Raw genomic sequence first — 72,089 nt, 5'->3', positions numbered from 1 at the left:
ACATTTGGTGTTATTTCTTCTTCTCTACTTCAATTTTGTTTCTGTTACTTAGGAGACAAAATAAAAAATGTCTCTCAACTTGGTATGAGACAAAAGTAAAAATATCTCCTAAGTTTCTGAGAGAAAGTTAAAGAACTATACAGTAGAAAAAGAAGCTAAGATTCAAACCCCCTTCTCTTAGCCACTGATAACCATTAATTGGTATCAGAGCTTGGTCTCAAAGAGATCAAGTTTCACAGGTTGGAGGAAATATCCTGATGGCGAACAATATGAATTTTAACACGGTGGCTTATATTCTAACAGAAGGACAATCCAACAACAGACCTCCATTCTTCAGTAGAAAAACTACAACTATTGAATAGAATGGAATGAAAATGAAAAAAAAAAAGAAAAAAGAAAAAAAAGGGAGGTGGAACTAAATGTCAAGGCTGTCAACATGCTGAACTGTGCAATCAGCTTCAAGGAATACGTGAAAGTTTCAAGATGCAAAATAGCAAATGAAATTTGGCATAAGCTCCAAGTCACACATGAGGGCACCATACAAGTAAAAGAAACCAAAAGTAACATGCTGAGCAAAGAGTAGGAGATGTTCTCTATGAACAAAGGAGAATCAATTGATAACATGTTCAAGAGATTCTTTATCATTATTAATAGCTTGGATGCTATGGGGATTACTCATTCCGAACAGATGCTAGTGAGAAAAATCTTGAAAAGCTTGACAAGAGAGTGAAAAATTAAGGATACTGTTATCTATGAAAGCAGTAACCTAAGTCAAATGACTTATAATGAGTTGAGAAAAAAGTTACTAACATATGAAATCACTCACAAAAAAATGATACAAAAAAAGGAAAGAAGTGGCTCTTAAATCTTGCACTTAATCATTGGATGATTAATCTAGTGACTGTTTATAAGATGACGAGTTTGTATGTTTTGCTAGGAATCTTAGAAGGATGATGAGATTCAAAAGAAGAAGCAAAGGTGGCAACTCAAAGGAACAAAAAAGGAAGGGACTTATGACTTCTTAGGAGGATCTCAAGATTGACTCAGATCAGAAAGAAGACTCCGAAGATAAAGCACAAATCTGTTTCATGGTTGATGAAGATCATCAAGAAGAGATAAATTACTATGACTTATCTCTTGATGATTTGCATGTGACTATTGATGATCTCACTCACCGTTATGAAACATTGCTGAATAAATACAACAAATACAAATCTAAAAATAAAGTTTTGAAAGCTGAAAATGAGTTTTGTTTTTTTGAAAGAAAAAGGTGAAAGAGCCTGAATGTGCTTTTGATATCTTTGAGAAAAATAGATTCTTAAAATATGAAATTAAAAAAGTTTAAAGGAAAGCACATTATTGATCCATCTCAAGAACTTGCTGTTAAAAATAAAAGATTAAATGAAATGATCAAAAGTTAGAATAATGATTTAGTAAAATATGCACATAGTTCAAGCAACTTGGATAAATTACTTGCTAATAAAAGATTTTTGTTTGAAAAATCAGGTTTAGGATATGTAACAAAAAATGATGCAATTTTTGAAAACATTTCTTGCAAAATTCACAGCATCATATTCAAAATAAAATAATCATTTGATAAATTTGGTCTTAGATATTCATCTCACATTGATGCTGACTTTGAAAAATCATATTTTGATAAAAAAAAATGCATCTTATTCAAAGTCTGAACCTACTTCAAATAACTCTGGTCTGGGTTACATCTATAACAATGAGGCGTTTTTAGAAAATTCTTCTTTCACAAAAGAGCATCACGTTCTAGAAACCCATATGTGGCAAGAAATTCTGGTTTAAGTTTTTTTGCAAGAGGAGGTACTAATGTTATAGATGGATTTTTTGAAAGAAATGCACCCTTTTTTAAATACCAGGAAATTCAAATCATTTGATCACCATCAGCATTATGCCTTAAATCGTTCTCAGCAATATGCTCACACAAATCTTTGTTTTTAATTGCAATAACCTAGTCGCTCTTTCTCTTAATGATTTATTGACAAAAGAAGAGTATAAAACAAAATATGCAAGGTTGTTTGTGATTTTAATGCACTTGGGCAACCATGAAGGATTAACTTCAAAGGATCCAAATTAGTTTGGATACCTTGGGTCATTTAAAAGATTTGTGCAGTTTTGCCTAGGATCCAAGATAAAGAGTGACATGTGATAGTAAGCTTATAAATAAGATGGAGGCTTTGTATATTCCGATGACAATGGTAAAGAAAAACGTGCGGCCATAGGTAAGGTTGGTAAGAATTTCTCAACTTTCATTGATAATGTATTTTGAATTGAAGGGTTGAAACACAAGCTTCTAGGCATTGGTCAATTGTGTGATTTATATTATTTGATTATTTTCAAGAAATTGGAATGTTTGGTGGCACGAAAAAAAAATCTGTCAAAATATTGTTTGAAGCTAAATGCAATAATGTGTATGGACTAACCTTAGAGGAACTAAAAGAATAAAATATAGCTTGTTTTACTTCCGTGGAATCTGAAAAATGGTTATGGCACAAGAAATTGGGACATGCAAGCATGTTTCAAATTTCTAAATTTGTGAAAAAGAATTTGGTTAGAGGTCTTCCTAAAATAAAATTTGACAAAGACATCACTTGTGATGATTGTCAATTGGGTAAACAAGCTAAAAATTCTTTCGAACCCAAGGATGACATCTCAACCAAAAGAACTTTAAAAATGCTACATATTGATCTTTTTGGTCCTATAAGGACTCAAAGTTTTGGTGGTAAACACTATAGCTTAGTGGTGTTTGATGACCATACTAAGTTTGGCTAGATTCTTTTCTTAGCTCATAAAAATGATGTCTTTCTTGGTTTTTCAACTCTATGAAAAAGGATCCAAAATGAATTTTTTTGAAAATTATTTTCATAAGAAATGATTATGGAAAAGAGTTTGAAAATCAACACTTTAAATAATTTTGTGATGAATTTGGTATTTCATATAATTTTTCATATCCTAGAATCACATAACAAAATGGAGTTGTTGAAAGGAGAAATAAAAGCCTTCAAAAAAATGATTAGAGTTATGCTTTGTGAAAATGAAATTTCAAAATTCCTTTAGGTTGAAGCTATATTTTAAACCAAACTATTATTAGAAAAGTTCTAAAGAAAACACCCTATGAGCTTTAGAAAAGAGCACCACTCAATCTTAAGTACTTTCATATTTTTGGATACAAATATTTTGTGTTAAATACTAAAGATAATCTTAGAAAATTTGATTCAAAATCTTATGAAGGTGTCTTTGTTGGATATTCAACCACTAGTAAAGTTTATAAAGTTCATATCAAGAAACATAGAATAATTGAGAAGTCCATACATATTATTTTTTGTGATTTTAACTCTATTTCAAGTATTGTTGAGAAAATTGATGTAGGAACTGAGATTGCACAAAATTTATAAAAAAAATTCAAGGAAAAGATAAACCTGAACCTACAATATAAGATGTTGTTTACAATTCTGCAGATCAAAATTTAGGAGACGATTCTGTTTTGTCTCCTCATGATACAGAGATTTCTAAAAATCTCAATGGAACTGATCCTATTCACACTCAACCTGAGATCACCTCACCAAAGTCAAGAGAATGAAAGTTCTTGAAGAACTATCCACATGAACTCATCATTGGAGATCCCTCTCATGGAGTTACCACGAGATTCTCAAGAAGAAAGAGAGTCAAACTCAATAACTTCGCTCTTACATCACAAGTGGAACCCCTAAAATGTGAAGGAAATAATTGAAGATTCCTCTTGAATAAAATCAATGGAGGAAGAGCTGGTTCAACTTGAGAAAATTGAGATTTGGATTTTAGTGCTTTATCCAAATGGTAAGAAGGTAATATGTATCAAACAGATCTTTAAAAATAAATTGGATGAGGTTGTTAGTGTTATTAGAAATAAAGCTAGATTAGTAGTTTAAGGGTTTGATCAAGAGAAAAAATTTAACTTTGATGAGTCATTTGCTCCGGTAGCTAAAATGGAAGCAATAAAATTATTGATTTCCTATGCTGCCCATAAAGGATTTAAACCTTTCCAAAGGGATGTTATATGTGCCTTTTTTGAATGACTTTATTGATAGGAAAATATATGTAGCTCAACCCCCTGATTTTAAAAATAAAGATCTTCCAAACTATATTTTTTAACTTTTTAAAGTTCTTATAGTTTGAGACAAGCTCCAAGAGCTTGGTATGAAAGACTTAGCTCTTTCTTATTGAAAAATAGCTTTCAAATGGGTACTACAGATACTACTCTTTTCATTAAAAAATCTAATGATCATTTCATATTTGTTCAAATTTAAGTGGATGGCATTGTGTTTGGATTGACACTTGAAGCCTTGTGTGATGAATTTGAAGAATTAATTACTAGTGAGTTTGATATGAGTATGATGAAAAAAATCAGATTTTTTTCTACGACTCCAAATTAAACAAACTCCTAGTGGAATTTTTGTACACCAAGATAAATATGCCAAGTCCAAACCAATGAGTATACCTATGCATCCAAATTTCAAACTTGAAAAGGATGAAAAAAGAGAAATATGTTGATGAAATAAGGTATAAAAAAATGATAGGATCTCTCATATATTTATTATCCTCTAGATCGGATATTGTTCATAGTGTGTGTATGTGTTCTAGATTTCAATCACACCCCAAAGAAATCACATCTTTCAGCTATTAAATGAATCATTAGATATATTAAAGGCACATCCGACCTCCGTTTATGGTATTCTAAAACTAATGAATTTTGTGTAGTTAGGTAGTTGTGATGTAGATTTTGCTAAGATCATGTGAATAGATGCAGCCTTCAGGAATTTGTTGCTTTTTTTTGGACAATCTTTGAATGTGTGGTCAAGCAAGAAGCAAGCTACTGTTGCTCTGTCAACAGCTGAGGCCGAATATATCTTGACTTCCTCTTGTTCTCAATTGACTTGGTTTAAAACACAACTTGCACATTACAAATTGCAAGTCAATAGTATTCTTATGTTTTGTGATAACTTGAGTGCAATAATTTTTAAAAAAATCCTATTTTTACACTCAAAAACTAAGCACATTGAAATAATATTTCATTCCATAAAAGAACATGTGCAAAAGGGAACAATTGACATACAATTTGTGAAATATAAGGATCAATTAGTTGATATTTTTACAAAACCTCTATGTAAAGATAGATTTTGTAAATTGAAAACTACTTTAGGGACTGTTGATTGCTAAGTTTTTAAATTAAATATGTTTAAAAAAAATTTTGGTTGTTTTTGTCTCACAGGTTACAGGGAGACAAAATTGGACAGATGATGACTCCCTCTAGATTCTATGAAGTTCAGACTATGTGTTGATAACTTTAAATGAATTTGGATCTGAACTAAATCTTTGGTGGTCAAATGTGTTTCCTTAAAGCCACCACTAGGCCCAAGAGAAAGTTGTTTTATTTTATGAAGTGGGTTTCATAGCTTGTTTTGTTCATATACACCAAAAAAATGAGAGTATTTGCATTCATCATTTTTCAAGTCAAATAAATTTCAAACTCTTTTTAATTTTTATTTTGACTTGTCATTTTAAAACTGCGTGCATTATTTTTTTTAATTAAATTTTTTTTGAATCTTATTTTATTAAATTAGTTTATGTTGTCAAAGAATTTTTGAACATTTAAAGTATTTATCATGATAACTTCTCATTTTTTTCACTACTCCCATTTTTTCTTACATATGAAATGTTTTTAACATACATTTTTAAAAATTTTGGTGTTGATTTAAGAAATGAAACCTAAGATATAATTTTATATCTTAAGAGTAGTGATGCTGTAAAATAATCTAAGGAAAAGGGCACAAAGATAGCCAAGGACACAATTTTGAAAGAAGAAGAAGATCCTCATGCAACCGAGGATGAGGGATCTGACATCTAGTCTTGTTTGATGTTGCTATTTTCTTATAATTTATTTTTGATGATACATTTTACATTTTTTGTTGACAATAATACTATTACCGGTTTTGCATTTGTGGTTTGCATATTGAACTTTTTTTGTGCAGGTTTATTATCCTTGATAAAAACAGCGGGAGTAAGAAGTGTGTGAAAATAACTTGAAACAGTTGAACTTATGATGTTTGAGATTGGCTGCAAATTTTTTTGTTTTAAACTATTATTTCACGCAGCTATGATTATGCACATGTATATTGCTCTGATTATGAATATTACTTATACTTATTATAGCTTTTATTTGTTTTGGTATTTGAGTTTTTTATTAAGGCTGCTCCATGATGTTGCTGCTTAAAAAAACTGTTTCTGAAACATTGGTTTATTATTAGTTTTTGTTCTATTTTTTTATTTTAGTCATTGAACTCTATTGGGTAACTATAACTTAGCTTTTGCACTTTTACCTGTTCTACGCTTTTTGTATATGTGTTGAATTATTTCTTCATGCAGAAATTCCTCCTTAATGATAAAAGGGGGAGAAAGAAAAATAAATTAAAAGGTTGTTATTTGTTTTTATTTTGATCTATGATGATGATGTTTGAAGCTGCTATTTATTATTTGAATTTGTTTTAAAAATTTACAATTTTATCTTGTTGTAAATATTGTTTATAGCTTAGCATCTGAGCTTGTGAATAAATAGTATTTAATTAATATTTGAATAAGCTCTGATTCATACTTGGTTCAAGGCTTGCTGATGATTTTTGTGAATTGATAATAGCCTTGCAAACTTTGACATATATATGATCGAACAGGTTCTTTAATATACAAATTTATTTAAAAATTATTGGATGTTTGGCATTATTTCAGTGTAAAGCTTGTTAATATCAGGTTATGAAAAGCAAATATTAAGAGGGAGCATAGTGAAAAGAAAAGCAATCCGTGAATCTTTCAAGGGAAGCTTTCTCTCCTATTTTTTTTATTTTCAATTCATTTTAATGATGTTTATCATTAATGGGAGATTGTTGAGTTTGAAAAGCTAATATTAAAATCATGATCAAATATTATTAAAATATTAATTAAAATATTTATTAAAAGTATTATTAAATGTTGTTTTCAATTGTTTGTTTGATGAATTTGTGTTTGTGTACAGGAAATTAATTAATTTCAATTGGTCCAAGAAGCATGAAAAATAAGTCCACACTAATAATCGAAATCTTGATCTAAAATAGAAAACAGTTGAACCAAGAAAAAGGAAACAAGTCACATGTTATGAGTAGAAAAGCAAATTAATTATGGCCCAACTTAACAAGCCCATCAATAAACAAGTTGATTGAAAACAAGTGGCTGAAGAAAGAAAAATAAAAAGGGCCAAGTAAAAGAAACCAAGCCCAAGCAATAAAGTAGTCCAAAGAATCAAGTATGAAGAATTAAAGAAAAAAACTCAAGAGTTCACAAGTTTCATACGGATTATATCATTATTGGTAACTATAACTCTAAATTCGATTCAATTTAATTCATTGAAGGCTTCCACCGAAAGTTTCTCTCTTCTCTCTTCTCTCTCACTTACTTCAGTCAAATCACTTCATCTTCCAAGAAAGAAAAAAAAAAGAAAAGAGAAAGTACAGAGAGTAAGTTGTGAAGAAAGATTAAAAGATTTTTGTCAAGAAAGAAAAAAAGGTTCCGGTCACGAAACAAATCTATCTTAGTGAAAGCACAACAAAAGTTTATTTTTTCTTTTGTGCTACAAAGAAGAAGAAAGCTTCAGAGTCTCAAGCATGGAAGAAGCAAAAATGAAAAACAATAAGCTATCTTAGGTCATAAGTACATCAATGGTTAGAATCAAAACTTGGAGCCAAAGCAAAGTTTCAACGGCTCAGATTCAAGATGCATAAAGAAAAAGGTTGAAAGAGAAGATTGAAGGTATGGTTGCATGTTTGATTTGGTCACTGCTTCTACCCTCTCTCTCCTCTGTCACGCCGCTTCTGCATCTGTTTATTGGGAGAAGAAAACCAAAATGTGCTGATGAAGGTTTCAAGCCCTAGAAGCTTTACTCCTCTATAATAGGGCTGAACGGTCAAGGATTGAGCAAAGAGTGAGAGCACACGTTTAGGTCCCATAGCTCTTTGAGCTGTTTATTCTTCTCCTTCATGGCTATTATTGAATATTTTTTTTCTCAATTTAGTTTGTATATATTTCATTGGTAAAAGGCAAAATGTGAGGTTTTGTAAGAAAAAACCAATGAGTGAAAAAAGGTAGAGAGTTAAAGAAAAAACCATAGTTATCTCAGAAATTCTTTGTATGTATGTATTTCTGTTTTGTTGTTATGATCCTGAGAGGATTCCCTTACAAGTTGGGTTAGCACTTTGCTGTTAAAAGTTAGGGTGAGTCCTAGTCAAGTTTAGGTTGGGATAGAATCTGAACTTGTTCCTTTACAAGTTGGGTTAGCACTTGGCTGTTAAAAGCTAGATTGAGGTCTAGTCAAATTCAAATTGGGGTTAGAATCTGGATTTGTCCCAGCAGATAGGAATGGGTAGATCCTAGAGAAAGAATTGATGTTTGTAATTTGTTAAAGATAGTAAAATTTCGTTACTATTGTGATGAAAACTGGATGTAGGCTACATTGCACCAAGTAGCTGAACCAAGATATATCTGGTGTTATTTCTTCTTCTCTATTTCAATTCTTTCTCTGTTACTTAGGAGACAAAATAAAAAATGTCTCTCAACTTGGCACGAGACAAAAGTAAAAATATTTCCTAATTAAGTTCCTGAAAAAAAGTTAAAGAACTATACAATAAAAAAAGAAGCTAAGATTCAACCCCCTTCTCTTAGCCACTGATAACCATCAATATACATTAAAAATATCATAATAATCATAAATATAAACAAATTTCAGTTACAAATATTTAAATTTCACGCTATTTAACCTATTTATAGATGTTGTATAATACTCAAACTACTATATTATTTGGTATATTTATAAAGCATGTTGCATACCACACTTATCTTATTACTATTACTTTATTTCTTAATCTCATAAAAATTGCTGAAAATTCCTTCAAACAATTCAGCACAATATCTCTTTACTAGCCATATTAAAATATATCATTATTATAAAATTAATTCATAATTTTATGTTACATTTTTTGTGTTTTTCATTTTAATTCATTTTTTTCTAACTTTTTCCTTTAATTATTTACCAATAATAAAAATAACAAATAAATATATACATTTGTATAGCTCTTAATATAAAAAATCTATATTTCTTATTTTCTTTTAAATAAATGAATTCAAATTTCTAAAATAATAAACTATATAGTATTGCTAACTAGCTAGATGTACAAATATTTTTAGCAACTAAATTTAACTAATTTATATTACATTTTAATTAAATAATTATATCAAATTATATACAAATTATAAAATAAATATTTTACAAAATATTTTAATATAAAACATTTTAAATTTAACTTTAATTTATATATCATCTAATATATATTTATACAATATTAAAATAGATTATATATAATAATTAATTTATCCCTCGAGCATTGCATGTGTGCCACTCTAGTTGATACTGAAAGAACAAATCAAGTCTCGCTATGCATGAGACAATCAATCAAAGTTTGTGAGCTTTACCAAATAGTGTGCCGGCCAGCATTCATGTCCAATTTTCCAAAGCATATGCTTGGGTTGTTATTATTATTATTATTATGGTGCTTGATTTTAATTGTTGCATGGAAACAAATCAAAAGCGGCAAAGCCAGTCTTGTGTATGTTCACTTGCCAAATAACTACAAACATATTCCATTGGAATTAACGATGCATATTGTTAAAGAAGAATTAAGGACAAGGAACGAGGTTTTGGAGTCTCCAAGAATTCCTCTCTTGCCTTCGCCTCCTTCCACCATGACCATGCCAAGCCCCCAGCAGCAGCCACCATATGTTCGTGCAAGACATAGTCCATGCTTTGATGGCCTGCTAAGAGGCCATGACCAGACCACACAGAAAAAGATTATAGTGTCTGATGATGAAGAGGTGATGACGATAGAAAAGACGTCATACAAAGTGATTAGAATGAAAGAGAAACTGCCTAGTGTTCTGCTTCCACTATCTGCTGCCTCTTACTATCATGGCATCTCACCCCAAATGGAAATTGTTGAGTACAGTGAGAGCATTAACAAGCTCAATGCGTATTTGAAGGCAACAAAGGATGATGTTAATGCTGGTGTGCCTGCCAAGTTCCTACGTGCTGTCATCGCTTCCGATCATGCCGGTATTTTTTTTAGCAACTACTCCAATGAAAATGTCAAAAATATTTTCTTACGATAATCTTGATTTAAAAAGTGAGACTTATTTGTTTTGCCGCACTTTAAACAAAGATAACACTTTTATAGCATATGAAAATCAAGCCATAAAATCTATCATCCAATGATCAAAATGAAATATTTTTATAAAAAGACAATTATAAAATCTTTATTAGAATATCCATTTTTTTTTTTTCATAGAATATTGTTATATATCTAATATCACTAATAAGTGATGACAGATGTTGGAAGTGTGGCATCAACTATCATGTATTCATATTACCTTCATGTAACTTCAAAAAGCGAGCAATTCTGCACAGTGCCAATCATCAACATTGACCGGGCCAATCTTGCATCTCATGTTGAACTCAACTGGTTGCTTCATTCATGTCAAATTGATCACTCATCCCTAATATTTGTAGATGAGGTATGTTTCATATATCACACTAATTATTTAAGTTTTTAAGGTATGATCATTGATCGCTATATGATAAATAATGCTCGGTTTTGTTAGAGAATTAATCTTATTTTAATTAACAATCACTCAACAAAATAGTAGATGAGTAAGATAAATTTTGAAGAGAAAAATATTAGTTTAATTTCCAATATTTTTCCAAAGTTTATCTTAACATATATGCTTTCTCTGTCTTGATTAAATTCCAAACAGATTGATCTGTCGTATTATGATTTATTTGGAAGCCTTAAGATTGTACTCTTGAAGTGTAACAAGATTTCCCATAAGCAGGAGGTGACAAACTATATATATGCATAATACTCATGCTTGCTTTCATTCGCGTTTGATTTATTAGCATTTATTGATGATGATTTGTTCTTTGTTTTGGCTACAGAAATTAAAGCAAGCTGTGGTTGAAATGTTTCACTGCACGAAGGTGAACTTAACGTACTAATTAGTTTGAAATTATTTTTCTATGGGTAATAATACTATGAAAAAAAAAACCATTATAACTTGTCTTATTTAATATTCGTTAATTGTTACTAAAATTAGTGCTAGTTTAGATTGAGTTTTTTAATGAAAAAGGTATTTTTTTAATAAAATAGTTTTATTCAATTTAAAACTTATTTAAATATATTTTTTTAAAAAAATATTTTTATTAAAAAAATAAAAACAAAAGCATTTTTAATACTTACAAACTCTTATTAAAATAGTTATCTAAATATAAAATAATTTTTATCTGTTAAAATTTTTTTTAAAAAGATAAAAAAATAAATACTTTTTTTAAAAAGTCAATTCAAACTGACCTTTAATAAATGATAAATAAAATAAGTTCTCTGTGATTTTGGTTAATTTTGTTTTGTTTCCGTTTTTCTATAAACACTCAAAGATTAATCATAATTTCTTCTTGTTCTATTAGAGCGAGACAATATATCCGTGGGTTAAGACTATCACAACAGGAGAGGTATGACTCAGATATACATGTATTATATTAATCAATTTAGTCAAATATGTCAAATTATTTAATCATATAAAAACATCTTGAGTAATCACTGATATTTGCTCAACCATACATGGTTACAGGAAAGTACTTGTTGCACGGCCATAGCGGAAAAATTCTTTACGCATTCGCCTGAAATTCTTGCCGGCAAATCCATCAGCAGAATTTTGGTAGTATTAATAATAAAATCTTTTAGCTATGACTTTAATTATTTAACTTATATGCAAAAATTCTGGTACATGTAACAGTTAGCGGGTATCCTTTTGGACACTGGGAATCTAAGGGATCCTCATTGCAGCGACAAAGATAAGTACACAGCTTCATTATTAATCAATGGTGCTGGTCGTTATGGGTGCAATGGACTTTACCAATTATGTAAGCCTTTAATTCATCCCTTACATAGTAATATGATTGGGTATGATTAGATATGATCATTCATCTGATTCTTATAAATGATTTGATTCAGTGAAGTACAAAATGCATGACCTGTCCTCTCTGCAAGTATCAGATATCCTCCGAAAGGATTTTAAGAAGTGGACTGGCCAAGGTATTAGATATCAACTGTATAAAAAAATTCATAAATCAGATCAGTCACTCGTATAAAATATGGAAGATTCTCCCATAAACACACTTATGTGTCACATTATTATTAGACGTATTAATGAACTGGTTATTTTTTAATTTCTTAACAAACTAGAATAAAACCGATTTTTTATAACAATAATAATAAATCTAATTGTTATCTAATCTGGTCGAACAGACTAATTTACCTAACCTACTAGATCGTGATTTTTTTTGCTTTTTTTTAAATAAAAATTAGGAATATATTTGTCTTTTTATAAAAAAATTTAAACATGATTCGGTTTAGATTGTGTAAATTGATCAGATCAAATCGGGTCTAATAATTATAGTGCGAACAATTGAATTTATTATTATTACTATAATAAACCGATTTTGTTCTAATTTATTAAAAAATAAATTATTAACCGATTTAATAAAGATATCCAATAATATCACGACACATGTAAACGTCTTTAAAAAAAATATTTTTAGTTTCTTTATCAAAGTCGTCTCGATAAAATACAGTATATACATAATCATTAATCATTGATTTAGTAATTGATTTTTGTGTGCCCATATATAGTATTTTTTATTATTAGATATATATTTTAGTCTCTTGTATTAATTAATTTGAATTGAGGAATCATTATATGGAATAGAGATTAGTGGAGAATCAAGGTCATTGTCGCAAATTGGCATGAGTTGTATTGGAATTTCAATTGGACAGCTTCTGGCTCACACAAAAAATCCAGCCCAAGAAATAACCTACTTCCAGTGTGAGTCCCAAATACAAGTCTATCTTTGATTCCAAAGAATATTATTATATCTCTATATGCTGGAATTTTCCTACATTTTATTTTCATATTATTCCAATACTACTCTAAATAGATAGAGAAGGAAAAAGAAAAGTTTGATTTAATCGAGTCTTTTTGTTGGTGGGTTGCTGTCACAATTGCAACCGAAAGAGATTTAAATTAAGCTTGTTGATAGATATTGTGACAATAACACTACGAACTTGAGAATAAAGCAATACTCTATAATGGAAACGATTCTGGGAAGCGTGCATAGACAAATTATCCCATGAGATTAGACTTATTCATGGAATATTACCTTATTCCAATAATCCAAGGGCTTCATTTCAGAAAACTAGGCACACTTTAGAAAATTCATCGGGCTGGATTCTATTCTATTGTTATTTATATAATTTATTATCTCAATTAAATTACATATTATTCCATTTATTTTTACTTTTGTTAAACTTAACAGCGTTGGAAAAGCTTCGGGCAGTTATTATCGTTTCTGGGTATTACAACGAGGACAAGAATTTCAAGGTTAGCCCTGACTTTCACTATTAATTAATTGAACTCTTTTGTATTATTGCATTCTGTTTGGCGATAAACTAGAATAAATTATGAAAATTCAATTTATTCTAATTTTTTCCATTCAAAAAATTTGAGATGAAAAATATAATAATAAAAAATATAATTATGAAAAATTAACAAGAATAATGAAAGAAAAAATAAAAAATAAGTTGTGTCCCTTGTTAGTGTTTTTGTGTCCTTTCTGTCAGGATAGACACAAAATACACTAATTCAGTGTCTCTGTCCATGTCTCTTCTGCCAAATACGATTTTGTGTCTCTGTGTCTCTATCTCAGTGTCCTGTCTCTTTAAACAAACGCAGCCTTATAGTATTTGGTGGATCTTATTTTGAATATGTTTTATAAATTTCTAGTTGCTTGTTAAATTAAATTTAATGTTATTTTCTTTTCAAAATTTTGTTAATTTGTGCCAGTATAAGTTAAACATACTATAAAAATAATTATTTTATAAAAATGATTAAAAATTAATTTTTTACGTTTTTAATGCATTAAATACATTAAAAATATTAAAAAATATATTATTATGTTTTTAAAATATGTCCTTAGAGAATAAGTTAATTAATTTTTTTTATGATAACATCTCCATCTTTTATTTAGTACTTTGGGTAATTGGGTAGTTATTTTGGATGGAAAGATGTCATATTTGTCTCTTTTTACATTTTATTCAATTAATATTAGGTAAACAACTATACTGTATATATTAAAATTAATTACATATTAAAATATAAAATATATATATTAAAAATTAGTTAAACAATACATGTATTTATTTATAAATACATAATAACTAATTTTAGTATATAAATAATATTTGTTTAGGTAAATGGTACTATATGTGAGATTAAAGAGGGTTTTAATACCATTATAAGAGCAATGTTAGGGAGCCAGCAACTTTTGGGATTAGTAGCCATCAAATAACTATCAATAATGATTTAATGATGTGAGATTGGTATGAAATTTCATCCAATGACTCACCTTTACATGCTGGTCAAAATTCAATAAAATTGCTGCCCCTAAACTTTTTCTATTATAATTTGCACCATTGAAAAAATAGCGTACGGTAAATAAATGACACATACAATGCAACAATTAAAATTTGTCATTTAAAGACGGTTTTAATACCATTTTAATCTTTTTATTTTATAGGTGATGAATTCATCGGCCCATTTTCACCTAATAAATTATTATCTTTCGTTTACTTAGATTAAACCAAGAATTAATATAAAATCATTAAGAAGAAAAGCCTAAAATAATAATAAAAAAATAGCAATAAAAAACCCCATAATAATTTGCAGAATCAACCATGAAACCATTTTCTCTCTCTCTCTTCTTTTTGCTATATTATTGGTGGTAATAACAAAATTTTGTGCAACGTGAGATACAGAGGGAAATTTTAGTTTCAGCAGAATCTGTGAAACTATTGGAGAGTTTGCTCTTCTTCTTCGATTTCAATGCCTCCCGTCTCCCCCTAAAAAGTTTACATATAGCAGGTTAGTTTCACTTCCACAGTTTTCACTCTTAATTATAATCAATAATAATAATAATAATAATAATAATAATAATAATAATAATAATAAGTAATAATTCATTAGAATTAATAATGTTGTTGCAATGCAGGTCTGAAAAATGAGACGATGAAAGCGTATGAGATTGATAAGATCACATCAAGAAAAATAGTAGAGCATCTCATAAACGAATTTATTGGGACATCAAAAGCTATATAGGCTTTACTTTACAAGAAGCTCCTTGCGACAGTAATTTTTAGTTTTTTTTTTTTTATCATGATTAATATAAATATTAAATTATTTTTAATAAATAAATTTTACTAATTTATGTATATAAATTCTAAAAAATATGAGCGTAAACTGTATTAATTTATATATATAAATTTTAGTAAATATGAGTACAAAATATGTGTTTTTTATGCGCAAAATTTTTATAAATATTAATGCAAATTATTACTAACTAAACACTAATAAAAAATAATAATATTTATTTATCATGTAGCATTATTTTTATATACAGGTTGGATCACGAAAAAAGGATGACTCGAAGAAATATTTATAATGCTTCATTTTTCTTTATTAAATTTAAAATCATATATAAAACCTGAAAGAGTAATGTTATTTGCATATTTAATTTAGTGACAATTTTAGATATTTTAAATTTAAAAAAATATATAAATAAAAAATATTTAATAATTATAATTTTAATTTATGGTATTTAAATATATGCCAAAGTAGGCACAAATTTTTAAGTATGCAAATAATAAATATTAAAAAATAAGAAGTATTATGATTTTATATCCCAAATTAATACAGTTAGAAATAAGAGACTATTAAATTTGAGAAAAAATTTGTGTATTATTCAGTGTTTTTAAGTTGTGTGGAATAATACAATATAAAAGGGTATTTATAGGTGTTAAGAGAAATCGAAATAATAAAAACGTAATATCCTATAACAAATATTTTAAATATACGCCAATGAGCTATAGCTCAAATGCCATAGTCTCCCTATACTTATTTAGAGGTTCCGGACAGGGGTGCGCATGGTCCAGCCCGACCTGAAGATCCGGTCCAGCTCCAAACACTTTAGGAGCTAATTTGGTGTGATTTCATCGAGTCTAGGACCGGGTAATGATCTCAAAAATAGACCCAATCATTATTTCGGGTCGGGACGGGTCCGGGCCATGACTTGGGTCAGCCGAAGTCAGCCCGGTCGTCATACACAATTAATATTTTGTGTTATTAGTGATGGATGATGGCTATTCTTATGTGGAGTTTAAGTATTATAAACCTTAATATTTTGTATTATTAGTTATTATAAGACTATAAGTTAATGTTTTATGTTTAAAATGCATAAGATTTTAGACTAATGCATAATATTGTGTTATTTGTATTGCTTTAAATATTTGGTGTTATTAGACAATATTAGTATTGATTATAGTTATGCTTTAATTTTAGAGAATAGTTGGTTCTTGTTATATTTTTCTAAGTGAATTTTACCATGTCAAATAATGGTTTGAGTCTTACAAATTTGGATATTTTCACATGCTAGCTTATTAGAAGTTATCAAAGTAATGAAATGTTAACGGCCCGGTTTTTACCCGGTATAATCATGGCCCGAAAGTGTATAGGTTTCATCGGGTCTAGGGTCGGGTTCGGGTCTAACAAATAGGCCCGGTATATATTTCGAATCGAGTATGGGTCACATCAAACCCGATTTCACCCGACCCATGCACACCCTTAGTTTCGGGTTCGAGTCTCCCTATCTTTGGTAAAAAAAAATAGATATACTAAATAAGTTTAATAAATACTAATTGATCATAATATATTTTGACTTGAGTTTGAAACTTATTTAAAATAACGAAATAAAAAAATGCATAAACTTATAGAACGGAAAAAAATGCATAAACTAATAGAACGGGTACAGGAAACACAGACGGAACTGCCACAAAGAAAAAAAAACACAGACGAAACTATTAGAAGAAAAATGCATAAATTGATAGAACGGATGCATAAAACACAGACGAAACTGCCACAAAGAAAGAAAACACAGACGAAACTATTAGAAGATGGCAAACTAACGTCATGACTTTGATATCATGTTAGGATTTGTGTATTATTCAATGTATTCAAATTATGTGAAATGATACAATATAAAAGAATATTTATAGGTATTAAGAAAAATTAAAATAATAAAAACATAATATCCTATAATAAATATTTTAGATATATTAAATAATTTTAATAAATATTAAGCTAATTGATTATATTCTGACAAATATATTTAACCAAACGAAAAAATGGGTTGAGAATTATAAAGAAAAAAAAAATACATAACTCTTTCTTGCATATAAAAAGGACAAATTAAACAAAAGTATTAGTATATATTAAAAAAGTATAATATTACTATTGATTTGTTTGGATTTTGGTTCAATTTCGATACAAAGTGTCTGACCAAAACTTGTATAATCGATCTCAATTCGAAGAATATATATAATTTATCTTTTACACGAATCTATATAAAGACTTTACAATATGCTTGAATGTAAATAGTTAAATTTTACTAATAATGAAAAAGTGTACACTACAAGAAAATATTAATTTTGCTACATTTTTAAAGTGTGGTGAAACGTTAGAAAAGGTATAGTGATAATTTTTTACCACATTTTTTGAGTTATTAGCATGTTTTTAAAAGTGTCACATCTACAAACGTGTCGGTTACTCTATTACTACGTTTTTTGTGATTTATCGCCCACGTTTTATTTTTTGTCACATTTTTATAAATTACCACACTTAAAAGTTTGGCCGTATGTGAGAGATATGGTCATATGGCTATGCTTTTAAAGCATACCAATAGCGAGAGATATGGCTACGCTTTTAAAGTATGCCAATTGCGAGAGATATGACTAAGCTTTTAAAGCGTTTCAATAGTGAGAGATATTGCTACACTTTAATTGTGCCAATAGCGAGAGATATGGCTACTCTCTTAAAGCGTGGTTGTTGATGACTGCTGTATAATATGGCCACTCTTTTAAAGTGTGGCTATAAGTTTGTTCAGTAACCTATTGTTTTTTTTAATCTTCGTAATAAAATCTTACAAAATTTATAGATAATTTTAAAATTTAAATAATCAGCAGTAATTTTAAATCAACCCAACCTACATAAAGTTGTCACCAAAAAAAGTGTGTTTGATCACATGACATGCTCTAACAAAATACCAAAAATTAAAGTCATAACAACTACCTATGAATTCCTAATACATGAATTACAATTCCAACAACTATTACATTATCTACTTCCTTTACATATACTTCATTATAAAATATGAAATTTCATGATTACTGATCATTCATTATTATAAGCGAAATTATTTTCACCACTACTCTACATAATTTAAATATTGTTGTGTTAGTGCATCTTATATTTTACCAAAAAATGAGAGGGCATATATTAAAAACCATGTTGTATTCACAATATTTATTATTTTGCCATGAATCAATAGTACACAACCAGAAAATTCAACAGTACACAACCAGAACAATCAACAATACACAATCAGAAAATTCAACAACCAACAATGCATATTCAGCTAACAACAGTAGCATGAACTACAAACAGAAAATTCAACATGAAAAATGAAATTCTATATGAATGCAACAAGCCTCCAAAACTCCAAAAGTGCCCCTCGGTCCCCTTCCTCCCCCTTTTTTTCTCCTTTTTTTAGGTCACAAAATATAACACCCTACTACACTTAATCTTATGCTTAAGTCATAAGACTGAGGTGGTGAGGTATTACGACTTCTAAAAGTGAAAAAATATATATATCTTAATAGTGAAAAAGATATTTAACTAGGAGCCTTGAAAAACGGTAAAACAAAATTACAAAATAAAAACACAACACTCAGGATACGAGATAACTTGCGTGCTAAGAAAGCTAAAGTTCATAAGTAAAAATAAATAGAAAGTGAGGATAGAGAGTCAAGGATACAAAATAACTAGCTCCTGACTCAGCCTGCGAAGCCAAGGCTGGCCGGAGAATATTTACAAATATATATACATATCCCCAAAATCCAAAATACATAAATAAAACCCTAGCTCTCTGTAAACCTCTAAGAGGAGCAAAATAAACAAGTCATTCGGAGAGAAAGTTAAGCACATATATACATAACTGTTCATTAAAATGAAACCCAGAAACTACTCCGCTTCAGAAGTTCAGATGCTTAGCGAGGTGCCTCTCGACCTGCATCTGAAAATAACAATACAGTATGGGGTGAGAACCTCTCACCCAGAGGTTCTCAGCATGGTAAAGGTGCCATGCACATAAGATATAAGGTCCTGAGAATGCAAAGGCAATCTTAGAACGCCGACACTCATATCATAAAGCTTAAAGAAACTAAGACAGAATACATAAATCAGGGTGGTTCTCTAAGGCTTTTTAAACTTAACCATATTCTTAAATCTAACTAAAACTTAACTAAAACCCTAAATCTCTTTGGCTTTCCTTCATCTCTCTGTCTGCGATGAAATTACAAGGACAAACAAACAAACAAAGGCAACCACAGGTAGAATACAAATAATACAAATAGCAAGTACAATAATTAGCATGTTATAATCATTTAGGCAATCCCAATTAATGCACAAACAAGCAAACAAATAATATGTATATGATGTATGTCTGTCCTATGGCTGTTGATATCAATTGTCGGTTACGTAGCCATCCCTACATGTCCTCAAGCTCAAAATTCACCATGAAGAAAATTCCCAAGCTGACACAGGGGAGAGAACACCCCAAGCTCAATAACATACATGGGGAGAATCCCAAGCTGACATGGGGGGGGGGGGAAGAGACGACACCCCAAGATCAAAGATTAACCATGGGAAGAATCCCAAGCTGACATGGGGAGAACAACACTCCCAAGCTGACTTGGGGGAGACAACACCTCAAGCTCAAGAATTAATCGTTCATAGCTCATAAATATCAAATTCATTCTCAATAATAATTTATAACTCATCTCATCGTTCTCAATTCATTAATATCCATAATTATCTCATACATTACTCTCAATATCACATCACTCTTTTAATTGCCTCATATATCTCTTTCATCATCTTCTCCAACTACATATTACCTTTTTGGAAACCTTTATTCATCCCCAATTTGTCATCATTTCCTAACTTCATCCTATTGCTAGGCTTACTAACAAGATCTAGGGCCAAAGGAATGAAAATAGAGGTTTGAAATTAAGCTTTAAATCTCAAAATTCATGTTTGCTGAAACAGGGGCCACGCGTACTCGTGGGTACGCGCTTGGACCAAGATGCGTATACATGTCCCATCTCGCATACGCATGCAAACCAGGCAGTAGCTACCATATGCGAATGGATGGTATGCGTACGCAAGAATCCCGCGTCATGCGTACGACACACATTTTGCCAAAATTTTTACTAAGTCTGAAAAGTTGCAGAATTGCAATTTAAATCCCAAATTTTCGATGCGTATAACTTTTTCGTTTAAAATCATTTTCTCTCCATTCTTCAAACGACATAAACTTCACGAACCCAGTTCTGATATAAAATAGATTTGAAACCATTTGGGGGTCCAGAAGCCAAGTTATGGCTTGTCGAAGTTCGGCCAAAAATCAATTTAACACAAGAATGCTCTAACCTCTATTTTCATCAACTCATCAGTCAAAACTAACACTCTATGCTCATAATCAATACCAAGACATATCATATCATAGCTCCAAAATCTATCACACCCTTACCTCAACCTTCTCAATCAAGTAAAACTTCCACATCCCAATCAACATACATTTAGCTCATTATATATATCATTATAAATATCACACTTCAACTTCAACAATCAACCTTCACAATTTAATTCACTTTCTTCTATCAATAACCCAACATCAAACATTCAACAATGCACATATCTATTCTCATGTCATAACTAATCACTCAAATACCAATTCTTCCTTCAAATACAAATAATTCGCCGTCATACATGCATTCTCAACTCATCAACAAGATTCTCATTTTACCTATGCAACATATATACTTACACATATTATCATGAAATCATCATTCATCATTTATCCAACAAACACCAAATCCATATCACAATTCTTATCAAGGTTACTAAGTGTTAAACATATTCATACGCTCCAACCTATCCTATGGTCATCTAGCCTAAGTTTTCACAGAACATTATATATTAAATACGTGAAACCTAAACTATACCTTGTCCGATTTCTACGTATTTTTCGAGACACCACCAAAGCACCAAACACAACCCTCAAGGTTCAAAATCTCCAAGTCAAGGTCTCCCAAACCCCACTAAGCCTCCAATGTACTCAAACAAGCTCCAACACACACATATACAAGCCTAATACACATATCTCACCATATATACTCAAAATTCACAATTTAACATACTAAAACCAAAAATTGGCTAGGGTTAAAGACCTCACCATATCCACGGATCAAGAGAGCCAAGTCCAACAAGCTCCACAAGCTAGATTGAACCTAGATAACCAAAATCAACTAATTCTCAACTTGGATTCTCTTAAATTTCGAAAATTGAGGGATAGGGAGGCTGGAGTGATAGAATGGATTACCTATGGAAAGTTTACATGTTCTTCCCCCTTCCCGAATTGTTGCAGCGTGAAAATGGAAGGAAGGAAGGGCTGGATTCATTTAGTGTTGGTTTGGGTTGGATTGGGCCCTTGAGCCTATTTTGGGTCCGATTTGCTCGGTTTAGCCCGTTCGGCCCAATCTTGGGCCAAATTATTTAAAATTAGTGTCAAAATTCTTGTTTTAATTTTCTCTATCATATTAAACTACAAAATTTAATTTTCTAATTTTTTAGATTAATAATTAGTTTATTGACTAATTATTTACTAATCTCTCAGATTTTACACAAAACAATGATAAACAGGGTTATAAACTTATAATATTAAGTTGTGTGTACTACTAGAACAGAGTAATATAAAAAACTTTGTTATTGCTATGAGGACAAATACATAGTAAAAAAAGAAAACAATAAGAACAGAAATTAAATTCTGCAGGAGAAAAATAAACTATTTTCATGAAGACAATTAAAATCTACATAATAAGAACGGAAATTTAGCAGCTTCATTATCATCAAACAAGCACAAATCTTATCATGATCATCATAGAACAAGGGCAGAAACACATCAAACATTTACATTATAATCAAACAACAAAAGCAGCAATACATCAACAATTCTTTTATGCTTAAGACATCCATGATCCATTAACAACAGCCACTTTAACAATGTATAATGAATTGACTAGAAAATATTTAATTTTTCTCTTATTCTAAACTAAGATTTCACTATTGAAATTACAATTTTACTTAATGAGAATTTGATAAGAGTGAACCGAAAACAGATCTGAGATATGTAAGCAGACAAAACAGTGATATAATAGCTAATAGCAGCATTGAAGCGAAGAAATAGGGTTTACCAACTCAGCCCTGCACGAGGAATGGTTTCTTTCGAGCGACGGAAGGGAACGGCCCTGAACAACAAACCTTCTCCAACGCTCCGACGGAAGGGAGCGGCGGGGGAAGGGGTTAGGGGTTTGCAGCGATGGAAGTTAGTGGTGGCAGAAGGAGCATCGACGGAGGTTTGCGAGGGACAGTGAGCATCGAGGGAGTCACTGCCGAGAAGAGGGTTAGGGGTTTATGGTGGGAGCAGCAGTGGTGGGAGTGCCAATAGAGACATTGTGAGCACCGGCAATATTCTTCGGAGTACTGGGGTTCTTTGCAGAGTGCTAGGGTTTTGATCAGAGTGCTGTGACGTTCTTTACAGAGTGCTGTCAATGTTTAAGGTGAGGTATGAGAGTTATTTGCTAGTGAGAAGCACAAAAGGGTTTAGGGTTTCAAAGAAAGAGTTTCGAAAGAGTTTCAGGGTGTTTCACGAAAAAAAATAATGTAATTCATCATATCTGAACGAAAGCTATTTTTTTGGAACCTTTTGGCCATGCTTTTGAAGCATGCCAAAAGAGTTGTAGGAAACGACCACCCTTTTAAAACGTCACTATAACGAAACGATATGACCACGCTTTAAAAGTGTGTAAGTTTTTCTCTATGGCCATGCTTTTGAAGCGTAGCAAAGGAATCATGGTCAAATCTCTAATCAATTCCCACCCTCAGAAAAGCATGACTATTGACCCTTTTCGCCATGCTTTTGAAGCGTGACGAAAAAAAACGTGGCCAAATCTCGAATCAATCGTCACTCTCATAAAAGTGTGGTCATTGACCACTTTGCCCACGTTTTTAAAGCATGGCAAAAAAAAGCATAGCCACAAGTTTTTTTTCTTATAGTGACAGCTATTAAATGTAATAATAACAATAATTTCAAAGAAGTTATAAATAAATAAGATCTAACAAAAGCTTAAGATGAAAAATGAACATTAAAATGTTTTAAAACTGGAAAACAGTTAAGAAAAAACAACATGAAATAAAGATGAAAGAAAGAAAGAAAACAGGTAAAGAAATAAGAACATGAAATAAAGATAAAAAAAAAGAAAAAGAAAAGTAATTAACAGAAAGTAAAAAAATATATCCTAGTATTCTCATGTATTTATACTCTTCTACTTCTACCTTTACTTTTATTTTGTGTGATCTGTGAATTCTTTAAAATATTTATATGTGTGAGATGTGAGCCGAAAACTCTCTATTTATATGATCTTTAGATCTTCTATTTTTAGACGTACTTCTTAGTTCAAATCAATGTTATTTGGCGGTCAAGTAATTACTCACGTCATGGAAAAACGACTTTCTTAAATGTCAAACTCTTCAACCTACGTTCTAATAAGCAGCCATTATTTCTAACTATTTCATTAAATTACTTCGTGCTCAATTAGTTTGAAAATTATGTGTTTTTTTAGGTTTTTTTTATCCCTCCTATATATCTATTCTACTTTCTCAATTCTAGATAAAAGAATTTGACTAAGTGAGTGCTATCAACTCTTTCATGCTTCTGACTCTACTTGTTCCGACTAATCGCTATCTTTTGGTTGATATGCTTCTTTTTCCTTCTTTTTAAGTTTAGTTGTCCTCCTAAATTTAATTATACTCTTTCACCAAGCAAAGAATAGAATTTTCGAGTTTTCTTGCTTTTTTATTTAGTAAGATATTTCTTTAAACTCTTTAGCTTTTGCATTTACCTATATACTCTCTCAGCTTTGCTCTATAGTTCTTCAACTCTTCACCAGGTAAAAAATATTTCGCACTAACAAGTTAACAATAGTTCTTCGATCTTTTAAATAATTGAAAATATTTCGAAGCCTAAATAAACGTCGAGTGACACAAGTAGTAGGACATTGATGGAGTAAAATAAAATATATGAGAATAAATTTGTGAAAGATGCTATTCGTTTTAGATTTGATCCAAATGTAACAATGTAATGCATAATAATGGAGTGAAAGTGTGAAACAATAATAATGAAAAAGAATAGTAGGAAAGAAGACAAATTATTGATAACAAAATAAGTGGTTTGTACAACGACGTACTTCCTTTTTTGTTTGGTGGTCCGCGCACTATTGAGGATCAACATTAAATGATACACGAGTAAAAAAAATCTTTTCAATTAATTTAAAAAAAATGTGATTTTATATGATGAGTTTAATTTTGATATATTAACAGTATAAAATATTTTATATAATCGTTCAATTACATCTATTTTTTTGAATGACCATTTATGTAGGAAATGGATATTCTCTATTTTTTTAACATTTGAGAGAATAAAATATGATTTCTCAGCTTTAATTCTATAAGTGAGATCAAAATTAAATAGGAGAGAAAACAATGAAAGGTAAGATCTTACACTAAACACCATCCAGTTTTTTTCACCGGAGAAGATCCACTCTTTTTATGTAATCAATATAAAAAATAAATTTTTTTATATACGTTACATAATTATATGCATGTGTAAAACTACTTTATATGGACAATGTATTAAAATTAAATTTTTATATTATTTAAAATTTTTTTACATAATTTTTTAATTTAATTTTAATATATTAATAGGATAAAATTTTTTCGAACTATTTAATTGAATTATTATATCAGTAAAAATAATGGATAAAATTTTTTATATTATTAATATATTAAAATTAAACTTATTTTTTTGTCTTCTTTAAATTTTATATAATATAAAATTATAATTTATAAAAACAACTAAAAAGATCTATTTCTAAAAAAAATAATTATACAGTCATACACCATACATCTCTCAAGAACAATCTATATTCTCATTATTCTGCCACTCTCACTCGTTATCACACATCTAATCATCTAATCTAAATCTCTTACAGTCTTACACTAATCAAAAATGCATTTTGCCATAGTGACATTGCTACCCCTCTCATACTAATTGATAGCATTCCAAGTGGTTGGAATGTGTATTGACTATTGAGACACAAGTACATAAAGAACGGTAGAAACGGAGTTAACTTGAGAATTTTAAATAATTTGAACAATTTAATTAAATTATTATTTAATAATTTTTAGTTATTAATTTTACGTAAAATTAATTGTACTTAAATTTTTATTATAAAAGTTGATAATAAAAATAGTTAGAAACACAAAAATACTAATTATCTTAATATAGTATTAATAAAACAAGACAAATATAAAAGCATTATTAATTAGTTTTGTTGAACTACTGTAAATAATAAATATATTTTGTTGCGGACTCGAGTTTTAATCTTAGCGACCCAGCAACGACCTGGTCTTCGAACTTAACTCGATCCAAGAATCAAGAATAATTATGACTCGACTCAAATGTCTTTCCGGCATTAAATTTCAAATACGAATCATATCTATTTCGATGTGAAAAAATGTGGTTAAAAAAAGCACTTATACAGAGAAGTCTCCAACTCTTTCAAAATTAAGGTTGCACATAAATCGGATAATATCTGCATATCCGCGGTAATTATCCGCATTCCATCTGAATTTTGTGGATATTATCCGATCCGCAGAGCCGTCGGATCGGATCGGATTGCGGATTCGGCAGTGATATCCGCGGATCCGATCTGCAAATCTGCATATCCACACATTACATATAAATAGTATAGTTTAAAACAGTAAATCCTAATGTGATATGAATTTTAGTGTGTTATTTTATGAATTTTATGATATTTTGTTTTTAATTTTTTATGTTGTACTTCAATTTAGAATAATTAAACTTAAATCTTGTGTTATTATTTTGTTTTTGTTATTTAAGAGAACTATTATTAATAATATTTTAGGCGTAAATAGGCTTAAACAGATAAAAAATAAATTTTTTGGATATTTTTTTGTAAAAATAGCCAAACAGAATCTTAAAATATATATATTTTAATTATGCGGATATACCCGATATCCGATCCGACCTAAAAAAATGCAGATATCGTATCCAATCCAATCCGATAAATACAATGCAGATCGGATAGAATTTTAGCCTATATCCCATCCAATCCGATCCGATCCGTGTGCAGCGCTATCCAAAATAAGAGACACAATAAATCCTAAAATTTTGACCTCTTAAACTAATTCTGATTTGGAGGTTAAAGTGTGTTTGCATTTTTTTATTTTTATCCACCACAAAAATCCAAAAGTTGTGAAGTTTGTCAAGCCTCGTTAAGTCACAGATCCTATCGATTTAGGTTATTCCTAAACACACTTATTTTGGTAAAAAGAAGTATAAAAAATATAAATTTTGTCCAAAAAAATTACGTTAGTTAAAACGGTTTAATTAAAAAGAATGTGATTCTTAAACAAAAGTATAGTTAAATAGAAAGAAAAATCATTTCTATTTTAATATCTTATTTCTTTTGTTTCTACTATTTGAAATTCTAATCATTCTAGTCCTAATTTCACTATCTAACAAAACATTTTGTATTTACTCTGGCTCCAACCAAAAGTGTACACAGTCCAAACGGCACCTAGAACGAGAGAATATCACTGGCTCCAACCTTGACATTACGCAATGGAATTTAAATTGGAGAAATAGTTGTTGATCTCGTGCTTAATTAAGAACTAAGAACATACACAAACCCCTCGTAGCGGTTAAAATATTTGAGGAATGATAGAACTCATTCTTTTTAGTGAAAAAAAAAGGAGGACTTAAATATAAAATAAATTTGTCGGTGTCTCCTTAGTTCCCACTACTAGGAAGAAACTCAGCGTTACCAAATTTATCTTAGACTATTTTAATTACTTCAATAATTCAGTATTACGGATATAGATTACCAAAAGAGATAATTTTTTAACCAATAGAAAGAAAATTAGAATCAGAGAGAGATTTTCTGCTACCAACCGTCTCTATCTTTCTTATGTGGGGTGTGCCCACAGAGTCAGTACCAAAATTGTGCTTCAAGCTTCCACTTTCAACATTATCTTCTTCTTCTTCTTCTTCTTCTTCAGTCTTCAATTCTCTTCTCTTTTTTCTCTTGTCCACAATGATTCCTGTAGAACCTTCCAAACAGAATATTACAGCTGCTACTTCTTCAAGGAATCACAGTCATGCATCACCATCAACACCAATAATGCCTTCATTTTGTTCTTTATTATCTTGACCCATTCATTCACTCACTCACTCACGCACTCACTCACGCACTCTCCTTTGTTTTCCATCTTTCATATCACAAACCACTCAAACGTCAATCATATTTCTCATTAGCTCCTTCTTCATCTTGGACAAGAAGAATAATTCAATTTCACTCAAAATCAGGTAATCAGATCAAAACCTTATACCACATCCTTTTTATCTGAAGGAAAATTTAATCCCTTGCAGCTCAAGTTCATTAATTTATATCTTCTTTTTCAATCTTTGGATTCCTTTTTCTCTGTTTCTTAAAATGCTATGTATATATCAAAAATCAATCGTCAAATCAGCTATCATATATTTGTGTATAACTATAATTTTTTAATGTATATTTTTAACATATATTTTATATTAATAACTGATTTTGTTATGTACAAATAACTGGATATGTATTTCTCCATGTTGTGTGTTACAAGTAGTCTTAATTTGCGAACAAGAAGAAAAGAAATGAGTTGTTACACTTTTAATGTTAGCTGTCTCCGAAAAAGTGAAAAATAAAATATCATTGTAACGTCCATGGTTGTTAGTAATGGTATCTAATGATTTTCTAAAGAAGTAGCGGGATGCTTAATCATGATTAATCTATGTGCTTTGCTTTGAGAACAAATTAGATTAGAAACAAAACTTTTCAGCAAAAGATACGAATGAGTGACTCCAAAGCAAGCAAGCAAGCATAGTCTGTTTCAATAATGCCTTTGATTACAATCATAGAAAAGACAGTGCAATAATTCACTAATACTTCTTATTACTACACATAGAAACAGAATTGACGTCTCAACGTCACCTTTCTTTTCAGTTTCACACATCACACCCATGTTTGCATTATTTATTGATTACTATTATGCATGCCATGTGTTTGTTAATATTTTAATGTGAGTGAATGTTTGTTTCTGTTTCCAGGATGATGAGGTGACCCCTTTTTTTTACCCTTCAATAATGGTTTCTTAATTAATTGCTGTTCATCAAATTAAAGTTCAAAGATCATTTAATTCCCCCACCCACCTGCCAGCCGCTTCAATTATTCTTCTTTCACTGTTCTGAACTGACAATTTTGTCCCTCAACTTTTGTCCTAATGGCCAACACTCCCATTCTCTTTCACTTCTTCAAACTGTTGTTGCTCACTTCCTACTTCATTTTCCCGCCATGTGCATCTCAATCCTTGGAAGCCAAAGCTCTCCTTGAGTTCAAGAACCATTTGAATGACCCCTTGAATTGTTTGGGTTCATGGAATGAATCAGTGTCTCCATGTGAGTTTGTTGGAGTGAACTGTGATGCATTCTCAGGGAAGGTGACAGAAATCTCAGTAGAGAATAAGTCCCTCTCTGGTGTCCTTTTCCCATCAATCTCAGTTCTTCAGAGCCTGCAAGTGTTGTCACTGCCATCAAACATGATCTCTGGAAAGCTTCCAGTGGAAATAAATAGATGCACCAACCTAAGAGTGCTGAATTTGACAGGAAATCATATGGTTGGAACCATCCCAGACTTGTCTATGCTAAGGAACCTTCAGGTTCTTGATCTTTCAGCAAATTACTTCACTGGGAGAATCCCAAGCTGGGTTGGGAACCTAACTGCCCTTGTGTCACTGGGCCTTGGGGTGAATGAGTTCACTGAGGGTGAGATTCCAGACACACTTGGAAATCTCAAGAACTTGACTTGGTTCTATCTTGGTGGTTCACATTTGATAGGAGAGATTCCTGAATCATTGTATGAAATGAGGGCATTGCAGACACTTGACATTTCAAGGAACAGGATCTCTGGGAAAATTTCCAGATCAATTTCCAAGTTAGAGAATCTGTACAAGCTTGAGCTTTTCTCGAATAACTTGACAGGAACAATCCCAGCTGAGTTTGCAAACCTGACCAATCTGCACGAGGTTGACATGTCTTCAAACCACTTGTTTGGTAAGTTACCAGAGGAAATTGGTAATATGAAAAACTTGACTGTCTTTCAAGTGTATGGTAACAACTTGTCTGGAGAGCTTCCTGCTGGATTTGGGGAGATGCAGAGTCTTGTTGGGTTCTCAGTTTATAGAAACAGCTTCACCGGGACAATTCCGGAGAATTTTGGCCGTTTTTCACAGCTTGAGAGTATTGACATCTCTGAGAATCAATTCTCAGGTGATTTCCCAAAGTTCTTGTGTGAAGGAAGGAAGTTGGTATTTTTGCTTGCATTGGAAAACAATTTCTCTGGGAATTTTCCCGGGTCTTACGCCTCGTGCAAGTCTCTGTTGAGATTAAGGATTAGTGGTAACCAATTATCTGGGAAAATTCCAGATGGTGTTTGGGCACTTCCAGATGTAAAAATAATTGATTTGGCTTACAATGATTTCAGTGGTGAGATATCTTCAGAGATTGGGTTTTCTACCAACTTGAGTGAGTTAGTTTTGACACAGAACAAGTTTTCTGGTAAGCTGCCATCAGAACTTGGCAATCTGGTGAACCTTGAGAAGCTTTACTTGAACAATAATACTTTCTCTGGTGAAATACCACCTGAAATGGGATCACTGAAGCAACTCTCTACTTTGCATCTGGAACAGAATTCCTTAACTGGACCAATACCTGCAGAATTGGGTGATTGTGCAAGGCTAGTAGACTTGAATCTTGCATGGAATTCTCTCTCTGGAAACATACCCCAGTCAATTTCACTTATGAGCTCATTGAACTCTCTTAATCTATCTGGAAACAGACTTTCTGGTTCTATTCCGGATAATTTAGAGACATTGAAACTGAGCTCTGTGGATTTTTCTCAAAACCTGTTTTCTGGGAGGATCCCATCTGGTCTTCTGATTATTGGAGGAGAGCATGCTTTTCTTGGGAACAAGGGACTTTGTGTTGAGGAAAATTTTAGACCTCCCATGAATCCTGATTTGAGAATCTGTGCTGAAAGTCATGGTCAGAAAAGGCTTTTTGCTGATAAATTTGTCTTGTTCTTTCTCATTGCTTCTATTTTTGTCATTGCTTTAGCTGTGTTGCTGCTTTTGAATCGTGGAAACCTCAAGCATATTATTGCGGATAAGAACTTGAATGGTCAAGATGAATCAAGTCAAAAATGGAAACTTGCATCTTTCCACCAAGTAGATATCGATGCGGATGAAATATGCAAATTGAATGATGATAATTTAATTGGAAGTGGCAGTACAGGGAGGGTTTATCGAGTGGAGTTGCGAAAGAGTCACGCCACAGTTGCTGTAAAGAAACTAGGCAAAGGTGATAATGTGAAGATTTTAGCTGCAGAGATGGAGATTCTGGGGAAAATTAGACATAGGAATATACTTAAGCTCTATGCTTGTTTAGTAAAAGGAGGGTCCAATTTTTTGGTGTTTGAGTACATGCCAAATGGTAATCTTTTTCGTGCTCTACACAGAGATATTAAAGATGGGAAGCGGGAGTTGGATTGGAACCAGAGGTATAAGATTGCTCTGGGAGCCGCAAAGGGAATTTCCTATTTACACCATGATTGTTCTCCACCTATTATTCATAGGGATATAAAATCAAGCAACATCTTGCTTGATCAGGATTATGAGCCCAAAATAGCTGATTTTGGTTTTGCAAGGTTGGCAGAAAAATCCAGTGATCAATTGGGTTATAGCTGTGTTGCTGGTACACATGGTTATATAGCACCAGGTAATTTTGAAATTATTTTGTGCAGGAAATTTTATTTCACTGTTTAATATTTAGGAAGCATACACAACTTGAGTTTGGTTTTAACGATAGAACACAAATACAAAGATAAAGGACTGAAGATTTGTGTCCCTTCTATCCCAGTTTTAGAGAGAAGTATAGAAAATTAAACTAAATTTGTATTCTAAAACTTTCTGTCTCTCTGTCTTTATATTTGTGTCTTATCTCTGAAACCAAATGCAATCTCAGTTATTATTTTTGAGACATGAAATATGCATGCCATTGTTAAATAAGTTATATCATGTTATAGTTAATTTATGCAATACACTCGTGTGCAGAACTTGCTTATACACTTGACATAGATGAAAAGAGTGATGTTTACAGCTTCGGAGTGGTGCTATTAGAATTGGTTTCAGGCAGAGAACCGATTGAAGAGGATTATGGAGAGGCAAAGGACATTGTATACTGGGTTTTGACTCATCTGAATGACAGAGAAAGTGTTGTTAACATCCTTGATAACAGGTTGGTATCCAAGTCTGAAAACGATATGATAAAAGTGTTGAAGATTGCTATAAAGTGTACAACTAAGCTACCATCTCTGCGGCCAACAATGAGAGAGGTTGTCAACATGCTCACTGATGCCGAGCCTTGCACATTGAAATCTCCTCTGAAAGATGAACAAGAGGCTCCTTTGACAAGTGATTTTCTTTAGCTAAATGTAAATCCTTGAAAGCTATCCCTTAATCATAATGTATCATGCAATTATTATGCACTTTCGGTAACATTGTCCAGATGTTTGTAGGGACTGAAATATGTCTCTGCCTTAAATATGGCAACTATGTCTTTTTCCTACGGTATAAGATCATCTTGTTTTACTTTTCTTATTGATTCAATTTCTAACACTTTTGCTTAGGTTTAAAGGATATTCCCCCAGATTTTAGTAGTGTTACAAGTTTTTCAGTGGGGTTAGATATGAATTTAACTTGATAATTTTATCATCTCTCATACAACAACAACAACAACAACAATAATAATAATAATACTTTTAAATCCGAGTCTTCTGAGAGTGTTCAAAACGAGTCACACTCATAAGTCACCTTGGGTTAATTGTAAAAGTGGACGAGTCAAATCAATAAAATTACAACTTGTTTAAAAGCAGGTCAATTTGACTCTACTCGAATAACTCGTGAGTTAAACAGACTCGGTTGAACATATACATATACAGGTTGACTCGTCTGAACTTTTTATATATGTAATATATAAAGTTAGATTATTTATGTTATACACTATCTTTGTTATAGATTTGTTAATAATTTTTGTGAAGTTTAGATAATTTACTATGAAAATATATTAATGTATGATAGTTTTTTTATTTGTATGGATATTAAGTAAAAAAGAATTTACTAAAACTATGTAGCAATTATTTTAGAAAAAAAAAAAACAAATCAACCTATTTAACTCATTATCTTGGATGAATTGAGTCATACCGACATTTCCTTGACTCGTTTAAAGTACAAGTCAATCCATGTTTTTTAATTTTGTCTCGCGACTGATGATGAGTCTGCTAAAACCCGACCCACCCGCTTATTTGTAAGCTCTAATTCTGATTCAAGGCTATGCATTATTTATTTATATTTTTTGTGCTGAAAATTCCTGAGAAGAAAATTCTGACTTTCAAACTCGAACAAATGGGTCGTTTATTTTTATTTTTTCCTTCCACTTTTGTTCAAAATCTGTACATAGTATTGGTTTTTCTAGAAAATTTTAACGTGAAAACTTATAAGAGAAATGTTCTAAACATGTACCATGTCAAAGTTTTTATGGTCTTATACCAGTCAAAGATTAATGTCCATAAAAGGAATGGTCATGGGTTATAAGATTGATTGATGAGAAGTTATATCCACAGGAACAGAATTTTGTTGGAATCAAATTTAGATGGTGAAAACTCATATGTAGTTGATTTTACGTGAAGCTGATGATTGAAAGCTGTTAGATAAAAATTTAGTTAAATCAGTCAAATTATCTAATGACTCTCAGTTATCAACTTCACGTGAAGTCGACTGCACGTGAGTTTCCACGAAATAAGTATCAAAGTGGTCCCTGAAGTTATCTTCGAGGCTCAAAGTAATCTCTGAACTTAAAAATTTGTCGTAATCGTCCCTGAAGTTGAGCTTCGGTACTCAAAGTCGTCCTTCCGGTGAATTTCGTCCAGCTGGCGCTACCGGAAAGCTAAGCTGGAGTCGATGGTGACACGTTAGCAGCCAGAAACGACGTCGTATATGGGGTGGCGCCAAAATGACATAAAACAATGTGGTTTTATGCCAAAAAAACCCCTCCCTCAACGTTACACTAACGTATCGTCTTCCACGCTCAAAACACAAACACAACACAAAGCAGAGCTCTCTTCTTCTCCGTTACTCTCATCACTGGCGCCAGTGCTATTGTAGTTACCGGAGCGTATTTCGGTGGAGAACCTAGGTTCCAGAGGATCGCCTTCATCATCTGCATCAGACAGAGAGTTGTGAAGGCTGGTTTCTCTGATACAGGTACGTAAAAAAAGATATAAATATGTAGTGAAGCTCTATTTTTTGAATTTTGTTGTTAATCTATTCTTCACAAGGGAAAAAAACGTTTTTTTGGAGTGTTTTGTGTCGGAATGCATGCTTGTGTTTTGGGGTACTGGCTAAGGTTTGATCAAAAGGAGGTTTCTTAGTGGTTAGGCCAACTAAGGGGATTTTTGTTAAGACGGAAACTTGTTTTTTATGTCCAAGGATTTACTGCAGTTACAGTTTTAGTTATGGAGTTAGTAAGTTGGTAATGTGGTTGAAGTTTAGAGAGGCTAATATAAGAAAAAAAATTTTGAAATTGCAGATGGGTGATGATTTGATTACCATCCTATTTCACCATGGAGGATCATTCATCACAGATGTTGATGGAGGTATGACTTACAATGGTGGTGATGTCTTTGAGTTACTAGGAGTTGATACAAGCAAATTGAATGTCTTTTTTGTCCAAGACTATCACAAGAATCTTGGATATGACAAGGTGACTCAAACATGGTGGCTGGTTCTAATAGGCCCTTGAAAAATGGTCTAAGGGCTATAACAGATGACAAGGAGCTCTTGGAGATGTGCTACTTTGGTCAGCAGAACAAGGGGGTTATTCATGTGTACTATGAACATGGAGTCTCAGAACCTCTGTACATCGAGGAAGCAGAGGCAGTTTCATCTAAAGGGAAGGAACTGATGGTGATACAGGATTTGAATCCTACCCCAAACCCCACCACCAATGATGATGCCGAGCCAATTCCCACCACAACAACATCTACTCTAACCTCTACACCAAATGACACCATTATTCCCACCCAAAAACCAGACTCAACTACAAAGCTCCCACATATTTCAATTACTGTTAGTAAACCAGCAAAAGAAATACACCCCTACCCCACTGCAACTCCTATGTCCAATCCCAATCCACCCCCAAAAATCGTGACTCAACCCATTAATACCAAGCCGAAAAACCCACCAAAAAAAATTTCGCTACCCACTGAAATTCCTAAACCATGGTCGAAATAAAAAGAAACTAAGAAGTCTGCTATACCAAGGAGAGGGACTAGAAATGTAAAATCTACAGCACCAAAACCATATGGAAGGAGGCCATTAACAAGAGCAGCTGCTAGTGAAACTAGTGTAAGACGTAATGGTAAAGGAAAACAGCCCTAAACAGAATATGTGGCATTGTCTAGCTCAGATGATTTCTCAAATAGTGAAGCCAGTGATGGTAGTGAGGAGGATGAACCATATCGGCCTAATGGTGATTTAGTGTCTAGTGGAGAAGATGTGAGTGTGGAGAGAGTAGCAGGAAATAAAAAGACAAATGTGAAATTCAGAACCAGTATAGATAAGAAAACTTCTAAACAAAAGAGGGCTGTAATGGTTGAGGATGATGGTTCCGTGTGTGCTGACTCAGGCTCTGAGGATGATGCACTTTTTTTTGGACCAATTCCTAAGTTCGGGTCCATGGGAACATATGATGCTGTCCAAGATGAAGGTTATGAGGAATCTGATGGTGGAGACTCATGGCACTCAAAAGAAATGAAGACTCCTCCAAACTCTGAGGATGAGTTGGAGGAGGTTGATTCGGATGAGGTTTTTCCTGTGTTCAGAGATGGAGGTAGGTTTGGGGAGCTTATGCTTGCGGTTGGAATGACATTCACTACAAAGATAGAGTTCAAAGAGGCTATGCGTGAATATTGTATACAAGAGGGTCGCAGGATTTGGTTTAAAAAGAATGATAATGTAAGGATGAGAGCAGTGTGTAAGGATGAGAACTTTGGCTGGCTTGTGTATGCTGCTAACAACACTGAGAACAATTACTGACAGATCAAGACGTTCATTGATGATCACAATTGTGCAAGGGAAACCAAAAATAGATTGGCTAATAGGAAGTGGCTGGCCGGAAAATTGGTGAAGAAGCTACGAAAATATCCTATCTTAAGACACTATGAGGCTGCTCAGTATTTTAAAACAAAATGTGACTTGGAACTAAGCAAGTGTTCACTGACTAGGGCCTTAGGAGATGCTAGGGTTGTTGTGTATGGTGATGCTGCTGCCCAGTATGGGATGGTAAGGGATTATGGGCTCACACTGCTTAAGAGTAACCCAGGCTCTACTGTCACATTTGGAGTTATCCCTCAGCCCAACCCTGATGATGAACCAATATTTGAGAAGATGTACATCTGCTTAGATGCCTGTAAGAAGGGATTTCTGGCTGGTTGCAGACCCCTCATAGGCTTGGATGGAGCTTTTCTGAAGACCCAGCATGGTGGCTAGATCTTGTCTGCAATTGGACAAGATGCAAACAATCACATATATGTGATTGCATATGCAATTGTCCCTGTTAGAAATACTGAAAACTGGAGGTGGTTCTTGGAATTACTTCATCAAGACTTGGGAGATTATAAGCAAAACAAGCTCTGTTTCATTTCAGATATGCAGAAGGTACGTTTTATCCATGTATTTGTTATTTTGTTGTATAATTTGTATAGGCTGCTATGATATTAGCATGAACTGCTTATATATGCTGAACTGCTGTGTATATAATGAACAATTACTTTACCTAATAGATGGACTACTGCTTGATGAACTGGTATATATATATATATATTGAACTGATATGTATGTAACAAACATGGACCAATTTGATGTCACTTATAAAACTTAAGGACTAAATTGATATCACTAATAAAAGTTAATGGACTACTCTGATGTCACTTATAAAACTTAAGGGATCATTTTGATGCTCGATAACATGTATGTCACCAGTGTTTTCTTTTTTAAATTCAGGACCTAATCCATGCTGTTAAGGAGGTTTTTCCAGGTGTCCATCACAGATTCTTTGTGTGACACTTATGGAAGAACTTCAATAAGCAGTGGAAAGATCTCCAGCTGAGAGGGTTGCTTTGGGAGTGTGCAAGGTGCACCAGCCAAGATGGATTCCTAGAGAGTATAAAAAAGATTGAGAGGGTTAACAAGGAAGCTTGGGAGTATTTAAACAAGTGACCTAGAGACTCTTGGAGTCGGACTTTCTTCAGCAATGCACCTAAAATAGACAATATCTGTAACAATGCTTGTGAAGTCTTCAACTCAAGGATCAAAGAAGCTAGAGCCAAACCTATCATTACACTGTTAGAGGAAGTCAGACTGTATGCAATGAGGTCAATCGCTAGGAAAAAAGTGAAGCTTAGTTCGAACACTGGTATTCTACCATTTATACAGCGCAACAGATTGGAAAAAATAAAGAAGGAGTCAAAGAGTTAGGTCCCAATGTGGTTTGCTGACTCTGAATACGAGAAATTCGAGGTTCATAGGTGGCCAACTAACATAGTTGTTGATCTGGGAAAGAGGCTCTGCACATGTGGTTTTTGGCAATTGAGTGGTGATATACTTTTACTTGTTTCTTGCTTTGTTTTTTTTCTTTACTGTTGGCTTAATATTGATAATCTTTGGACTTGTGTTAATGTTATTTAGGGATGCCGTGTGTGCATGCTTGTGCTGCATTGGTAAGGGTTGGTAGAAGACCAGATGAGTTTTGTCAACAGTGGTTGACAATGGAAGCATATAATAACACATATGCCTCCCATATCAACCCAATTCCAGGTCAAGCCCTATGAAAAAAGTCATCACATAACAGACCACAAGCACCTAAATTTAGAAAGAAATCAGGTCCACTTACAAAAAAAAAAAAGAAGAAAGGGTGTAGATGAGGAGCCAAGTGAGGGTAAAAAGCAGAGGACGAAGATGAAAAGAATCTATCAAAAAGGTCACTGTCGTTATTGTGATGAATCGGGACACACCAAGAGAAACTGTGGAAAGAGAGCTGCTGATGAGGTGGATGCTGCTGCTGCTGCAAAGGCTACTGCTGTCCAACCTCCAGCTGCTAATGGTGGTGAAGCCACCCTTGTCCCAGAATCCCCCACCGAAATTCAGTTTGAAGTCAGTCAACCGCCATTGTCACAAATCGATGACTCTCAAGAGGTTCACAAAATTAAATCACATTCAATCTTATTATGTGCATGTTCTTCTCTACTTTTAGTAACTATTCTACATATCTTCACTAATAGATCTTGCCTCCTCCTGTGAGTCCACCAAAACTCCCTCCCAAAAGGAAGTCATCCAAATAAGAAAAGGTAACTCCAGGAAGCAGCTTTCAAACAGCAACCACCCCACCTGCTGCCACCCCACCAGCAACCAGTCAACCCACAACTCTTCATCCGTTTCGTCCTATGCAAGGTGCATCACAGGGGACTGTTACAAGACTTTTTAACTTCATGAAGTTTGTTTCCAATCCTGGATTTAGACCACTCAGAAACAAAAATTGAAGACTAGAATTATTATGTTTAGGAGAAGATTATTTTGTTTAACTATTTTGATGAAACAGTGTATTTTCTGCATTTAGAACCCAAGTGTTGGGGATTTTTTGTGTTCAAAACTTGTGTTCTCAATATATTGAGAACTTTTGATATACTTGCAGTATATTGCCCTGGCTCTATAATGCCTATTTTGAATATGTTTTCTGCATTATGAATGTATGATTATGGATTATGACTTCATTGAACTTGAGTTGTGCCATATTTTCTTTTTGTTGTTCTCTGATATGCCACTAAGATTAATTCCATTAGATGATTCCATTAGTAGTGCATGAACAATTATTTACATATAACCTCTTCTTTATTCAGATTCCAAATTATTATTGCCCAGTCATGTGAAACAGTTTAATCTATATTCCTTTCAACCAAAATGACAGGTTCAAGTACATAAAGAGAACAACATATGCATATCACATGTCACTTATTTTTTGACTAAATACAATTGACTCTGTTGCCTATCCAACCTTAAGACAAGCACAACGATTGTAACCAGCAGCAGCAGCATACATGTAAACATGAAAATTCCCCCCATTTTCAGAACTCTAACTTCAGACTCTAGTCTTCCAAGCTTCCAAGCAATCTTCATCTTCCATTCTTCGTTGTCGTTTGAAGAGTTTGTTCTACCATCACATGTCACCGCATCTTCTTCTAGAATTTTTTCCACCCAAAGAAACAACCCACACCACCTCTTACCTGCACTCTAAACCCAGGAAAGTGAATCAACCAACTTTACCTCCAGATTTACAACAAAGAACAGCATCAAGTACTTACATTGTAGTTTGGGCAACCCACGAACGGTCTCTCTGTATTAGAATCCGTCGCTGACTATCGCAACACTGGTCTCAACCCACATGCACACCATTCTGGCAGTCGCGCATCTCTATTTCTATTCATTCTCCTCATGATGCTTCAAAATGATCGTGGGTTGTTGGAGCTCCCAGCTGCGTTGCTAGCGCTAGCCATAACGTCTGGTGTTCGACGATGAAGAAAGCACTGAAGACTCACTTCTGGTGCGACGAAGAGTGGACGAGAACAGCGTGTGCAATGGAGAAGGAAGGAGAACAGAGTCAATTGGGGGTTAGGGTTTTTAACCTAAAATTAGGGACCAAATTGACTCCAAAACGTTTACTAGGCCATGTCAGCTAGCCGTTGCGCTGCTAACGTGTCACCAGCGACTCCAACTCAGCTTTCCGGTAGCGCCAGTTGGCGAAATTCACCAGAAGGACGACTTTGAGTATCGGAGCTCAACTTCAGGGGCGATTATGATAAATTTCTAAGTTTAGGATTACTTTGAGCCTCGAAGATAATTTCAAGGATCATTTGATGTTTACCTCGAGTTTCCACCAATTTAGATTCGCTATTCAACCTTATTATTCACGGCAGTTATTATTCATATCACATGATTTTACTGTTACTGTAGTCGTATGTCAAAATCTTCCAACAATTATTAAGAAACTAAAGCGGGTACCAATTCATTAAGAAGTGATTCTTATATTTTATTATTATCAATATGATTTTTTCCTTCATGGTTAGTTCAGCAACCATCAATGTATAATACATAAAAATAAATACATAGGCATCTACGGCCCTGACTAATTCAAAACACAAAAAAACAAAATTGGACCGCGTATAATTGTTGTCTCATGGTGTGACAACGAAACAGGTCTAAAAAAATGTATTAACAAGAAAAAATGAGTGAAGGAAAGAGAGATGGAATCTACAAGAAGAAAGGGACTGGTTCTTCATTCATCAGAAGTGTTGGTTGTGGATCTTGACATGGATGGTTTGGCCAAACACACAGCCAATGCTTTTTCCAAGTAATTTGCAACTTCGGTCATTGTTGGACGATCTCTGCCCTCCAGCCTCACACAATCTGCTGCCAAATAACCAACGTACGCCACCGCCTCTATCTCGTACGGCGTTGGCGGCGGCACTCTTGGGTCCAGCACCCTGTGAAGCTCATCTTGATTAATATATGGCACCATGAAATCCACCACGTTTCTTGGGACTCCATTCTCATTTTTATGTATGGCCTTGTGGCCAGACAGAATTTCCAGCAGCACTACTCCGAAACTGTAGACATCGCTCTTTGTAGTTAGCATTTGAAGCCTGTAGTATTCAGGGTCCATGTAACCAACCGTGCCGGCCGCGAGGAGCGAAAGATGTGACTCTTCGTCTTCAGGACCCATGAGTGAGAGTCCAAAATCAGAAACTTTGGCAGTCCACTTTGAATCTAACAGTATGTTTGATGATTTTATGTCGCGGTGAATGATTGGTGGGGTTGCGTATTGGTGAAGGTACTCTAGGCCTCTTGCTGCATCAAGTGCTACTTTGATGCGCACGGCCCAAGACATTAATGCTGAAGTATGAAGCTTGTGGAGATGCTCGTTTAAGCTTCCATTGTTCATGTACTCGTAAACCAATATGCGCTCGTTGGCGTCCTCATAGAACCCCAATAGCCTCACCAGATTCTTGTGGTGGAGCCTAGAGAGGCTCTCTAGCTCGTTCACAAATGCACTGTCCTTGTCTTCCTGCCTTCTGGTGGCATTGGACGGCGAATGGGGAGAGTTTTCGGCTCTTTTTATGGCGACTTCCTTGCCTTCTTGCAGTGTGGCATGGTATACAGACCCAAAGCTACCTGTCCCTATTTTCTTGTCCTCTGAGAAATTGTTGGTGGCTTCAAGAAGCACTTGAAGGCTGTATTCCTCCAAATGGCTCCCGTTTCCCAAGCTGATCACGTGGCTTAAACGCTTCTCTAGAACTCCACGGCCGCCTCCGCCTTCCGGGTGGCTTGGCGAGGCGCTCCCAGTCCCTGATTCGTCCAATCGCCCAGAGTCGTGGACGCGGCCTCCTTTACCCTTGCAGTGCCAGTAAATGAAGAAACAAAACACTAGCAGCAGGGAACTGCAACCAACACATCCAACCACCAAGAATGCAACCATCTTCTTGCTCCATCCACTACTTTTTGTAGTCCCGGTCGGACTACTTGTGGGTGGTGGCGATGGCGAGGGCGAACCAGCCTCATTTCTTGGGGAACAAGATGTACAAATTGACATTCCTGAAGAGCATAGTGTGGCAGAGCCTAGTAAGATTCCGCATGGGCAGTTACTCCTACAAGGTCCAGGGAGGACATTTTCAAACACCTCAGCGTTTGTATCAAAAAACTTAGCACCCCAACATACCAAGCTAAAATTAGAAAACACAATTCCACAGAAAACACTTCGTTTTGCCACAATTGCCACAAAGAAAGTCCCTTCAAATCTCTTTGGAATCCTGAAATTATTCTGTCCCCAACAAGCAACAGTTCTATTATCTCTAAGTGCACAACTTCGGTTCTCTCCCAAGGCCAAATCAACAAACTTACCCTGCGGTTTCTGATCCACGTCACCCCAGCAATCCAAGCTTCCATCAATGGAGATGGCACAAGCATGCCTAAACCCGGCTGCAATGGCAGAGTGCGCGCCACCAGGCTCCTTACCAACAACTCCGGTATCACCACCACTGCAAGTAACCTTGCCTGATGACTCCGATAAGCCGCAGACGAAATTCTCTCCCACAGCAATACTTGACAAGTTGGTGACCTTGCTTGAATCGAAGCGGGGCCATTGCCAGCACTTAAGGCTATTATTGTTCTGAGTTACAAGGCCACAAACATGGGAGTTTCCGGCATCCATGTTTTCAATTACAGGTCCATGGTAGACACGCTTGAAAGGAACATTGGTAGCATTGGCAGAGAATCTCCAACAACCCATGATGGAGTTAGAAGAAGATGGTGTCCTCAATGCACATAGGAATCCACTGCCACCAGCAATTTCAGCATATGAGAGGTTACGATTCAGTTGAAGAGAGATTCCAGGTGGAAAGCTTGTACAGTTAAGGTTAGATTGTCCTTGTACTTGTCGGTTGGGATTCTGTAAGGCACAAATAAATGTTTGATTGGAAGTCTCGGAGATGGAAACAGTTGAAAGTGTATTTATGATAGTAAGAGAAGAGAGGAAGCAGAAGAGAATGAAGAGGAGGAGGCAGAAGGAGGAGTTAGCCATAAGAAGAAGAATTCGAAAATTTCATGGTGGGATATGATTTGATGAGAGTAATAGAGGTGAGGTGAGGATTTTATGACAAGACCGAAAAAGCAAAAGCATAACATTAACAAACGCGTTTTGCGAATTCTGAAAGAGAGAGTATTGTTCTTTTCTCTTCTCTTTTGTTAGGACTCAGTACCAATGACTTAGTCCACTTATATGTTAGTTCCACAGTGTTTCTCCAATTATTAATTAGTATAATTGTTTTCAAGTAAATATTATATAACTCCGTCATTTCACTCGCGGAAAAAGAATCCCATTTTAAAATTAGACCCTACCTCTTGTGATTCATATCAAAAGAGAAATAATCAAATAGAAGCCTTACCTACTTATCACTCATATATAAACTTTCTATATATTCCTTGTATGCAATATTAAAATATATTTAGGGTATTATATATTTAATATCTATGTTTTTCTCAAAGTGATTTTATGTTGATGTAATTTGATATTAGATTGATTTTATCATTGTGATTAAATTACATCATTAGCCTATAAATAGATATTTTTTATTGTACATTCACACAAGAACGACGAACATTTGATATTTATTTTTGAGTTATTCTCCAAACAATATATAAATTTTATGGGCAGATATCACTTTTATTAATATTTCTTTTTCTGGGTTGACGTAAGGTTTAGATTGGTGGTGGAAGAAGGGAAAAACCAAACAAGTCAACCCTCGTTTGCAGGAAGTTGTCTCCTTTATTGATATATCTTTTAGAAGAAGTTTTTTTTTTCACCAAAGATAGAAAGAATGCAACCTTTAGATGAGTATAGGAGACTATGCCATTTCAGGTATAACTCATTGATTTTTAGAAGGAGATTTATATTCATGTTAATGCTTATTATTATATATAAGTACGTCCACTCCTTAAAAGTTGTTTTGAATAGGATTATATTTATTATTAATCCACAGCGGCACAGCCTGACCAGCCCATTGCTGAGCCTTGCAAGAAGCAAGAAGAAAGTTCAGGTGGTGTTAGGTCTCCATATATAAATATAAAAATAAAGATTATTATGTTTGAAAAAGTAGCAATTTGTTATTGCCCAAAGAAGGCTGCTCTCTTGACTCCTGAGGCTTCATTAATTTGGGGGTCTCAACTCTCAAATGTACGAATAACTAACATGGTTGAACTTTCCGCCACGGTTGCCATGCCAGTCAACAAAGCACCATTCCTAGTTTCTTACAAACTCGTGGGTTGTAATTAAGCAAGGAGTAACTATATACAAAAGATTTGTTAGCAAGATATATAATCATTTAAGGCACATATGCTGATTAAACTAATTTCAATGTGAAACGGTGAAACCCAGAGCTGAGACGCAATTTTGTCCCGGTCCATGAAGTCAAAGATTTGCCAATAATGCAATCCATATGCATCTCTTCTCCATTTTGAAAATCTTGTTATTAATTCGTTTAAGCAGGTGAAAAGTACCTACAATTCTAAATTTTAGAAAATTTTCAACCAAAACTCTAACCACTTCCCATTCCCAGCAAAACTAGTTGGATTAATGGCAGAGCAAGGTAATAGCTAATTGCATAGTTTGTTTACATGTTCTAAGGTTTCAGTTAAAAGTACTGTCGTAAAAAAGAGGGAAAAAATAACAGCAGGGAAATTTACGCAAATTACATTTTCTTAGATTTTATTTGTTGAATGTACTAACCGATAGATGGTGGCCAGGATTAACCAACAAAGAATTATCTTTAGATAACAAAAGCAGATATATTCTAATAATCTCCTTCTCGTCACTCTCGAGATTAAAAAAAGAATTAATTGAAAGTTGAATGCTCTTTTTTTAACTATTATTATTGCCCTGATAATAAATTGAAATGTATCCACTATCCAACATTCCAACTCTACTTTCTAGTTTCTACACCCATAGTGTCAGAGGAATATAAGACCAAACAAATATGTAGTTGATCATCGAGTAAAAATTACGTCAAACAAAAATAGCAATCAGTCGCGTGGAAACAATATCGAATAAGGAGCTACTCGTTTTAGTTGATTTTTAGAAAAAGGTCATGGTGTTGAACATCTTTCAATGAATAGAGCAGATTGTCTTTTTAAAATAAAAAACAATTGTGTACAATGAATATTCTCTTCACAAATTTAGTTATAATATTACTCTTCCCCCAATTCCACTTTGCACAAAAGATATTCCTTTTTATTTCTTTTTATTCAAGAACATCGAACAAATGATTTCTTTTTATTTCTTTTGGTCGAACAAATACATTCAATCATCAATTAATCTATAGAAAATGATAAAGGACACAACATACCAACCAAACAACAACCGGAAACAAACATAATCTACCAAATCCTCCATTTACATGCTCCTCATTGGCTCATTGCATTCAAAATTTAAAAAAAAAAAAATCTTCAACCACTATCTTAGAAAGTAAACTTCCAAAGCATACCGTGCAATTTATGATCACAAGTCTTCATGTATGGTTGTAGCCAATCACAATGCTTTCTACAAAGGATGCAAAGCCATGAGACAATTTTAACCAATCAGTTTTTACGGGCAGCCTACTTTGCATGAAGTCTTTTATTAAGTCATTATATAAATAAATCATAAAATCCGTTACCAAGAGCAGGACGTCAGGATAGATCAAAATGTCAAAAGATGCTAATCTAAGCGGCCACAGATCCTGATGCAGCCTTCCTTTGTTCCAAAAGACTCGTAAGTGCACTGTCAATTTGAGCAAATACTTCCTCCTTGGAGACATTTCCGTTAATCTAAAAGCAACAAAATCATATGAGCATATTAGTTAGTGTTCATCCGAGTAATGATTGAGAGTCCTAATTTATCTTACTAATACTAAAATAAGTAAAATTCAAATATATAAGTTATTTTTTGAAAACATAAAAAAGATAAAAATTAAACTTTCTTCATTTAGAAATTAAGAGGATAATTAAGATGACTAGGACTCTTAATCAGTTTTCATCTAGATATTCCAATATCACTATATCAGAATGCACAAGAATATTCGAATGCATCATTATGTTAATGTTACTAACTATTTCATATATGCAGAAGTCAATTATAGTTTTGTCTTCAGTCTCCTGAGAAGATATGCTATTCGGAGTTGCCTTATTTTAGGAGAGATAGTAGCTCTGGCAGGAACTTCCGATTATAAGTTGTTTTGAACAGGATAAGTTAGTCCATAAGAAGATGACTGCCATTGAAGTATGGATACTCAATCTTATACTGTAGAGAGAGAGAGAGAGAGAGAGAGAGAGAGAGAGAGAGAGAGAGACCTTAACGGTGATATCTTTATACATTGAAAGCACTGCCTCCACATTTTGATGGTGCGTGTTCAATCGCAACTTTACCTAAATCAATGAAGGAAAAGAACTTTTAGTTGCACTTAGTTACACACAGAAGAGAGAGGAGGAGAAGGGGGGGGGGGGGGGGGGGGGGGAACAGTGGGATATTTACAGAATCAACATGATAGTTTAAATATTCATGCCTTTTCTTCAGTATCATCAAAACGCTGGGTAAGCCGTGCTGCAATTTCTTCTGTCTCTGGAGGAGAATACTTCAAGTGATATATCTTTCCAGTAACAGGATCTAATCTCCGCCCTACTACTCTCTCGACAAGAATATCTTCAGAAACCTGCAAATTCAATCATAAATTATCACATACAACTGATGGCTCCTAGTATTTATATCAGTACAAGGGATCTCCACAAGACAACACTGCAGTTATTCACACAATTGATGGAAGTGATGATTAATATGGTTGGTCCAGAACTTCAAATTAAAAGATTACTTGTGAACTTGCAACCTTGGACAAATTTTTGTGAATGAATATGATATATTATGCTGAATATAAATATTTGACCATAATAAGTTGTCCCCCCCCCCCCCCCCCCCTCTTTTTCTTTTTTCCAAACCCCTTTTTTTAACATCACAAAAAAAAACTGCTTTATGTAGAACTAGTAAGGGCATTTATGATTATGAGGGAATCAGGGTCATAATTATAAAACACTAGAAGCCAAAGAAACAAAAAGAAAGCAAGAAATGAAAGAATACCTCGAGAAGAATGAAGATATCAGGTTGGAAGCCGAATCCTTTGAGGGCAGTAGCCTGAGACAAGCTCCGCGGATATCCATCGAGAAGCCAACCATTGTCCTTAGCATCAGGCTTCAAGAGACGATCCTTCACCATCTACACACACACCCCACATCAACCACATACATACATACATACATACATACATACATACATACAACATGAATAACGAGAGAAGAGAAATAAGAAGGTAGCATTACCATGACAACAATATGATCGGGAACAAGTTGACCTTTCTCCATATACTGTTTAGCAAGCTTTCCATTATCACTGCCAGTGGCGATCTCAGCCCTAAGCAAATCACCAGCAGCAACGTGCACTAAACCGTACTACACAAATCACATACGAGTAATGAGTAAGTGAAGCGTTGAAGGAAGAAAGGGATTAATAATAATCATAATAAAGAGGGAAGGGGAACGAACCAACCTTGTGTTTGATAAGCTCGCATTGAGTGCCTTTTCCGGAAGCAGGAGCACCCGAAATCATAACCTGAAGAGGCTCGTAATCACGCTCAGACTGCGCATCGATTCCAAGCGCGGCCACAATCTGAAAAATCAAAGTCAACTACAGGATCACCTGATGAAAAGGAAGATAGAAATTGAAATAGTGAGAATAGAATGATACCACGGAACTTGAATTGGAATTGGGGGAAGTGAAAGGGGAAGAGGAAGAGGCAAAGACGGCGGCGCCACAGCGAAGAGTGAGGGCACAAGAAGAAGGATGACGACGAAGAGTTGAATTAGAAGAAGGCCAGCAGCTGGGAAGTTGAGAAGAAGAAGAGGAAAGAGTAAGTGATTTGGAATTAGTGAAGCTGATGGTGATGGATGGAGTGGCCATGGACGCCACTGCCACCATGTTGACGCTCATGGCTTCAATTCCAATTTCTATTTCTATTTCTATTTCTATGATTCACTGCCGCGCATTCCTATCCATATTATCCCGTTTTAATTCCTCTCCTCTCCCCTTACATCTCAAAACCCACTGTATGCGCATACCCATAAATAGATAATAAAAAATGCGACGTGCAGACCAAGAATTTGCTTTCAAATTAGTCACTTTATATCTCTATATAAATATTAAATATATGTATAATTTAATTTATTTTTAATATAAAATATATTTTTTATATTTTATTATATTCTATTTTAATAATTAATTTTAGTAGTTGATTTTAATAATTTTTTTTATCAAAATTAATATATAATATATTGTCGGAAAAGATAAATTTCAACAAAACCTTCATCGGAAAAAACAAAGTTTAAGTCTTAGACACCAAAAAATAAAGTTAAGTCTTGAATTCATAATAGCAATTAAATGAATCAAGTAGTCAACTCGCTAATCCAAAAATATGCCTATTATTAATCCTTCTATTTATAATTTTTACATAGTAATTCATTTCACCTGCTATATAATTATCAGATAGAAAAATATGTATTCGAATATGAATAATTCCTTTTTTTTTTTAATCTCAATACACATGTAAACTATCAGGATCCAATCGTACAGTACTCGATGAAACACTGTATACAACAAAATTAATTATATTTTTCTAGTTTTCTATATGGATAACCATTTTTAAAGTGAGACGGCTTCAACTTTTACAGTAAATCACCAAAATAAACATCGGTAAAAATATTTTCGAAAGATTAAATTGATAAAAATATTTTTATAAAACATAACCAATTTAATAAAATATTAGATATATATATATATATATATATATATATATATATATATATATATATTCTCAAAATGACTTTAGAAATAGAAGTTTAATACAATTTTTCAATCACACTGAAATAAATGAAATCTTTGTCTTTAAAATTTTGATATTTTAATACAAATTCTTTTTTGCTATTTTTTTTGAATGGCCAAAAAATATCTTAAGAAATAAAAAGTTTTAAGGATTATGTTTTATTATAATTTTTTGCATATACCTTTTTAAATAATTGTCCAAATACTTCTACAAAATTAAAATCAAATACAAAAACTATTTATCAATACAAAAATCATTTGTTACTTAGAAAATGAAAAGTGTTTTATTGTCATGTTTTTAAATTCTTTTTAATGTGTTTTTTTTATCATTTTAGATTTTTAGAAATATTTCTATCTGCATTTAAATCTTTTGGAACACTTGGTAGTTTGCTGACTTTGCTCTAACGTTAATTAAAAATTAAATACTTTAAGTTTATTAATAAAAATAACAGTACTAACAATTAACAAATATACACTTATTAAACTGTTAAATACGGAAAAAAATATTAAAAACCTAAAACTTTGAAATTTTCAATACTTGAGAAGAAAAAATTAAGATTTATACTTTAAGTAACCTAACAATGTCAGCATGCAGAATCGGAATATACGCTAACGAATTTTTGGTAGTTACATTACATAGCACGAGAATGCGAATTAAATATTAAACAATAACTTTGAATAGCCGTCATTGTTGATTAGCGGCGAATTATGACTAACAGCTGAGTTTTAAGACTGATTTATACTAATTTGTGGTTTGGTATTGGTAGGCTGGTAGCTTTAAAACAATCCGGCAAAAATGCAAGGTAATTCGTGTTAACAAAGGCTAAAAACTATAATTACCATTAGGACTGATTGTATATATACAAAATTCCAAAAATTAATGGGACTCCATCCCCTCCCAGAAGCCGTCACTATTCCATTTCTCTACACATCACTGCACCACCAAAGGGTACATGCCTGCCATTGGGGGTGTTCACAAAGCAACTCCCGAAAAGGGAAAAAAAATAATAATAAAGAGGAGGGGGACGAGGAGGAGGAAAAAGAAAGAGAAAAAGGGAGAGAGGGGGAGGGGGAGCACGGAGGAGTAAAAAATGAGATGTTACAATGCCAAAATTTGTAGTCGTTGGATATATGTACACTCCTCTGACTTAATTAACCATTTAGTTTTGCTAAGAATTGATTTAGATTGTACTCTTCTGTGTATTGTGATTGGTCCCATAGCTCTTCCAATCCCCCAAGTATGGCTTTCAGCCCCTTTCCGGTACCTACTAGTTTAGCGTCTCCTTCAGGGTTGTTTTCCAAACTCTTCCCGGCAGAAGAACCCTATCAGTAACATTGTTAAATGATGATATTAACGATTATCATACACAAACCAATGAAAAGAACTATAAATCACGCTAATTGACAGTTGGAATAACAAAAGCATATACTTGCAGGTATAAACGAGGGGTAATCATAATACCTTCTTGGAGGTATCTGCTGAAGCAAACAAATCAAGCAACTGATCCGTATTCATCGTCTTCATGCTAGCATTCTCCGCATTAATCACAGCATTAGCCACAGACACTTTAAACCTTTGCAGACTCATAACCTTCTCTTCCAAAGTACCACGCATTATTAGACGGTGGACATTAACAACTTTTTTCTGACCTAACCTGTGCGCTCTATCCATGGCCTGCAGGGTTATTAATATAGGATATCCGTTGTCATCGCACAAAAAAAATCTTCCCTTAATACAGGATATATGTTCACTCATCAATACAAGCATGCTGAAAATAACTACTACTTACAACTAGAGTTTATAATGAAAACCTTATAAAAAGATCAATGAGGAAAAGCTTAATCCCATGTCTAATTTTGGATTTTCAGCTCCCAAATATTAATGTGATACTGAACTAGAAAGGAAAACCCAAAGAAAGCACAAGTTGGATCATAATTACCTGATGATCTCGCATTGGATTCCAGTCATGCTCCACAAAAACAAGGGTATCTGCAGATGTCAGGTTCAAACCAAGCCCACCCACTGCAGATAGAGAAGTCAATAAATTTTTTTTTTCTAAAAAAAAAAAACCATCCTGAGAGGAAATGGTAGATCAAAAAGTACATGGAGGTGTAAACTTTTTTACCGTGTGTTGTAAGCAGTAAGACATCAATGGTAGGATCTGAATTGAATGCTTTGACAATGTCAAAACGCTTTTCTGGCTCAACTGATCCATCTAGCCGCAAGTATGTAACACTTAGAACATAAAAAGGAAAAACAGAGAATGGAAGTCACCATCAGTTATAATAAAAAATCAAAATCAATTGATTTCGGGATGCAAAAAACAGGTGAAATTTCTTCATTGAAAGCTTTAAACAAACATGAGAACCAAAACAGCCAATTCATTGAAAGTAACAGGATGACTAGATCAGAAACTTACTTTTTCATGTGTGTCTGAAACAAATCTCTTTCTATTATATCCAGAAAAGCCTGCAAACAAGCCATTGTGGAAGGGAAATCAGCATACTATGTAATGTACTAAAATTCAGCAAGAAATTAGGCCTCAAGAAAGCTAGGTTATAACCTTGTGTTGAGCAAATATCAATACCCTGTGCTGCCCAACGTTAACAGAACCCTCAGAACCAGAAGCATCAACTCCAATTCCACACTCTTCAAGAATCTCCTGAAGAGCAACTAATTTTGGCGAATGATGGAGGTTGTGAAGTTCTGAAATGATGTCAGAAACACCCGGTAACACTCCGGAGAGGATGGTCGAAAGTGAATCTAAAACCTTATCATTGATGACGAGCAATGGATGACTACACAGCTTCAGCAAGTATTGAAGTGCCTGAAGCAAGAAATGAATCGTTGGTCAACAAAAATGAAAACTGTTGAAGCAATAACTGTCATATAATTAAAGAAATCAAATTGCCTGGAAAACATGTGAAGATGCTTTAGTTGAACTGCTGCTTCCTTCTGCTCCAGCTGACTCATTCGTTGTCACGATAGATGACATTTCTTGTTTTACGTGAGAACCAGAAAACTGTTCATAGAGTTTAAATTGTACAGGGCTCAAATCACAGTATCTGTCTTGAATTATTTTCTCCGGAAGATCAGATAAGACCTCATCCTTTGTTCTACGAAGGAGAAAAGGCATAGCCTAGAGGATAAAAGAACATCTATTAGAAGTCAAAAAAGACCAAAATATTCGCAGAGCAATAATGCAACAGAAGGTATCAATCACCTGCTTATGCAATCTCTCCATAGCAAGTGCTCCTGCTTCGGCATCTTTGGCTGAGCATTTTGGATCTCTAGCAGCTAAAAGCGGTTTTCCATATGTTGCTTGGAACTGTTAATGTTACATTAAATGTATGCCAGTTGTGACAACAATTAATAAAAATGCAGAAATGGTTTGGCAATCAAAGATAAAGCATTACCACTATGAAAAGGTCTAGCTAGATATCTACATGATGTCTGAAAGAGACTCTTTAAAATCTCAAACTAACCCTAGAGGCAACATAATATCGTGAGGGGAATACAGATATTGTCAAATCAAAAGAACATAATCCACTCAAATATTTTACTTAATTTGAAGAGATGCAAGAGTACAAAACTTTTGAAGGTATTGAAAATTGGGTGCTAGTGTATGAACTGATAAATGAGAAGGTGGTGAAGAAAAAGGATAAAAGTATAAAACTAATATCAAGAAACAAATCAATTTAAGAGAATAAAATATTAGGTATAAAGCCAAAGAATTGTTTTATACCTCTGCTACACACCCACATGCTTTGGCCTTTAAACATGGATAAGCATAGGCCCATTTTTTCCATGTGCTAAAATTTAATTTAACTATGAAGAATGAGGAAGCAAGCATCAAACTCCTAATCCTTGGTAAAGGAATCACAATTTTACCTGTCTCTCTGTTCCAAGAAATCCAGGCATTAGAAAATCAAAAAGGGACCACAAGTCCATGATGTTATTCTGCAAAAAAACAAAATAAAGAAGAGGTAGTGTGTTTATTTAATTAGTAATGATATGTTTACCTTTAATGAGAACAGAAAATCACCACACCAACCTGTATTGGAGTTCCACTCAATATCAAGCGGTGTTGGGCTTTTAACTGCTTTACAGCAAGTGTAACTTTGGACTTAGCATTCTTGATTATATGCCCTTCATCTAAAATGCAGTAATTCCACAGAAGCTGTCCCAAATAATCGATGTCTTTACGGACAACATCATATGATGTTATAATGACGTTATGCTTGCAAAAATGATCTCGAAGAATCATTCGGTCCTGAGCAGAACCAACGTACTGAAGACAAGATATAACTGAAACATCAATATATTTCTCTATCTCAAAGGCCCAGTGTCCAACTAGGGTTGATGGGCAAATAATCAAAGATGGTAGAAGATCTCCATTCCCAGACTGAGTTCGATGCTCAGCAATATCAGAGGCCACAATAGCCGATGACTGAAGCGTCTTACCAAGCCCCATGTCATCACATAAAATTCCATGAAGCTTGAAACGTTTCAAAAAAGCTAACCAATTTATGCCTTCTTGTTGGTACCTGGAAGCATAATAATATTAGTAATAACAATAACAAAAATGAACAATTATGAGCACATCTTAATGTTTTTTTTAATCATAAATTTACAAAATAGAAATTGGGGTTTAAATGAAGATCAAGTGAGAAGAATGTCGTTTAACGGATGAAGTGAAACTGTATACAACATAAGATCTCAATCTCATGTTTGTCTTGAAATGTTCAACATGAAGAATCCCTTGAAAAAAAAATGGAGAGGGAGAAGGGGAAAGGAAGAGATAAGCAGCTATGAGAAGATCTAAAACATAATTGTGCAATGTTTTCAAGTTGGGCAAAGCTGTCAATGCATATTTTAATAACTAACTCCCCAAAAAGCTTAAATTCTTGGGTGAAGGCTTATATATGATCTCTATGTCTAGCATGCACCTCCATGCAAGCCTTTTGGGCTCTAAACATAGACTGAAGTGAAGAAATTCAACTTCAGGGTACATATATCACTTGGACTCGGTCATAAAAAGTTTTCTTATAGTGCAGAAACTAACCCTACCAAAACCTGATGAGATCTTATATTTCACAAACTGTTTCAGAATGGAATGATGAAAATATTGAGCCTCCAAAATGAAGTCCAATTTACCTTCTCAATGTGACTTTCAATTCAGTGCATAACTTGTAATCTTCAATGTGGGAGTTGTCAAGCAGTTGCTCCAAAAATTGCAAATCATCAGCATTTCTAGATATACCTTCCCCCAATCCAACTGGTTGAGGAAGGCCTCGTGCCAAAGGAAGTAAAGGCACAAGAGCAGCAAAACTATGGGTCACACTCTGCCTGACAGACTGATCACAGTCACTCATGCACCTTAGAAGTGGAACTACCAACAATGGAGCATAAGGGACCAACTCTACCCCCAGGCCCTGAACAAGAAAATTAATCAACATGCCTGCTCCTTGACGAGCATGAACTGATGATGCATCTTCCAACATTGGGATAGCATTTTCAACCACAGCACTCATAACTTTCACAGTCATTGACCGGGCCATGGAAGTGATGCAGCGTGAAGCAGCTAATCTAACTGCAACATGAGAATGTTGAATGCATTTAAAAATGCACGGGAGAAGTGTCAATAATTTTGGCTTTAACTCCTCATTTAACAAGGGCGCAATAGATCGTACCACCTACAAGAAATACATGCTGCATATTAAGCAGAATATCATATGCAAAACAGTAAAAACTGACCCAAACAAATATGGCTAAATTTTCAAGAATTTATTCAATTTATCAGTTGTTGTCTTTGTTTCCAGTGTTCTGTCCTAAACAAATTAATATCACTCTTTCCAAAAAGAGGCATCTCTCTTGATAAGCTCAACCCATCTTATAAAACAGTAATTCAGCTTCATACAAATAGTGATGTAGCAAAAATATCATGTAATGAGCAAGTTCACAAGTAGAAAATGATGAGACTAACCTGAATATTGTTAATCAATATCTGGGGATCACTAATAGACTCAACAGCCATAGTAGCTTGTTTTTCATTAGTGACTGCTGGAGATTCAGAGGAGCTAGGTTTAAGCACCTCAGTAAGGCAATCCCACAGCTTAGGAAGCTTATCAAATAACAAAGCACCAAACTTCTCGCACAAAAGCCTCAACGCTAATTCCGACCCACGTCTACTTATGAACCCTTCCACTTTTGATCGATCTTCACCAGCCAAAACATGGACCTTTGATTTATGTTTGCTCACAGGAGTTCCAAACGACAGAAGACCTTGGTCATCAATACTCTCCATGGAGCAAATGAGTTTAGCTTGAGGGGTCTCGGAAGGATCCAAGCATGTCATACTGCATATATTTTTAATTAGCTTATCATTTGGGCATGGCCTACGAGCAACACAATGATATATTAGCTCAGCAAGTGCTTCAGCTGACTTCATTTGCAGTATTTCCTCCTGGGGAGATAACACATACATATTATGATCAAATTAAACATGGAACGAGTATATACAGGAAAGAAACAGTCAAAACTTAAACAAGCACCTGCTCTCGTCTGATTGAAGCCATCAAAGGCAAAATGATTGGGGTAAGCCGAGAAGAATATTCAGACATCCAAACAACAGCAGCTGCAACTGCAGATGAGACTGTAACATGCAAATTACTCTGCAAAAACAACACATAAACCAGAACTAATTAAGTCAAAAATATATTGGCCACAAAAAATTGAAATGTTAATATAAACAGTTACACAGAATAAAGAAAGCATGAGAAGCAAACCTGCACACATTTCAAATAGCCAGAAGTTGTCAAGAGCCTCTGTTTTGTGGATTCTATATCATCTAAAGTATTCTTTACCAAGGACTCATTCAGAGAACTATCATTACACACTGCTGGAACTTTTGATGCAAAACTAATGGCACCATCCACACTCAAGCTATCCAACTCAATTTTGGTAGTTGACAATAACTCATCAAACATACCAGAAGACTTGATAGCATTTAGCAATTGACCAGCCTCATTACGCATCTTTGAATAAGTTCTTGAAAGTTCAGCATATGGAAGAAGTGAATCTTTTGTAGGCAATGCAGGATCAGAGCATCCTAACAAGTCCAGCAACCAATCTTTGAGGGCTCCAGGAATGCCATCAAGATTTTTGGATGAATTTGTCCTCTTAATCTCCTTGAACCAAGAAATGAGTACCATAGATGCAACCTAAATACAAATAGAAAATATCAATGGTGGAAAAAAGAGAATGAAGGATAGCTTGGGTGTAAGTTCATTGTACACAAACCAGAAACTCATACCTGACGTTGAACACCAGACAAAGAGGTTAGAGACCTCCAGAGTGGATCAACAATATACTTCAAAGAATCCTCTGGCAGCTTAGAGGCAAAAATTCCCAATGCAGTTGCTGTAACCACCCGTGTATGAGTAACAGATGTGTCCACATCAGCACCAACAACTATCTTCACTGAATCCATAGCAGCATCACCATTTCTTTCTTGTGGAACAGATCCTTTTGTAGAATCAAGACCAAAATCCCCACCATAATCATATTCAGACTTCACAGCTCTCATTTTAGCAGCAGCTCTAAATTGACTTTTCCTTGGAAATGCAGCAGGCCAAAACATCTTTGAGGCATCTAATGCTGAACCAAATGGTGTAGAAGCAAGTTCTATCCAAGAAGCCATGTAAGATCTCGCAGCAGTATCCAAGTCCTCCACAGAACACTGAAAACAAGCCAGCCAATTTGATAGATGAGAAAGTATAAAAGGCAAACAAGGATAGATGCAGGGGAAATACCCAAATGACCACTTTAGGAGACAGGAAGACTCCTTAGAAAAAAGGGAATCATCATGAATATTTGAAACACCATTAGAAAATTTAAAATGTAGAGGTATCACAGAAAGCAGAAGGAAGTTGGAACCAAAACCATATATCAAACTCCAACTCAAATCAGTGTGTCAATCCAACCATAGTATTCTAATAACAATCACAGTATCACATTTCCAAATCAGGGAAAGTCCAGTCTAATACTGACAGCATCTTGATAACTATCACAATTGAAATAAGCACTAATCTCATGCATATATGTTTTTAGTCTTTAGTTTCTTATACTTATTTCTCTCAATATATGGAGTCCTCGTAACATGCCCGTCCCTACTTACACGACCAGCGAGTATGAGAAATAATGAGACCACCTTTCTAGGCCTCTGTATAATGCCAAATTCAGCCATAAAAGACTCTGTTTCTTTTTAAGCCACAATCTTGATGGGAGCATGACAAGCAATAGGGTTGACGTAAACAGTTGGGAACATTTAGTCAAAGCCATTTCTAAGCTATAACCTTTTATCATATGAAATACCTTAACAAGGAGACTCCACACTCTCTCTGAACATTGCAAAATATCCTCATTTGTTTCCAATAGCAGATTCTGAAATACAATTCTAAGGGTATCTCCAAATATGATAGAGGGCCAAAACGAAGCATTAGACAACTCAGACATTCTTCTCTTATATCCAGCTTCAAGTAGCCTCTCCTGCAAGTAGAAAATTTACGATAAACCACTAACACTAAAACTGCCTTTTGTGAAGGAAAATAATATAAAATAAATTTTAAAAAAAAAAAAGCCTGTACAATAAAATATGTTACGTGGAGTATTGTATGAGATTCAAACTTTGTGCAAACATCAAAGGGAAAAGAAAAATACCAGAGTCCGCATTGCTGAATACCGGACAGAGCTGATACTATGCCTCATAAAAGGCCACAAACGTGGTGCCAACGTTGAAAGCACATAAGGATTTTCTTCATCATCATCATCATCACCACCACCCCCGACTCCATTTTGAATAGATATTCCGTTGTCTCCCAATCTAAGAACTTCATACATCATTGGGACCATCTCTTCTTGAGAATAAATTTCTGACAGCAAATTCATAACACTGAAAACATATATTTTAACAATAAATAAATTAATCATTAACATCAATATAGTAATGCAAAAATAAGCTGTATTGGTGTAGTTTAAGCTCTGATGTCTACAAGCTGTGAACTATAAAGCCCAATCCTTTGGCTTGGTGAGAAGTTGTTTGAAATTATAAACCCTTTAATTCCCTGAATATTCTCCAAACTAATCAGCAATATTAACTAAAAAGTCATCATTCATACAATAATAAATAAATAAAATTACAGTAATTAATCAGCAACATGAAAATAAATGAGATCAGATATAATCAAAGGCTCATCCACATGTAGGATCTGTAATTAACAAAGCATAGAACCCCCTCAGCAGAATAAAATATATGGCTTGGTTACATCTACATAGAAACAAGAATATGACAATTTAATTTAATCAAAAAACAAGCAAATATAAGTATATAACAACGAAAAATTTCAGCCATTCAAATACCTGCTAGTGGATGGACTTAAATCATCCAAATCAAGCAATATATCCCACAGCAGCATCACAATTGTGCGCAATGTTGGACCCTGCAATGCAACGATTGCAGCTGAAGCTGGTATTAAGGCATCAGCAGCAACAGCTCGGACATCATCATCCGGGTCCTCCAACCCAGATTTACATGCAGGAAGAACAAGTCCAAGCAAGTCAGGTAGCAACTCCTGGTGGCAGTAAAAGACACAATAGTCAGAACAGCACAAAGCATTGCTTGGAATGGTTAGGTGTTCATATTCCATGAGAAGACTACATTTTCAAATATGAAACCAAAAATTCTCTATCTCCAGTCTTAGATTTGCAATGCCTGCTACTGTCATCAACCTTTGACACTCCTAGAGTAACACCAAAATAGGCAACAAGTACCTAATGGCTTATGTAGTCAATGTCTTGATTCATATGACAGCGAATATCTTGCTCAGAAAAAATGGTCAATGGCAAACATATCATGTCTAACATAGTAACCATTTCTTGTGCCAAAACTATCATATCATACTTAGAGTGTTAAACCAAGTAAAAGGAACAGTGAAGGCAAAAAAGATATGCACCTGCCGCACAGCAACCAAATATTTGATACCTAGAAGACTTCCATGACGAATCTCCCATTCTGGTCTACACTGAACAAAAGGCAACAGCAAAGCATAAAGATTAAAAACCAATGTATCAGAGAATTCTTAAGTGATAAGTCAAATTATTATACTATAAAAGGAAGTTGCAGCATAGCGAGGAAGAGGACAAAGAAAGCAGTTGAATTAATACAAAAGCAATGTAAATTAATATCAATGATATAAAAAAATGAACTCTTAAATGATGTTTACCTGCATTTTCAACAATATATTCAATGTTTCATTTACCAGTGCCGGATGCATGTACTTAAATGCCGCACCTAATGCCTGTGCACAGGTTTCACGCACTGGAGCAACAACCTGATCGGATACATAATCTCCGAAGCTGAATAAAATAACCAAAAAATTATCAAAGCAAAAACAGACAAAGCAGAAATCCAGTTATACATCAACAGCAGTAGCCAAAGAAGAAACAGACAGAAGCACAAAATTTCACCAACAGTTCAGAAAATCAAATTTCAGCAACATTTAAAAAAGTTATTAAATAAAGAGTAAAATATCATACCGGTCTAGTGACAACACACACAAAAAGCGTATCACACAATCTTGAAGAAATCCACAGTTTCGCAACCATGAACTTCTGGCAACTTTAACCATGCTCATCAGCTCAGAATTCTGGGGAACATTTCTCAACACATTAAGATTTCTGGAGGGAATCTCTTCAGAATAACCCTTCTGCTCTGCTACAATAGTAGGTTCCTTGCATGCATCTTGCAGTCCATCAGAGAAAGATACCACATCCATCTCAACAGAATTACAATTAAATTGCCCATTTACACAATCCAAAGGTAAATTGTACCCAGAGGTTTCAGAACTAATGCTGATTTTAGTATCACCTTCATTGCTGCAAGTAATTAGACTATCCATCGAGGTTGATGATGTTACATTTTCAAGTTTTGGTCTCTTCAAGTTTGAGTCAAACTCATCTGCAGAAACTTGCATATTCAAATCAATCTCCCTCTCTCTCTTCAATATATTTGACATACTACTGTCTTCTTTTTTTTCAATAGTTATACTTTTGTCTTCTAATTCGACCATAAAGTTCCCACCCAAGCGAAAGTCATGTTTCAATACCCCAGCAGAAGCACCTTGATGTGTTAAAATTTCTCTCAGTGCCATCACACTACCATGTCGGATCTCCCAAACTAGCAACATTTAAAAAAAATATTCGAAGAACATTAATAAAATATTGAAAGCCCTAAAGCATTTCATATTGCATATTCTCAAAATTGTACTAAAACTAGACAAAAGAAGTAAATTGTTTACCTGGATCAAACATATCAATAATAAGTTGCTCAACAAAAGTGTGGAAAGGCCATTGTCCATCCCCATCATGGTCAAGGCCATCATCATCATGATTAACATCCATGAATACCTATGTAAAACATCAACGGGATAGTCAGAATTATGCCTTGCAATTGCATAAAGAAACTGAACAACTTGCATTAACACAACTGGCACTTGCCAGCCCGTCAAGCCACATTTTTATTGACCACTCTTAACATAACACAATAGATTAAAAAATAGTTCCTGTAGTTCAGAGGTTAAAAAATGCGTAAGGAACTTAAAGGGACCAGGGTCAACTCCACCTAATAACCATTTTGGAATTATTTTTATAAAATTGAGAGAAAGACCAAAGTAGTTACTATATGTACCCCATTCCACACTAAGATAGGTATAGATTCAAGGGTAAAGACAACATTACTGAAAACCAGAACAGAATAAAACTTATTACTTGAAAGAATGTACCAACTGGAAAGATAATAATATGAACATAACAACATAAAAAAAATGGTTAATTAATTAACATACAAACTGCTGCCATCAATGATTAAATAGACTGGAGGAGTTCTGTGGAATAATTGTCTCAAGCATGCCCCAGGGGGGGGATCAAAATCACCTAGGAATAAACAAGTAAAATATAAGAATACCTTATTGTAATTAACTGAATCAGGATACGTGGCTTTCGAAGCCGAATTCTGAGCACCTGATGGATCGGTAACACCATCTTCGACCCAGCTTTTTGTCTGGTCCTTTGAGTTTATTTTTGCTTTGCGCTTTAGAAGATTCAGTTCTCTTGCACTTGGCCACTTTGATTTGACACTAGGAACCATGTTTGCAACCATTTTCTGGATGTTATGCACAGAAGAAGAAGTAAAAACTCCATGATCTATTCCATTGGGATGTGAATCTGACTTGTGTGTCATAAGATCTTCATCTCTTATTACATCACTCATATCCATAAATTGTTCACAAACATCCAAACCTACATCATAAATGGGTATATCGAATCAGATGCACATAAAACAAAAGTGAATAAATAAACATCATTAAGCAAAGAACCACATCATGATAACCAAGCTAAACACATCAAATGTACAGTGATAATATATATGTTTATGCACCCTACAAAGTATGACGTGAAGGGCAATGTACATTATTAAGAGTGTACCAACAACAGGTAAATCAATCCCTTGTTTAACACGGAACACACCAAAAAAATCAGACAGCTACAGCAGCTTCTTTTTATTAAAAAAAGGACCAAGGTTACAGTACCATTTGAGTTTCTAGCAAAGCAGCCATACTTTCTTGCCACCATGCACCTTTTGGGTGTTGAAAAAGTGTACATTTGCCACCAAGAACAAGTACATAGAGTATATTTATTTCAGCTTCAATAAAGTGATGATATGGAAGCTTTTCATTTTCATCTAGTTTACAAAAGAAGCAATAGAAGCCCTTTTAATTCTTTTTAGTGGGGAAGACATGTTCACCTTTCTAGTTTTGAAATTTTGTCTATTAACCTCATTACTCATTAGGGAGGAGACAAAAACGTTCTTGCCTTAAGGAGGAAAAAACTCAAAACAAATGAGCTTTAAATACAAAATAAATGTTTAGGAATCACCAAACTAGTTAAAGTCATTATTTTACTACTCACTTATTGTGGACAAGATTTTATATTAATGAAATATTGGCAATAAGAGATTGCAAACCTAAACGGCGTCGAAGATTTTGCTTTTGGCGTACCAGTCGCTCCTTTGGGTTCTTTATATTATCACTTACAATATCATATTCCTGAAATGGAACAAGAAATAAAATTTGTATGCAATATATGTGCATGCAAAGAAAACAGGAGTAAAGCCAAAGTAGTTTGCATACAGAGTACACTTACAATGTGTACCTTTTATGGGATACCAGCACAGAAATTCCAAATTACCAGGACCAAGACACAAGAAAAACCCCTGTAAAAATTTTGCTCTACAAATAGAAGGCCCTTGCATAGCCTTAGTTTAAGTTGGTTGGTAATTAAATGATTTTCTAAGACACTTTCCCAATCCTCCAGAATAGCCAATTCTATAGTATTACTGTCAAATATATGCACTTATAATCACTACACAAATTATGTCAGAAAATAAGCCATCCACTGCTTTTTGGTATTGTTAGCATATGTTGTCATCTGTTGCTCGACTACTTTCTGAAGAAGCAATTGCAAGTTTAGCTCAACAGTTATGTTGGAAAAAACAGATTTAGGCTGAGTTTGGTAAAGCTTTTTGAAAAAGTGCTTGTGCTTTTTAAAAGTACAAGTACCTCATTTTGCGTTTGGTAAATTAAAAAGTCCAAGTGCTTGTGCTTGCGGCTTTTAAAAGTTATGGGTGTTTTTGAAAGCACCTAAGAGTGAGCTTTTCAAAGTTGGCTTGTGCTTATCAAAATTAAAAAAAAATCTAATATAATAAATATTTAAAATTACCATTATTAATTTTTAACACCAAATTTTATTTATTTTTCCACATATATTTTCTGTCATTATATTACCATTGAAATACTCATATATTTCTAATTTCTCAACCTAACCTTCACAAATTCTAATACAATCTTCATATATTTTTTATTTTTCAACCTAATCTTCACAATTTCAACACAAATACATCTCTATTCCATCTATTTATATTATTTTTTGTGCGTTGTTTTTGTATTTTTTAGTAGATGTTTGTTTTTCTCTATTCTTTAAAACATGAAGAAAGAGACCTGATTTATGGAAACCAATCATAAAATTTTCGTACACCAACTTCATGAACATTAGTCAAAACTGTAATAATAACATATATATACATATGTAAATATAGATATATAATTTTACTTGAGATATGTGTCCCATTTTTTGTGATTTGTAAAAGTGAGTCAATATATATAGATGAGTAATGGACGTATCAATACTAACATTGGATTACATACAATTTTATTATTGACTATTGATAACTCTATTTATATTAATATAGAGTAAATCAAAAAAATATTTAAATTATTAGTCTCTAAAATTTGGAAAAAAAATTATTCTTCGTTATAAATATGTTTATTATAATTTTTTTTTAATTTTTAAAAGCTGTTTTACCGAACACAATTGTAGTATTTGTGCTTATTAAAAGCTATTTTTAACGTGGTTTTACCAAATGCAAGTGCTCCAGCTTTTAAAAAGCTGTCTTTTAAAAGACAGCTTTCATAAGCTACTCTCGAAAAAGTAAAAGATTTACCAAACCAAGCCTTAGCATTGCAAAAATTTTACGAAAAGAAGCTTTCTACATTTCTTGTCTAAAATCCTAACTCCAAAAACCACTCTTTTTCTTTCTTCTATTTTACTTTACTCATCCAAACTTTCCATCTGATTTGGAAGAATAAACAGCTTAACCTGTTTACTTCATACTAAGAATCATGCATGCTTTGTCAAAAACTTGTGTTAATTTCCCAGCCAGAAAATCTGCTTCTTTTGAACAAGCATAATTCTTAAGTGGTCAAGGGAAAAAAACCATCATTTTTACCTGTCCTCCCGATGCTAATAAAGCTCCAAATTCAAGCACCTTGCTCATGTCAAAACTGTCAACAGCAAAAACAACCAAGTAAATATCTTTACAAATATATTAATGCAAAATAGGGAGGAATCTATTCTTAAACAAACAATAGCCATTTTCAGGTCACATTAAAGTGTAGATGTTTTCACTTCTGCCAGTTTTTCATGGTTAAAGATAACAATTAGGTGAAAACAAGGGGTTATCGTTTTGTGGCAGTGTTCAGTTTATGCAATTCTTTGGTTAGCTGCTGCAAGTTACAAAGGTGTCTCTTTGCCCTTGTAGAAACAGAAAGATTTTGTTTGCGCTTCCCTTTGGAAATCTGCAAACAGCATATTCAATAGTCTAATTTTATATTAGAAAGCAATTGATCAGCCCAGCTACAACCCAGATTACTTTCTTGTTCTTGGCTGATCTATTTTTATGCGTCAGAGTGGATCTCATATACCTCACCCAAAATAAAATGTCAAATAATCTTTGATAGGACAACCTACCTTCTAAATGAGCTTCCTGTAATTCTTGATTGCAAATATGTCCATGCACAAAGATCCTCAACACTACATGATATCCCATTCTCAGATATTTTTGATACAACAGATGTAGTAAGTTCATTCAAACTTGTGTGTTTAACATTCTCAGCAATAGACCCAATTGCATGAGCAGCAGCGACTCTTGTCTCCCAATTTTTGCTGCGCAGATATTGAGAAACCTAGAGATCACCAAAATAACACAAATAATAGGCAGTCACTATCAAAGTGCAATAGAATAAATAAAACACAACCACCAGCACTTGTGTGGCTTCACCTAACAACTTAAGCAAATGGGAGATATACTTCATAAAATAATATCACAATCTTTATGGCTGCGTTTATTTACATGCACAAGACACTGAGACAAGGACACAGAAACACAAAATCATGTTTCACAAATAAGACATAGACAGAGGTATTATGTCCAGAGACACTGAATTAGCATATTTTATGTTGGAAGGACACAGAGATACTAACGAGAGGAAAACTTATTTTTCATTTTTTCTTTCATTATTTTTATTTCATTTTTATTCACTATCAAAGTGCAATAGAATAAATAAAACACAACCACCAGCACTTGTGTGGCTTCACCTAACAACTTAAGCAACTGGGAGATATACTTCATAAAATAATATCACAATCTTTATGGCTTCGTTTATTTACATACACAAGACACTGAGACAAGGACACAGAAACACAAAATCATGTTTCACAAATAAGACATAGCAAAGGTATTATGTCCAGAGACACTGAATTAGTATATTTTATGTTGGAAGGACACAGAGATACTAACGAGAGAGCAAAACTTATTTTTCATTTTTTCTTTCATTATTTTTATTAAATTTTCATAATTATATTTTTTATCATTATATTTTTCTCCTAAATTTTTTTATATGTAAAAAAAAAAAGTAAATTGAACTTTCATAATTTGCTCTAGTTTATCACCAAATAAAATACAATAACACTAATTTTTATGACTCTGTCCTTTGTATTTTTGTTCTCAGTATCTTGCCTTGTCCTGTTCTCAGAACCAAACGCAGTCTATGAGTTATGACATAGGTCTAGAGTTGATTGTTGCTTCATTCTTCTAATTAACATTGAATTTCAGTACTAGGCTGAAAAAATGGCTTTCATCTCAATATAACAGAACTATAAAACAATCCTAAGACAGAATTTATTTACAAACAAAAAGGAAAGAGATAGAAACAATCTGAGTTCATAACCAGTTTTCTTTAGCAGTCTTCATACCATGGTACTTGGCATGATTGACATAAAATGAAAACAATGCAGAAATCATATTAAAACTGAGCAATATTGCAACAAACGTAGAAATATAAATTCAAAAATTAATACCTTCTTAAGAAGACTGTTCAAGTCTTGAGGGTGTGATTTTGCAATTTCCCCTATCTGACGAGCAGCAGTCAACCTTGTCGCTTGGGTTGACCCAGCTTTAACATTTGGTTAAAGAAAATTTCAAGAAAAAATTGATACTAAACAAATTCAGTAAATGAAAGTCATAAGGAAAATATGGAGGATACTATCCAACAGAGTAAGCAACCGCTGAAGCCTAGATGACTGTTGGGCCATAACAAATCATTCCAGAGGCTTTGTTGCTCCCTTTGCCTGCATAACAATCTCTAGTCAATCAGAAAATACATTATCCAACAAACACATTCAAAGTTGTGTTTTATGTATGTAAATCTTATAAAGGACCCCAAAGTTACTTGGGAAACATCAAACCAGATACCGTCCAATACCTCATCAAAATGCTAAAGAAAATATGTGCTATCGGAATGCTAACACATTTTATTCTCTATTCTCCTAATTGATTAAGACTGCAAATTGATCATGATACTCCATGAAAAATGAAATATTAATTTGCATAAGTCTAACACTCGATCTTCTAAACCTAATATGTGTATTACCAGCAATACTCTTGGCCATTTGGCATTGTAAGGCTGTTACTTCTTAAGGGAAGAATATATATGTGAATTTGCAGGATTTTTGGATCCTATCACATGTGCCAAGCCCTTAATATAAAATACAAGGCCACTTAGGACAATCTCTATTAAAGCATAGTCCTTGAATCCTTCTTACAGTTTTTGCCTAAACTACATGTAAGGAAAGCTCAGTGCACAAGCATTCTGAGACTTTGAAGGCTGCACGCAAAGGGTGCAATGCAAGCAGCTTAGCTTGATAAATACATCAGTAACTGATTCCATGGCTTGAACCCACTACCTTGAGATCACACGAAAACAACTCAACAGTTGTTCCAGACTCTCCTTTTGGTCTATGCTACATATAACACAAATTTTGCCAAAGCATACAATTGATGCATTTTTTGGGGTGTATTTGAAGGAAGAAAATGCCAATATATCCAAGGATGTATACCATACCATTAGGTTGCAACATGATAGAATCACAATTACTGTTCCTCTTTGGTCATTCCTCATGTTGCTTTTAGGAGAACTTTCATGAATAATATACAAAGTGAAAGTCTAGATTCCATTATTACATCTTGCATCTTCTTCGGCTTCCTATTTTTGTTTAAATTTACATCCCATAAGCATATCCTATCATCCCCAGATGTACCATGATTCTTATTTTGGTAATTAAACACGATGCCTTTCGTCTTTAGTAAAACTAAAATAACAACAACAATAGCATCATAACACCGGAGCAAACGCCCAACATAATTCTGTTCTTTTCATTGATTGTTTGCTCTTCAGAGAGAGACTGGGAGAAATAACTCACTATGTTTCTGTCGTATTTATTAAACGTGAAAGGAAGCGAGTCAATTATGGAGTGATCTCCACTGAATGGTTATTACATTCCACAGTAGAAGCACCAGCAGTTCAGTGCGAGTTAAATTGGAATTGTGAACAGTCGCATATCTACGGAAACTTACAGGCACAAAACATTTCAAAGAGGAAAAATGAAATTTTTACGTGAAACGCGAAATTCAAATCATTGAATGCATCAATAGCGTGAAGAATAACGAAGGAAGAATTTGCCACTCGCGAGGAAAATGCAGAGGGAAATCAGAGTAGATCATGCAGAGCAGGCAATAAGAGATTCAATAAATTGAATTATACGGCAAATATTAAATATAGCGATAGAAAAATGAGAAAAGGAACCTGTGGCTGCGAACGGAGCTGATCACCGGAAAATTGAGGCGGCAGAGAGGAGAAAACCGCCGGCGAGAAAGAAGCGGCAGAATAAGAGAGTCGAAAGAATGAGGTGAGTCTCTCCGTCGATTGCTAGGGATTACTCGAGAGAGAACGAGAGCGAGTGTGGGTATGTCCATTTAGATTTTCCTTTTATTTATTTATTTCTTTCTTGTTATCGGAAATTTGGATATTAAAAAATAAAAATTAATAAATAAATTATCAACAACAAAAATTAATAAATAAATAAATATAAGATGGAAGGTCAAATTTTTCGACATTCTTATGGCCATAAAAGTAGCATCATAAGCAGAAGCACCAATAAGAATTAAGCAACAGGTCAATAAAGAAACAATAAATTCATATCACCGTTGTTTTTAATTTACATCCAAGTATTTCTGTAAATCATTACTATCACCACACACAAGTCACAACTAAGTTTATAAGCGCTATAATGACTTATTAATCTATGTTTCTATCTATAAATTAAAATGCTATATATCTATCTATAAATATTAAAAATCAATTATATATGTATATTTATATGTATTATGTCATATATTTTTAATGTGTATTTTTATTTTAAAATATATTTTATATAAATAATCCATTTTTATATACATAATATAGTTTAAATATTTATAACAATAACAAATATAAAATGTGAAATTAATCAAAATAATAAATATGTCATATTTTATTCAATAGGTGTTAAGTTGAAGTCTCACAAAAATCATTTTTTTATGAATTATATATGAAGAATGATTATTTTATAAAAGAGCATGATGTACCAAACCAAACCTCTCATTTACCCACATTATGCATAATCGCTACAAGTTGTATTTTTTATACACCCTTTATAAACACTAAAATACTAAATCATATTATTTTTGTGCTTGTATGTATTGTGTTAATGTGTTATAATATATATGAGTGGTCTTAACTCTTAATTATACTAACATCTTGTCGGATACGTAATCAAAAGTATTTTTCTTATATTTTATTTTTGTTTATTCTTTTGCAACTTCCAACAAAAAAGGGAGAAATTGCATTAATCGTGATAAAAAAAACTACCAGGTGTATAAACTATCCAATTTAAGTAATTTTGTAAAACTAATATTTTTATGGATATTCCATTAATTTATATCTTTTATAATTATAATTGTATGCACTCAAATTTTTTATGACAAAAAAACAATTTATTAAAATATAATATAATATGATATAATAAAATAAAATAATCTACTCTATCTATTATTTATACCTAGATCGATAAATATGAATTCAATAAAATCTTTTTTTTCAATGAATTGACCTGTCTTCAATTTTTAAGAGTTTTATCTATTATTTAATCATAACTAAATTTCGAACTCCGATGCACTTATTAATATATATATATATATATATATATATATATATATATATATATATATATATATATATATATATATATATGTATAAAATTTTAAAAAGTTATCAAATGTACTTGAAAATACTAATGTTCTACTTGTTTTAACCATTAATTTTAATTAATATATTATATATATTTTTTATAATTTATATTAATAGTTAAAACAATTAGAACACTAATATTTTCGATATATCTAAAATTCTTCCTATAATATATATATATATATATAAAATCACCACTAAACCGCATAAAATCTAACACTTCCACTTTATTTGGGTTATAACTTGGCTCAAACAAAACAGAACCACACAAATGGGTCTCTAAAATCAAGTGGACCACAACTTCAATTTTTTTATTCAAGTTTGACCGATGTAAAGAGCAAGTTCAGAATCTTTTAAACCATTTCTAATAAGGAACTCATCACAATTCTTATTTATAACATATTTATCATAAAAAATAATTTTACATTAATTTTTATATAATAAATAATAAATAAAAACTCAAAACATTTCTCTTTTCTATTAGAAAGAATTAACTTTAGTCCCTATTTTAATCTCACTTAATTAATTAATTAAAATAGTTAAAATTAATGTAATTAATTTTTTTCAATAAATTCATATATAACAATATATATAACTTGGAAGAAGATAAAAAAGAATAGAAGAAAGTGTAAGAAATTAATAATAGAAGTGTATGTAAGTCGTATATATAGAGTAATAATATTTATTGATAATAACAGTAACATAGTAATGGCTAGTTTCCAACGACTAATTTTGCAACGGCTAATTTTACAACTGCTAATTTTAATAATGTGGTTAGCAATTTAAATTTTAAAAACAAAAATAACCAACCCAACCAAAAATTATTTTGTAAAATGTAAAAATTAAATTATTTTTTAATGTAAGTAAATTTAATTAATTATAATTTAATATAATAATATAAATAATATTTAATATTAATTATGATATAAATAATTAATATAAATTATTAATTAAATAAAAAATTTAATTATTTAATATAATTAATTATTATAATTATTAATTAAATAAAAATTTAATTATTTAATATACTTAATTATTATAATTATTACTGAATTAATTATTATTTAATTATTTAATATAATTATTTAATTAATTAAAATTTTATATAATTATTTATTTTTTAAATAACTTGCCAAATAGCAAGTTATTAATGGATTATAGGAGTCTCCATTTAGAGGGACTCCTCCTTCTTGACCCAAGAGAAGGAATTCTTTCTTACCTCTCTCTAATTGTTGGTTCCCAATTTTTTTTTACATACACAGTAATAAGAATTTCAAAAAAATAACTATTGGAATTGCTCTTAACTATTTTGGTTATCAGTATAAATAAAATAAGTGTCTATTCTGCAATAAATTCTCATACAGTTAGAGGTTTAACAATTCCATTACTAACCAGAAAATTTGTCCTACTGATAACTAAATCCTGCAACCCAGTGACAAAGCTTCAAAAAAAATTTTGAAGGTGTCAAAAATTTAACATAAAAATTACATAATATTATATTTATTAAAAATTTATAAATAAAATTCTTTTGGTGTCTAATATAATTATTTTTTAAATTTATTACTAATACGATAATAAATAAATAATTTTATAGATAAAATTTGTAGAATATATTTTCTCCTTTTTGAGATTAGCTTTTTTCTTAAAAGTGTATCAATTTTTTATTTTCTATTATTATGATTGCACAAAAATTTTGAATATATATTTTATGAAATATGTAAAAAAAATTAGAAAAATAAATATTAAAATTTACAATATTTATTGAATTTTTTTTTGGCAAAAAAGTTCAATTAAGGAACCAACAAATATAAAATAGTACTAAATTAAATGAATAAAAGGTTACCTAATTTCTTGATGTAAACAAATATAATTGTTTAAACTCAAAACTTAGTTTGAAATATTGAAACTTCTTAAGTTACAACTTACAAATTCTTTTATTAATTTATAAAAATACAATTATATCAATACTTATTGCATATTCTAATATTTTTGTATAATATAAAAAAAATAAATTAAATAAATAATAAAATATAAAATAACATTAAATTAAATAAAATATATCTATTCCTGCAACCCAGTGACAAAGCTTCAAAAAAAATTTTGAAGGTGTCAAAAATTTAACATAAAAATTACATAATATTATATTTATTAAAAATTTATAAATAAAATTCTTTTGGTGTCTAATATAATTATTTTTTAAATTTATTACTAATACGATAATAAATAAATAATTTTATAGATAAAATTTGTAGAATATATTTTCTCCTTTTTGAGATTAGCTTTTTTCTTAAAAGTGTATCAATTTTTTATTTTCTATTATTATGATTGCACAAAAATTTTGAATATATATTTTATGAAATATGTAAAAAAAAATTAGAAAAATAAATATTAAAATTTACAATATTTATTGAATTTTTTTTTGGCAAAAAAGTTCATTAAGGAACCAACAAATATAAAATAGTACTAAATTAAATGAATAAAAGGTTACCTAATTTCTTGATGTAAACAAATATAATTGTTTAAACTCAAAACTTAGTTTGAAATATTGAAACTTCTTAAGTTACAACTTACAAATTCTTTTATTAATTTATAAAAATACAATTATATCAATACTTATTGCATATTCTAATATTTTTGTATAATATAAAAAAAATAAATTAAATAAATAATAAAATATAAAATAACATTAAATTAAATAAAATATATCTATTTTTTTATAACTAATTCTACCGTTAAAAATATGCTTCATGTGTTTTTCCTATTTGAACGGGAGCTTTTCTTATTGAGTGGAAGTTTAAGTGAGAATTGAGCACAAATACTTTGTATAAAAGTGAAAGAATTAAATTAACTAACTGAACTAAGTTATATTTTTTCTTCTGTTAAAAGTACTTTTAATTTTTTTATAAAAAAAAAATTGAGGACATAGCTGGCTAAAATTTTTGCGTATGAATAATTTTAATGTAAAATATAAGAATATTATATTATTTTAATATTTTACATTACTATAATGATAGTATAAATTAAAACATCATTGACATTTTGTAAAAAAATTAATTATAAAAAGACAATACGTCAGAACTACAAAAAAATTGTGAAAAAACCTTACATTCATATGGTGACAAACTACAAAAAATAAAATGTACATGACTCCTAACCAAGGTAGAGAAAATCGAAATTTTACGTGAAATCGGAAAAGTAAATAAAAAACATAAAACGTAAAATCTTAACAAGATTTAAATCGTAAAATCGTCAGACTTAGTACAAATTTCGTAAACTCGATAAACTCATTTAAAATCGTAATATCGAAAGATTTTAAGAGTTAAATTGAGATTCTAGCTACTATGCTCCTAACTATTTATACTAACACATAATTTACCTGAGATAGATATTTAATTAACATGCTAAGCTAATAAACTAACAGCAAAACTAACTAACCAATTATTCCTTGTAACTAATTCTGGTGTAATTAAGTTACTGTCACTTTCATTTTATCCCATGCGCTCACAGCATGTAGTCTATACAGTTCATGACAGTATATAATACTTCTTCACCCCCTCAAACTTAGAAGTATAAAAGTCATACAATCTGAGCTTGGAAATGCATGTCTAAAATGGTCCAGGGGGTAATGGCTTGGTAAACACATCCGCAACTTGTTCATTGGAGCGAATTGGCTGCAGCTTGACAAACCTATTTTGAGCCCTCGCGCACAATGTAATAATCCACTTCGATATGCTTAGTACGTTCATGGAATATAGGATTGGCGACTATAAGGAGAGCTGATTTACTATGGCATGGACTTTGAGAA

The 72,089-nt window shown here is 32.8% G+C and overlaps 5 protein-coding genes across 6 annotated transcripts; 2 read left to right on the top strand and 3 right to left on the bottom strand.

Moving 5' to 3' along the window:
- Positions 1 to 9,751: 9,751 nt before the first annotated feature.
- LOC130970457 (uncharacterized) lies at positions 9,752 to 15,365 on the top strand. Of its 2 annotated transcripts, none has more exons than XM_057896543.1 (12): positions 9,752 to 10,192; positions 10,457 to 10,650; positions 10,891 to 10,971; positions 11,072 to 11,113; positions 11,597 to 11,641; positions 11,761 to 11,847; positions 11,926 to 12,052; positions 12,144 to 12,224; positions 12,898 to 13,014; positions 13,505 to 13,569; positions 15,003 to 15,108; positions 15,236 to 15,365. In XM_057896543.1, exons 1-12 carry the CDS (start codon positions 9,826 to 9,828, stop codon positions 15,340 to 15,342), a joined length of 1,419 nt encoding a protein of 472 aa, XP_057752526.1. In that variant the 5' UTR covers positions 9,752 to 9,825; the 3' UTR covers positions 15,343 to 15,365. The 2 variants fall into 2 exon arrangements, with proteins under 2 accessions (XP_057752526.1, XP_057752527.1); XM_057896544.1 differs by having other exon boundaries at positions 9,753 to 10,192; positions 10,466 to 10,650.
- Positions 15,366 to 27,433: 12,068 nt separating this feature from the next.
- Positions 27,434 to 32,212, top strand: LOC130968950 (receptor protein-tyrosine kinase CEPR2). Its single transcript, XM_057894471.1, has 3 exons — positions 27,434 to 27,865; positions 28,640 to 31,363; positions 31,699 to 32,212. Exons 2-3 carry the CDS (start codon positions 28,813 to 28,815, stop codon positions 32,070 to 32,072), a joined length of 2,925 nt encoding a protein of 974 aa, XP_057750454.1. The 5' UTR covers positions 27,434 to 27,865; positions 28,640 to 28,812; the 3' UTR covers positions 32,073 to 32,212.
- Positions 32,213 to 39,772: 7,560 nt separating this feature from the next.
- On the bottom strand, positions 39,773 to 42,599 carry LOC130966740 (serine/threonine-protein kinase-like protein CCR4). The gene has a single exon (XM_057891566.1). The coding sequence runs from the start codon at positions 42,329 to 42,331 to the stop codon at positions 40,031 to 40,033; it is 2,301 nt and encodes a 766-aa protein (XP_057747549.1). The 5' UTR covers positions 42,332 to 42,599; the 3' UTR covers positions 39,773 to 40,030.
- A 1,960-nt stretch (positions 42,600 to 44,559) lies between these two features.
- LOC130966741 (adenylate kinase, chloroplastic) lies at positions 44,560 to 47,444 on the bottom strand. Its single transcript, XM_057891567.1, has 8 exons — positions 47,075 to 47,444; positions 46,877 to 46,996; positions 46,651 to 46,779; positions 46,412 to 46,546; positions 45,846 to 45,992; positions 45,634 to 45,708; positions 44,961 to 45,111; positions 44,560 to 44,845 (listed from the first exon to the last, which is right to left on the bottom strand). The coding sequence occupies exons 1-7, from the start codon at positions 47,315 to 47,317 to the stop codon at positions 45,007 to 45,009; spliced, it is 954 nt and encodes a 317-aa protein (XP_057747550.1). The 5' UTR covers positions 47,318 to 47,444; the 3' UTR covers positions 44,560 to 44,845; positions 44,961 to 45,006.
- A 1,495-nt stretch (positions 47,445 to 48,939) lies between these two features.
- LOC130966739 (TATA-binding protein-associated factor BTAF1) lies at positions 48,940 to 66,951 on the bottom strand. The gene is made up of 29 exons (XM_057891564.1): positions 66,803 to 66,951; positions 65,204 to 65,288; positions 65,019 to 65,113; positions 63,630 to 63,844; positions 63,109 to 63,163; positions 61,288 to 61,369; positions 60,229 to 60,563; positions 59,564 to 59,672; positions 58,803 to 59,442; positions 58,490 to 58,622; positions 58,220 to 58,288; positions 57,627 to 57,838; positions 56,928 to 57,159; positions 56,583 to 56,756; positions 55,522 to 55,947; positions 54,995 to 55,429; positions 54,761 to 54,880; positions 54,193 to 54,672; positions 53,364 to 53,902; positions 52,261 to 52,753; positions 52,098 to 52,166; positions 51,430 to 51,534; positions 51,118 to 51,345; positions 50,770 to 51,033; positions 50,626 to 50,675; positions 50,332 to 50,441; positions 50,146 to 50,228; positions 49,668 to 49,880; positions 48,940 to 49,528 (listed from the first exon to the last, which is right to left on the bottom strand). Exons 2-29 carry the CDS (start codon positions 65,250 to 65,252, stop codon positions 49,358 to 49,360), a joined length of 6,186 nt encoding a protein of 2,061 aa, XP_057747547.1. The 5' UTR covers positions 65,253 to 65,288; positions 66,803 to 66,951; the 3' UTR covers positions 48,940 to 49,357.
- Positions 66,952 to 72,089: the final 5,138 nt, after the last annotated feature.

The sequence above is a fragment of the Arachis stenosperma genome, chromosome 3 (genome assembly GCF_014773155.1).
Source record: "Arachis stenosperma cultivar V10309 chromosome 3, arast.V10309.gnm1.PFL2, whole genome shotgun sequence".
NCBI classification, from domain to species: Eukaryota; Viridiplantae; Streptophyta; class Magnoliopsida; order Fabales; family Fabaceae; genus Arachis; species Arachis stenosperma.
The sequence above is the reverse complement of the archived record's forward strand: the minus strand, read 5'-3'. Positions and strand labels throughout refer to the sequence as shown.

Excerpts from the sequence above, each read along its gene's own strand:
- LOC130970457 (XM_057896543.1), top strand. The coding sequence starts at position 9,826 with ATGACCATGCCAAGCCCCCAGCAGCAGCCACCATATGTTCGTGCAAGA. Across the intron at positions 10,651-10,890 it reads CCCTAATATTTGTAGATGAG|ATTGATCTGTCGTATTATGA; the intron begins GTATGTTTCATA and ends AATTCCAAACAG. Across the intron at positions 11,114-11,596 it reads AAATGTTTCACTGCACGAAG|AGCGAGACAATATATCCGTG; the intron begins GTGAACTTAACG and ends TTGTTCTATTAG.
- LOC130968950 (XM_057894471.1), top strand. The coding sequence starts at position 28,813 with ATGGCCAACACTCCCATTCTCTTTCACTTCTTCAAACTGTTGTTGCTC. Across the intron at positions 31,364-31,698 it reads ACATGGTTATATAGCACCAG|AACTTGCTTATACACTTGAC; the intron begins GTAATTTTGAAA and ends ACTCGTGTGCAG.
- LOC130966740 (XM_057891566.1), bottom strand. The coding sequence starts at position 42,331 with ATGGCTAACTCCTCCTTCTGCCTCCTCCTCTTCATTCTCTTCTGCTTC.
- LOC130966741 (XM_057891567.1), bottom strand. The coding sequence starts at position 47,317 with ATGAGCGTCAACATGGTGGCAGTGGCGTCCATGGCCACTCCATCCATC. Across the intron at positions 45,993-46,411 it reads ATATCTTCATTCTTCTCGAG|GTTTCTGAAGATATTCTTGT; the intron begins GTATTCTTTCAT and ends TTGAATTTGCAG. Across the intron at positions 45,709-45,845 it reads TTGATGATACTGAAGAAAAG|GTAAAGTTGCGATTGAACAC; the intron begins GCATGAATATTT and ends TCATTGATTTAG.
- LOC130966739 (XM_057891564.1), bottom strand. The coding sequence starts at position 65,252 with ATGGCCCAACAGTCATCTAGGCTTCAGCGGTTGCTTACTCTGTTGGAT. Across the intron at positions 57,839-58,219 it reads ATTTGGTTGCTGTGCGGCAG|GAGTTGCTACCTGACTTGCT; the intron begins GTGCATATCTTT and ends TACTGCCACCAG. Across the intron at positions 52,754-53,363 it reads TTGAAAGTCACATTGAGAAG|GTACCAACAAGAAGGCATAA; the intron begins GTAAATTGGACT and ends TTATGCTTCCAG.